The following is a 66,406-nucleotide window of genomic DNA, read 5'->3' as shown; positions in this document are numbered from 1 at the left end:
TCAATCGATCAATCAATCAATCAATCAATCAATCAATCAAATTTCTATCAATCAATCAAATTTCTATAGCCGATTTCTAGAACAATGTACTGTTCGATAGCGCTGAATGGCTAAAGCACTCCATAAGCTTTAAAGGAAGTAAGAAGTCTTGGCTGATAAGAACTGGACAAATGTGTTCAAACTTATGGGTGTTATATTGACATGACAAATATATTGACATATATGTATTAACAGGTACTACCAATAATGATTTTCCTAAGTTCGTTCATTGCTTGTTGTTATCACCTTGGTCTCATACAATGGGTGATTTATAAACTGGCATGGATGTTACAATTCACTATGAGGACATCGGCAAGTGAATCCCTTAATGCAGCCGGTAATGTCTTCCTTGGTATGGTGAGTTCAAATGATATCTTTATTAGTGTGTTCATTAATATTCAAAGTACACCTAAATATTCACTTATGTGCCGCCGCTATACTTTGACGTATACTGGATGTGATACTTATTTACTTCATTATGGATATATTCTCTAAGTTCTGAATGCGGATTATACTTTATGAGTTATTGGACGTAAAGTTTAAGAGTTTTTATATTCTTACTTCTTTCTGAATCATTCATCACATTACATAATTGCATATACTACGGTTGCTTACAAATAAGAGTTGACTCAATTTTGGAACATTCGGAATGGTCCCATGGTATCTTGATTTTACCCCACATATTGCAGAATGAAGCTTCATTCCTGGTGGCACCATACGTAAAGACGATGACGGTGTCGGAGATCCACGCAATCTCCACCGGAGGCTATGCAACGATTGCAGGGTCCATCATGGGAGCAGCTATCGCCTTTGGTATAAGCCCATCCTATCTGATCACTGCTTCGGTAATGTCTGCACCGGCTGCTTTAGCTGTGTCCAAACTCTTCTATCCAGAAACAGAGAAGTCTCCAACAGCAAATATACAGTCTATCACAAAGATTGCAATAACGTGAGTGTGTATTTTATATAGATGCATTAACATAATGTAAGTTGTTGTGAGTGTGTATTTTACATAGACGCATTAACATACTGTAAGTTGTTGTGAGTGTGTATTTTACATAGACGCATTAACATACTGTAAGTTGTTGTGAGTATGTATTTTACATAGACGCCTTAACATACTGTAAGTTGTTGTGAGTGTGTATTTTACATAGACGCCTTAACATACTGTAAGTTGTTGTGAGTGTGTATTTTACATAGACGCCTTAACATACTGTAAGTTGTTGTGAGTGTGTATTTTACATAGACGCATTAACATACTGTAAGTTGTTGTGAGTATGTATTTTACATAGACGCCTTAACATACTGTAAGTTGTTGTGAGTGTGTATTTTACATAGACGCCTTAACATACTGTAAGTTGTTGTGAGTGTGTATTTTACATAGACGCCTTAACATACTGTAAGTTGTTGTGAGAGTGTATTTTACATAGACGCATTAACATACTGTAAGTTGTTGTGAGTGTGTATTTTACATAGACGCCTTAACATACTGTAAGTTGTTGTAAAACACAATGTCGACTTTTAGAATTATCTAGTCTCAGGCTTGAGTTTATGTATGTTGTTGTAATTACAAAAAGAAAGATGTGTTTTTTTTCAACGTACTCTAGTCTTTTAAGGTCATTGACACAAAGACCACAGTGAGAAGGAAAAAAATCTTTAGTTCATGGTGAACGATCACTTTATAGTTGCTTTGTTAAACTAAATTAGGACGCAAAGATTTCTTTGTAATCTCACGAGTCAAATCTGAAGTTATGGCTAATACAATTGTTTCAATGTATGTTACCTATATGTATCTCGAGATGTTGGCCTTCACAACTTCAGTTGATAAGTACGTAGGGTGCATGTGATCTCGAGTAGAAAAGTTCACAACATGGGTACATGTTAGTCACAAAATGTATCCAATGCGTAATGAAAAAGACAAACATCACAATGACATTTCCTTCAAAACGTTTCATTCTGAATGTTTTTCGTCTTTCTTCTTTACCTGACAGTCGAAAGACTTATCTCCCATGTACACAAACGTCGACAAAATAGTTGGCAATACATTTATTAAAAGGCAAAACGTTTTTAAAATGAACTTATGAACAATAAAATAAAAACCAAAAACAAGATAAATAATAAAACGTACTAATTCTTTTTATAGACATTATACACATGTATCGAATCCAGACTTACCCTTTCAATCGCTGTAGATCATTGTAGACTTGCATTAATTGTTACAAAACGATTATTTACAGAAAATATCAAAATATCATAGACGCCCTCGCCGGTGGCGCTATGGCAGCTATACCCATCATTGTCAACATAGCTGCAAATTTCATAGCTTTTCTGGCAATATTGGAATTCTTGGATGCGACTTTATCATGGACAGGGGGAATGGTTGGACATCCTGAATTAAGTTTTGCGGTAAGTCGAAGACATGGAAATCCCAACAACGTTATGTGAAAATGAAAAAAAAACCCCATGATATTAGTTTTTGATGCACCATTCAGTATAAAACAATATAAAACAGAGATCTAAAGATTCTGAACTTGTTCTTCGATCAGTTAGCCAAGAACAGACTTTGTCGTCAGTTGGTTCATGACAAAATGTTTATCCTCGTTTAAACGTAAATGGACTATTTCGTCATATAAAAGTGACACATTTTAGTCTCGTTCAAAGAAAGTTATTCGTTCAATAATTCGATGTCTTCGTGTAGCTGAGGGGGTTTGGTTTTGGTGTAAATTGTTGTTTTAATAAAAGTTATTTCTGTTTGCATGATATAGTTGGTTTGTGCCTGGGTATTCATGCCAGTTGCCTACTTGATGGGTGTGGACTGGGAAGACTGTTTTGTAGTGGGTGAATTGATTGGGATGAAGATTGTCACAAGTGTTATGGTATCCTACCAGAAACTTGCCGTTGTCTTGGCTAATCGTGACCTTGGCTTAGAACCAACTATATCGGTGAGTGTAATGACATTTCTTCTGTCACTCTGTATCTGGAAGTCTGGCCTCGTAAGACAAGAGGGGTTGGAAATATTGAAATATCAAATTTCGCGAAGAGATACCAAAGATGTAAGAGTGAAAGAAGTGGAAGTCATATAAATGGGACTCTTATTGAGGGTTAGGGACAAAACACAAAGAGGATTACATTAAGATGGTTACACCTAAATTGAAGTATTTTGCGAAACCCGGATAAACTTCAATAGTTATGGAAATGTAATTCAAACATTGTATCGTAGTTGTAGTGTTGAATGTTTCTGCTGTAACCGTACGCGTGGGCAAATCAATTTCACCACGTTATAATCATTGTGTGTGTGTGTGTGTGTGTGTGTGTGTGTGTGTGTGTGTGTGTGTGTGTGTGTGTGTGTGTGTGTGTGTGTGTGTGTGTGTATGTATGTATGTATGTATATGTATATATTTCTATTTGTATGTGTATGTGTTTATCTCTATGTATGTTTATGTTTATGTGTATGTGTATGTGTTGTTGTAATGGTATACACATGCAGAAATTCAAAGAAAACTATTTGAAAGGAGAGAGCTGAACTTCGGAATTGTAGTAGTGCAACGTGGTCTGTTTTAATAATTTATTTTTGTGCCTAATTGCAGCCTCGGTCTGAAGTGATAGTGACGTATGCTCTGTGTGGATTTTCTCACATGACTGGCATTGGAATGACGTTTGGGACACTGCTAGGTATAGCACCTGAACGAAAAAAAGACATCAGTGCAGTTGTCGTTAGAGCAATGCTTGCCGGGAACGCTGCAAACTTTATGACTGCATGTATAGCAGGTGGGAATACGATGATACATTTACAACCCATAACACCAAAGTAAAGAGTTTTCTGTATGTACCGCAATCATTTATAGCATTCATATCATTAGTGTAAAAGTATAATTTCATTTGCTAATTGACCACATGCACATTAGAAAGGCCTTATGCTAGGCTTCTAATAAACCAATTGAAACAGTATACTTTTACACATATGAATGCTATAAACAAATGTAGCACATAGAGAAAGTGTTTTACTTCAGTGTTACCCGTTGTAGAGATACTTGGGTGTCAATATATATTCAGCGGTAATCTACATACTCTATCTTGGTTAATGCCATCCGCTTAGCCCAGTTATTGTCTTTGAACAGAAAATATAAATTATATAGCTTGGTCGTTCTACGTCACGACTTCCAGTGTCTATGTCACTAGTTCTATGATTATATGAGCTTCAACTTTCATCCTTCTCTCATGTTCTTTGTCTTCATCTTACCCGTAGGTATTCTGTATGAAGGAACGGAAGTAATTGATATGATGAATTCTACTCTTACTAACGATACAATGCTGAACATCACTGAAACAATTGTCAACACAACGCAGCTCAGCATAACATAAAACTGTTACAGAACTATCATGGTTGCCATGGTGACTGCAACTTATATACCTCAGTCCATCTGTAACCTGTTTTTGCCTGTGAAATAATAACTGACATATCATGCAAAATCCGTTTATTTGAGAACAATTTTATTGTCATTTATTTTTGTTATCAGTTATTTTATTACGAGTTTATTCACTGGTAGTTACAGGGGTCTTTTTATGATACGTTACCTGATGTTATATTATTGGTGGTGGAACGAAATAAGAGATTTTGATAGTTTCATTATAATACTATGTATTCTATATGTTAATCAACATTTTCTATATATTACTATTTTGTTCATAATACATATTTCTGTTTATCTTATTTCTTTTCGTTTAGTCACATGTTAGCAATAAATGGTTTCGTCATTCACAAATTCGCTGTGGTGGGGGTAGTGGGGAATAAGTGATGGATGCCTTCAAATCTTTTAGCATGGTGGCAGCAGTGGGATAAAGTCTATACCATTTCGAACCCTACACATGTCACTTTTCTTTCCTCAATTTGATTTAATTTATACTTTATTTGGGCGAGTTTCATTTGCTTATAGTTATTTGGTATTTAATATAAGAAAAGCATCACATATTGATCCTCATTGTTTTAGTATTAAATACTATGGCAATCAAGGTATTGGTTTACGAGATTGACACGAACTAAAAATATTGTGATTTAATAAAAGCTATTGAATGGATGTTTGTTTAACTGTATTCACAGTAGGTGGCGTTCATGGTGACATCAGTGATCTTACAATGTACAATGTGTGTTGTGTTGTGTTGTGTTGTGTTGTGTGTGTGTATGTGTGTGTGTGTGTGTGTGTGTGTGTGTGTGTGTGTGATATTTTATATATTTTATTTATTTTACATTTACCTCTACTCTACCTATAGTCTATTGACATCATTGGATGTAATAATACAATCATATTTACCTCTAGTCTACTGATATCGTTTGGTGTAATATAATACAAAAGTATTTACTTCTAGTCTACTGATAACATTTAATGTAATAATACAATCATATTTACACCTAGTCCACTGATATCGTTTGATGTAATAATACATTCTTATTTACCAAACATTGCTGGGGAAAGAAAACATATGTGCATGAAGGTCTAGAAAACAAAAAAATGGTTAAAAAATGATGGGGTTCAACAGCTAGCCTAGACTAGGGTTGGTCATGTTATCGGAAATCTTTTAAAAACATTTTTCCTAATATAGCAATATTCTGTACAATTCTCAGTACCTGCAATATCTTTTAACCTCATCCTAGAGGGTCAAAATAGAACAAGAAGGTCGACTAATATTCTAAAGTGCACCTATAGTAATGCATGTGAATGGTGTGGGGCGGAAGTTATGATGTCAACCAAGAAATCAAATGTTTGTTATTTTTATGATTTGCCCTGGCAGTAGTATTTCTGGTACCCAGAATTTGATCATTCAAACTTTCAACAGTTACTAAGACTCCGATCCAGAGCATACACTCTAAATGAATATTTTATTACACACATTTTAATCACAACTGGTATTTCTGTATTGCAATGTCACACAAAGTCTTATTGGACGGAAAATTTCAGTACAAAAATATCAATCCAACTTTGAACATGAATAAAATACATATAAACATAAGGAATATATACAATATACATACATAATAAGAAATTGAAGCTTTGAAAATTCCACAAAATTCACATGGTCTAAAAGATCTGAAATGGATTGAATTCTTACGATCTGGGCCAAATCTCAACTCGAGTGTGCTAATAACAGACAAACAACTGCTTTGAACTTGAGACATAATACTGACCTTGAAGTAACAGTGCAAAATTACATATTAAATCAATTTGCCTTTTTTTTTGCTTTCACATTCATCTGGGCAACTTACAAACTGCAGAATTATCGCTCAACTCCTGAAAAAAAAATAAAACAACATGCATATGCCTACTAAAGATGATTCATCCAGTCCATGACCTTTCAACCTGATTTATTTGCATTAAGTGATCCACACTTAGAGGCTGTGTGATTTGTACAGCTCACCTAGGCCACAGAAAAATGACAATGTTATTTTTATGATTCAACTAGGTGGTCAGAGTAAGTCTGAATGTATGATTTTCGTCACTTACATAGGTGGTTGAGAAAGGGTGAAATTGTTTTATGGCACACCTAGTAGGTAGAATGCTTCCATGGGGGGGGGGGGGAGGGGAGGGGGGGGGGGGGTAAGAATTCATCAAATACAACGAAAATCACAAAACCTGAAGAAAAATGTTTTGTCTGGCTCGAAAAAACCTTAGCAACATTGCTACATTTTATCATCTGGCCAGACAAATATCTCTTTGATGTTGCTAAATCTTATCATCTGGCTGACAAAAAATGTAATTAACATTGCTAAATCTTATCGTCTGGCTGACAGAAAATGTAATTAACATTGCTAAATCTTATCGTCTGGCTGACAGAAAATGTAATTAACATTGCTAAATCTTATCGTCTGGCTGACAGAAAATGTAATTAACATTGCTAAATCTTATCGTCTGGCTGACATAAAATCTAATTAACATTGCTAAATCTTATCGTCTGGCTGACATAAAATCTAATTAACATTGCTAAATCTTATCGTCTGGCTGACAAAAAATCTAATTAACATTGCTACATACAACCCATAACACCAAATATTTTCTGTATGTACCACAACCATTCATAGCATCCATATCAAGTGTAAACGTATACTGTTTCATTTGTTAATTGACCACATTAGAAAGCCTGAAAGGCCACATGCTGGGCTTGTAAATACACCAATTGAAACAGTATACTTTTATACTTGACACCCCTAAGAAAGAGTAGGTTATGGCTCTATATAACCAACCAAAATCAAGGCCTCTGATTGGCCAAGTCAGTCTAACTGTAGTATAACTTCATGTGTTGTCCTTGCACATTTAACTGATAAAAGTAGCTCACCATCGGCAGAAAGAGTGCTGTAATGTTGGTTATTAAGATGAATGTTGCACCAAATGATTAAAGAACCAATGTTGGTAAGATTTTTGTTGTTCCAGACAATAAAATATAGTAACGATAGTAAGATTTTTGTCAAGCTAGATAATATTTTGTTTTACCATCCACATAAATCTTTAGTTAAATCCACAGCAAGTGAAAGTGTTTTACTCAAGTTTAAAGTCTTCCTGATATACAGACCACTTTTCACATTTAAAGGAATTTTACTCATGGGAAATGGTAACCACTTTTCATACAATATATACAAGTCATCAGTTTTTGGACGGAGCATTAATTCATTTTTGCTTTCACTTAAACATTTCAATCTTTATTGTGTTTATTTTATCAGTTGATATTTTATCCTTCATATTTCTTTTCATGTGAAGTTTAAAAAAACTTACTCATTTGTCAGGATTTTTCAAACTTTCTTTTTCTCAAAATAGGAATGGAAGTGTTTACAAATGGACGGTTTGAACTCAAAAGAAACAGGATCACATTTCTGGGGTGTCACCGTCAGGGAAGGTTGTCATTGTACTTATAGGGCGCCCTCTATCAAGTCTACAGAACACGCAGATCTTCATCTCAGTCGGATCTTCAAGCTGTGAAATGGAGAAAGGCTTCCCACAGTTGCTACACTGTTGAGAAATATAACAGGAAGATCATTTCAAAATAAAATTTATGAAATTTGAATACGACTAGTAATGCAGGGCTCGAATCTCGCAGTAGTCCAGGATACAGTACCAGATTTATAAGGAGGTACATGTAGTCACTGGACATATTCAATAGAAAATTGTAGTTGAAACAGTTCTCTTTGCTCAATCTGACTACCAAACATAGAAGTAAAATTCAAGCCCTGTATAAATGCAATAAAGGTGGTATGTCTTTTCACTACCTGACTTGCAACATAGAAAATTTGTTCATATACATTTTCATTGGGGTTGCTGTGAGGAGCAACCATCCTCAATAATCTGTTATAATGTGGATAAGAACTGGATCAGACAATCCTATTAACTCTACAATCTTCAAATCCTGATAGCTCACTTGCAATTTCCAATTTTTGCAGTTTATGAATAAGCCTCCATCATGGAGATTTTATGAAGGGTTCACTGTACAATTTATTTCAGGGACAGAACAGTACCATGTCAAGTCCAAATGTTACAGTACTGTTACAGAATAGATAACATATGGTAACATTTATATTGACTCATGACCAGTGTACTCTACTTTGGGTGGTCAATGCTATGAAAAAAACAGGAAAAAATCAAGCAAGTCAGTGGCTGTGAGTGTGTGTGTGGGGTGGGGGTGGGGGTAGAAGGTGGGAGAAGATTTATTCAGGGTCTCTATCTACAACTGTTCACATGAGCACAACACCTCTTGTGAAAAAACTAAGAGGAAACACTGCAAAACTCTTTTCTTTTTTAAATAATAAAATATAAAAAAATTCCAAGAAAACATCTTCATATCAAAATCATGCATAAAAATAAAGTAAATAGTAACTGCCATGCTTGTTGTCATAGAAACAGTGATTTTGCCCTTACCTCTCAACAAATACCAAGTGCAGCTAGTTTGACTAAGGTGGACAAAATTTAGACAAATTTCTGTACACACAGACACACAGAGACAGAGACAGACAGACAAAGACAGACAGACACAGACAGACAAAAGCACAGACACAGACACACAGACACATATATGTAGTCTTCACTCCCCCCCCCCCCCCCCTTCCTTTAAAGGGCACAAGCTAGTTTATACATATCTTAGCATAGTTTCTGCTGCATTATTGTATTTACTAAAGTACCACTTGCAATTGCCTGAACTTAAACCTGGTAGTAAGATGTAACTTATAATTGATCCAATGACATACCTATCAAAATGTGGTCAGGAAATTGCTACTATGCAATCAACTGTTCTAACAATGTCAGAAGACAATTGTAATGTTATAGAAGACATGCATCAACATTCACATTATACTGGAATGTGATTTTATTTAAGAATTTTCACTTGAGTTAAAAAGCTTATAAACTCAGCTTGTGCCACTTTAATACATGTATCTGCAAAATATTTCATTCATTTCTTGAGACATCATTGTGCTTTTTTTCATGAATAAATCTCTAACATTTATACTTGAGAGCTGACATGTCATGCATCACACTAAGGATGGGGCAGGGACAATTCTAGCTGTATGTACTTACAGTATATTGGGGCAGGGACAATTCTAGCTGTATGTACTTACAGTATATTGGGGCAGGGACAATTCTAGCTGTATGTACTTACAGTATATTGGGGCAGGGACAATTCTAGCTGCATGTACTTACAGTATATTGGGGCAGGGACAATTCTAGCTGCATGTACTTACAGTATATTGGGGCAGGGACAATTCTAGCTGCATGTACTTACAGTATATTGGGGCAGGGACAATTCTAGCTGCATGTACTTACAGTATATTGGGGCAGGGACAATTCTAGCTGCATGTACTTACAGTATATTGGGGCAGGTACAATTCTAGCTGCATGTACTTACAGTATATTGGGGCAGGGACAATTCTAGCTGTAGGTACTTACAGTATATTGGGGCAGGGACAATTCTAGCTGTATGTACTTACAGTATATTGGGGCAGGGACACAATTCTAGCTGTATGTACTTACAGTATATTGGGGCAGGGACAATTCTAGCTGCATGTACTTACAGTATATTGGGGCAGGGACAATTCTAGCTGCATGTACTTACAGTATTTTGGGGCAGGGACACAATTCTAGCTGTATGTACTTACAGTATATTGGGGCAGGGACACAATTCTAGTTGTATGTACTTACAGTATATTGTTACAAGAGTAACACCAGCAAGTTCATGATGAGTGATATACATGCAAACGTATTGGTAAGTTTTATCAGAATTGACATAAACAAATTCATTATAGATTCTCAACTAGAAAAGACAAATCCTACTTTGTACACAAACATACAGGGGTGGGGGTGTACAGGTGGGGGAGGGAGCAGAGGTGGGGGAGAAAGATGTCTTACCTTTACAATTTTGAGACCCATTGTTTTCTTGTTTTCCATGACAACTGGTATATTATCACTATCTTCAATATTCCACAGTCTGATTGTTTTATCTTTAGAGCCAGATAAAATCCACTTATTGTCTTTACTGATATCAACTCCACACACCCAACCACTATGTCCCTACAAAACAATAAACAGTCTATATACAGTAAAACCTGTCTAAATTGAAGTCGAGTGGGACAAAAGTTCATGGTTGGTTTTCAGAGGGAGTTGGTGGGTGTGGTTGATCAGAGGGAGTTGGTTTAGTCAGGGTGGGTGTGGTTGATTAGAGGGAGTTGGTTTAGTCAGGGTGGGTGTGGTTGATCAGAGGGGGTTGGTTTAGTCAGGGTGGGCATGGTTGATTAGAGGGGGTTGGTTTAGTCAGGGTGGGTGTGGTTAATCAGAGGGGGTTGGTTTAGTCAGGGTGGGTGTGATTGATTAGAGGGAGTTGGTTTAGTCAGGGTGGGCATGATTGATTAGAGGGAGTTGGTTTAGTCAGGGTGGGTGTGGTTGATCAGAGGGGGTTGGTTTAGTCAGGGTGGGCATGGTCGATCAGAGGGGGTTGGTTTAGTCAGGGAGGGTGTGATTGATTAGAGGGAGTTGGTTTAGTCAGGGTGGGTGTGATTGATTAGAGGGAGTTGGTTTAGTCAAGGTGGGCATGGTTGATTAGAGGGAGTTGGGTTTAGTCAGGGTGGGTGTGATTGATTAGAGGGAGTTGGTTTAGTCAGGGTGGGTGTGGTTGATCAGAGGGGGTTGGTTTAGTCAGGGTGGGCATGGTTGATCAGAGGGGGTTGGTTTAGTCAGGGAGGGTGTGATTGATTAGAGGGAGTTGGTTTAGTCAGGGTGGGCATGATTGATTAGAGGGAGTTGGTTTAGTCAGGGTGGGTGTGGTTGATCAGAGGGGGTTGGTTTAGTCAGGGTGGGCATGGTTGATCAGAGGGGGTTGGTTTAGTCAGGGTGGGTGTGATTGATTAGAGGGAGTTGGTTTAGTCAAGGTGGGCATGGTTGATTAGAGGGAGTTGGGTTTAGTCAGGGTGGGTGTGATTGATTAGAGGGAGTTGGTTTAGTCAGGGTGGGTGTGGTTGATTAGAGGGAGTTGGTTTAGTCAGGGAGGGTGTGATTGATTAGAGGGAGTTGGTTTAGTCAGGGTGGGCATGGTTGATCAGAGGGGGTTGGTTTAGTCAGGGAGGGTGTGATTGATTAGAGGGAGTTAGTTTAGTCAGGGTGGGTGTGATTGATTAGAGGGAGTTGGTTTAGTCAAGTTGGGCATGGTTGATTAGAGGGAGTTGGGTTTAGTCAGGGTGGGTGTGATTGATTAGAGGGAGTTGGTTTAGTCAGGGTGGGTGTGATTGATTAGAGGGAGTTGGTTTAGTCAGGGTGGGTGTGGTTGATTAGAGCGAGTTGGTTTAGTCAGGGTGGGTGTGATTGATTAGAGGGAGTTGGTTTAGTCAGGGTGCGTGTGATTGATTAGAGGGAGTTGGTTTAGTCAGGGTGGGTGTGGTTGATTAGAGCGAGTTGGTTTAGTCAGGGTGGGCATGGTTGATTAGAGGGAGTTGGTTTAGTCAGGGTGGGTGTGGTTGATTAGAGGGAGTTGGTTTAGTCAGGTTGGGTGGTTGATCAGAGGGAGTTGGTTTAGTCAGGGTGGGCATGGTTGATTAGAGAGTGTTGGTTTAGTCAGGGTGGGTGTGGTTGATTAGAGGGAGTTGGTTTAGTCAGGGTGGGCATGGTTGATTAGAGAGTGTTGGTTTAGTCAGGGTGGGTGTGGTTGATCAGAGGGAGTTGGTTTAGTCAGGTGGGTGTGGTTGATTAGAGAGTGTTGGTTTAGTCAGGGTGGACGTGGATGATTAGAGGGAAGTGGTTTAGTCAGGGTGGGTGTGGTTGATTAGAGGGAGTTGGTTTAGTCAGGGTGGGTGTGGTTGATCAGAGGGAGTTGGTTTAGTCAGGGTGGGCATGGTTGATTAGAGAGTGTTGGTTTAGTCAGGGTGGGTGTGGTTGATCAGAGGGAGTTGGTTTAGTCAGGTGGGTGTGGTTGATTAGAGAGTGTTGGTTTAGTCAGGGTGGACGTGGATGATTAGAGGGAAGTGGTTTAGTCAGGGTGGGCGTGGTTGATCAGAGGGAGTTGGTTTAGTCAGGGTGGGCATGGTTGATTAGAGAGTGTTGGTTTAGTCAGGGTGGGTGTGGTTGATCAGAGGGAGTTGGTTTAGTCAGGTGGGTGTGGTTGATTAGAGAGTGTTGGTTTAGTCAGGGTGGACGTGGATGATTAGAGGGAAGTGGATTAGTCAGGGTGGGCGTGGTTGATCAATAATAACACTGACAGAGTTCTCTGGACTACACTGTACCTTGTATAGATGAATGAACACAACACATCTTTTGTGTTCTTACTGTTTTGAATAGACATTAAATTAAAATCCGCTTTTAAAAATAAGGTTTTAACTGTACATATACCAAAACCATATATACCATGTAAAAGAACAGCTGTACGCATTCAAACCAAAAGTTCTTTTCTGCTTGTTGTATGGGTAACCATAGACATTGGAGAAAGATTTCTCCAAGTCTATGGTGTAACCAATTTCCAATTGAAGTTTCTTGTCCTTAGAGCGCCATCACTGGCCAGAAAATAATTAGTTTCACTTTCACAATCAGCCATGAATGGACATTAGTTGATAGTATATCAACTGGTTACATATGTCATAAGCACGAATGCATGTGTGCATTTCATTATTCTACAGTGCTTGAAATAGGAGTCAAATATTTTCATAGTTTTAGAAGTTTCATAAAGTATGCCTGTACATGTAGAATTGTATATTATCATTCCCTGAACAAGAAAATTAAAAAAGAAGACATTATACGAAGAAAATAAAGGTGAAAAAAGGATTCAGCCATATTCCCATACCAGATTTTTAATGAGATAGCATGAGGCTTTGATTCATATTGTCTTCAGCTGAACAAAGAAAAATAATGGCAAATAATAGATAGTGACACTATGTAAAATTAACTTTAAAACTGAAACCAACCTTCAATGTCAGTTTCTGAATACAATTCTCAGCATCCCAGACAACAGCAGTTTGGTCATAGGATCCAGACACTAACAAGGAACCTGTTAGAATAATATTAATAGACAACTTACAAGATATTAAAGTTTGCATGTGTGTTTCATGTCTGTGAGAGAAGAGTGGTGATTTTATGTCTGTGAGAAGAGTGGTGATTTTAATACTAAAAGAGAATGCCAGTTAACTTGGTAAGTAAGTAATATCTACCTGGATTCTCAAAATAATTTACTAGTGTTGCCTGCCAAAATTATGCATGAATCATGAATATGGTAATCTACATTTTGCCAGATTCCTTTCTGTTACTAGCATTCCACCCTTAGGAAAAGTACTAGGTACAAAGTATGGAAAGCTATATTCAAGTTTACCAGATTTCTCTCCTCTGTCACTGAGTTTCCCATACTTTAACACAAACACCGTATGTATGGAAAGCTATACCTAGTTTTACCAAAATTTCCCTGTTCTGTTATCGGGGCTTCCCATCAAAATTGTAGTACATGTGCATGTATCTGGGATGCAAATCTACATGTATGCAAGCTGTATCAGACTGCCCCACTCCGTTACCAGGATTCTCCCACTCTGTTACGATGGTTCCCCACTCCGTTACCAGGGTTCCCCCACTCTGTTACGATGGTTCCCCACTCCGTTACCAGGATTCTCCCACTCTGTTAACAGGGTTCCCCCACTCTGTTACAATGGTTCCCCCACTCTGTTAGGATGGTTCCCCACTCCGTTACCAAGATTCTCCCACTCTGTTATGATGGTTCTCCACTCTGTTACAAGGGTTTCCTACTCCCTTACCTGGGTTCCCAGACCTTACCAAAAACAATGCGTATTGCATCTAATGATTCTTTTACTTCATGAGTATTGTGAGATTCTAGACAAATGTGAACTTGAAACTTTGGGGGAATTTCAATGTACTGTAAACAGGTTCATTTTCATCATGTATGACAAATTTAGCTGTATTGCAATTTAGGACATTTCAGACACAATGTGGTTGATGCTGCATATTATGGAAATTATACACTACGAGACTAGTAACTCATCCAGTCGACCTGCCATATTCACTATAACTATTGTTGACACCTTTCACAACAGCTAAATATATGCATGTAGGTAAAGTACCGGTATGTTAGTGGGACTTATTTCAGCAGAAAAAAACATTTGCCATGTTTCAGCTAAGAGAAATACAGTGCCAAAGTACAAATGACTACAGTAATAAACTTACCATCATGGCTAAATCTACAGGAACTGATAGAGCCTTCATGTCCCTTACTTAGTGTGACTGGACCTTCAGATCTAAACATACCGGTAGATATGTCCCACATTTGTAACTGTTTATCCCAGGACGCCGTACACAGACGACGCTCATCTCTAGTAAAACAGCACGCGGAGATGACATTGATATGACCCCTATGAACAAAAATACAAGATGTCAAATTAGTCTACATTAAACAACTCTATCATGATGCCACTAATGAAAAAATACCACCAGTGTGTTTGCTTGCTTGTAGTAAGCAGAAATGAGACAAGATTCATGCAAAGAGATACAATGTAACCAGCATACAATCTAGTACCAGTACATGTAGCTTATCACAGTATAAACACCACCATAGCCCAGATCCTATGACACTGGTTACTGATACACCACTACATATTGTAACATTGAGTACATTATGATTTCACACAGCTGTGGTTCAGCCCCTCTTAGAAACACCTCAGCCAAATTTATTCCTTAGTGATTGACTTGGTGATTACCATATATGATAATTATGTTTACTTTGCACAGATCCAATCTCCTCCTTGATTCTAATCACATGGTGATGCTTCCGACGTAATCTGGCACAGCAAATTAAAGAATAAAAACTCTACTTAGAATTTGCACCTGCTTTCTGGCTGATGCTTCATTGGAGTAAAGTATTAAAAAGCTAAATTTTAGGCTGTGAATTGTGGGTAATAGTTCAACTAATCAACAATAAATCGTGGCACAGAATCTAGTATTAAAAGATTTAGAAGTAACATTCTTACTGGACAACAACAGTAACATTGCCACTAATAAAATCCCATATCTTGGTACTTTTATCCATTGATGTGGTACACACTCTTTCATCATTTGGTGAGAAGGAACAACTTGTTATTGTGCTTTTATGGTGATCTGTACAATATAACAAGAATGTGATAACAGTCAACTTTTTATTAGTTGTTAAGAATCCCATCAATGATCAAATGAACACTATAACTTCTAAATATTTTATAAAACTCATGGACTTAATTTTCAGTGAATCGTTGCAGGGCAAATAATATCTTTTCGCATTCATGTGCATTATAATAGCAATTGCCTTAGTCACCTATGTAATTCAATACTCTGTGTGTGTAATAAATCTAATACAGTTATTACATACTGTTAGTACTACAGCATCTTATTACCAAGATAGACTCAAACTAAAACTATTGTTTGATGTGGTAGATTACACAAGTGGTTGATAGCAATGCTGTTGTTGTGCAGATATAACCACCTGTAAATCAAGATAGTGTAAATACTGGAAGTCCCCCAAAATGTACTCTGCAAAATCAAGGATTGGAAGTCGTCAGAAATGTCACCCTACTTTGAGTGCAATTAAACCAATGTCCATTCAATAGATTATATCTACATATCACAGCGTAGTTTTAGCTTGTGTCTGAAAGGTTAGTTTCCACCGCATACATCGTATGTAGATGTCCAAATCTATCACATCTACCACTCCACAGTGTACATTGTAGTTACATGTATATTGACAATAGTTGGTCTTACACCAAAACTAGAATAGAATACTCATAATTTCTTACTTTTTCTGTGACGTATTTGATCACCATCTTTTACTTTCCATACATTCATTGCAAAGTCAAGGTCAGATCCTGATGCAATGTATTTACCATTGTTTGAAAAAGAGCAGCAAGTCACGATACCTTCATGGTTGCCTTGCCACTACCAAAAGGAAATTCATTGTCAATATGTTTTGTACATGAAAGTAACTGTCTACATCACACATTACAGAGAGTCCACATGTCAACACATCATGTATTATGTACACGTATGAGATAAAGCTGGCTTATACAATTGACCAATTCAAGAGGAACATCAGTATAACAGAACCATAATTTTCGTAATCAGCGAGACTTCTCAAGTGGTTTTCTTAAATACACTACAATGTACATACACATTTACATTGTATCAAAGATGCAAGACTAGAGAGAAATACACTTTTCTCTTCAGTTGCTGATACATATTTGAAATGAATCAGCAGGTCTGAAGTGTTATTCTAATCTATTCACATTGAAGTATCAAAGGCTAAAATACGTGTTTGTCATTTAGGTTGGGTGAAATCGAATGAGACTGTCAGTATAATGTACATTCAGTCTGGTGTATGTATATTTAAGCAATAAACCACCCCCTGGGGATGGTATACCAAGAGGTTTTGACCAGTGAACGAAATATATGCACGAGCGATAGCGAGTGCATATATTGAGTTCACTGGTCAAAACCGAGTGGTATACCTTCCCCAGGGGGTGGTTTATTGCTATTATATTATACTAGTATATTGAAAATATCGGAAACAAGATAAGAACTAACGTTTTCTCGTTTCATATGCGCCTCTGTGTCTAATTTGCATAACAATAACGCTGCTTTTCAAGACAGCTGATCTTGGCCTCAATGTGAACGTCGTGCAGCGACTGGATTTATTTTATCTGCTCGTCGTTTCTAGGGATAATCTGTCCATTGATCGGCTCATTAAAAGTGCACAGTGATGAATAAACAACCTGTTTGACTCAAGGTATAAACTTGAAGTGGTTTATTGAGCACAGCGTGCTTCGATCGCTCCCGGCCGAATTCGTGACTCGGTGAAGTGATAGACAGGTTGATATTTACAATGTATTTATATTACTGGAAGTTACGTCAGTAGATTTTCGGGTTTGAGGATTTCCCTCTCGGATTGATGACTGATACTCTAGGACAGGATCCCAGACAAATTTCTATTTACATTAATGGTAAGTCGGCCAGTGTAAGCTCTTTCACTTGCTTCATTTTTATGACAGGACAGGACAGCTCACCAATGTTTCCACTCCAGCCGCGCCAGGCTGGGACCGATCTCGTGCATGCCTAGCGCCTTAACTTGACCTTAGTACATGGTAGGCGATGATTTGAACAAATACGCGATGACTGGGTTGCTTTCGAAATTTCCTTCATAATTTCTCATAAAATATTGTCTCATTGAGAGAAAATCCTCCTCTGACAATTCGAAGAGTTCACTATCAGTATCACGGCGGACTACAACTCGACGCTCGCTCGTAGACGAACAAAATTTGGACGCGTGCCAGCAGTGCATTATCGTACCAGCAGTGCATTATCACTCGTTTTAGACGCGCTAGTTCGATGTCTAGACCAATCAGATCCCTCGATTTCCACCATCAATATACTGGTATAATATAATACAGTATTTATACTTTCATCTACTTACCAATATTTTACCAGTTTCAACATCCCACACTGTAACAGTTTTATCCCATGACGACGACACAAACTTAGTATTATCAGGACTCATATGACATGATGTGACATAGCGGGTATGTCCTTCATATATATGTACTGGTTCTCCACTCTCTAGGTCCTGTATACACATACACAATAACCACACTTTGATGTTATCAATACTAATGTTGATTATCAGCTGATATTGTTAGTACTTTAATATCACAATGTTGTTGATATTTTAACAGTACATTTGTAATATTATGATATTGCTACAATAGTATATATTATTCGCATCACTTATCTGTCAACACTGCAATCTGTGATTCTGAGTCACTGATTCACTTATCTGTCAACACTGCAATCTGTGATTCTGCGTCACTGATTCACTTATCTGTCAACACTGCAATCTGTGATTCTGAGTCACTGATTCACTTATCTGTCAACACTGCAATCTGTGATTCTGCTTCACGGATTCACTTATCTGTCAACACTGCAATCTGTGATTCTGAGTCACTGATTCACTTATCTGTCAACACTGCAATCTGTGATTCTGCTTCACGGATTCACTTATCTGTCAACACTGCAATCTGTGATTCTGCTTCACGGATTCACTTATCTGTCAACACTGCAATCTGTGATTTTGCTTCATTGTCTCACTAATAGCTTGTAATATTTTCAGCAGCCTGCAGCAACTAATTATTTTAGCCTCACCCCCAATAGCCCCTATCAACCTGCCTGTTGTAGACATTTACATAATATTCACTATAATATAAGGATCTCTCAGCATAGGCAAAGCTTCAGGAAGCACAATAACATAAAAATATATATCAACTACAACTACTGACATCAAAGCATTGATGTTACAAACAGGGAAAGTAAACAACTAAATTGGAAGTTCAAGTACAGAGACTTGTGTTACATTTCACAATTGGATAGGATCAGTTGTATGGCCTCTTTACACAATAGTTCATGTTCACAAACAATATCAAGTTCCCTTGCCATTTCATGTCCACATACATGTACAGTGGCAATAAAACTGTTCTTATCAAACCATGAAGTGTAATACAAGTATCTGCTATTCGAACATGCTGTGCAAAGTCCAATTAATTTGTTTGCTTTCCCTGTTTGTAACAGGTAACTTCCATTCATCAATGCTGCCATGTTGGCAATTGTAACAACAGATATTGTGAAAAAAATGACTTCCACTTCCAGTTATGGCTACTGGGGAGTTGATTTCTTCATACTGACCCATAATATACATGTTTGATCATCAGATGATGTCAGTGCCTTTGTATCATCAAAACAAAACTGACTGGCTGTGATTCCTTCTTTGTGTCCTCGGATGACCTTGACTTTCACCTGTTGGCACAAAATAAAATTGTAATTCATCAGTTTCTTCAATTTCATAGCCTGATTTAAGAGATTAAATAATGGGTGACTTGACAAAGTCAGAAGGATGTTGTAGCTATGAATGACAAATTAAAAGTACACACACGTTTCAAACAGCTGGACTCAAGCTTGAACTGTTTACAATATATCGCAGTCATTACAATACAACGTATCGATAAATTCATGATACAATGTACACCAAGGCATGTTGGGTAACAGGGACTTGGAATTGGCCATATTTGTTTACTAATACATGTAGTTGGTTTTTGTTCACTTTCTTTCTTTACAAAAAATAGTTTTTTGTTTATTGTTTACACTTTCTTTTTTTTTTGGCTCGTTAAAAAGCTTTTCCCTACAAGGTGCCATGTAATAAAGAAATGATTTGAAAATCTAGTGTGTTTTTTCTAAATCAATTTTAACTTGTTCTTTTGTTGGTTTTAATAAACCAGCTTTGCTATGAATACCTTATTAGTTATTTATGAGTTAGTTCTACTGAATGCCTTGTTGGGAAAATATATTTTTAATAAAGAGCAAAAACAAAAGTAAATAATTAACAAACAAACAAACATATTTTGTAAAGAAAGAAATTAAACAATAAACAAAAAATAACTATTTGTAAACAAATGTGGCCAATTCCAAGCCCCTGTGGTTGGGTTTTACAAACGTACATGTACATGTATATCAAAACTTTGTTTATCATCAAGTGCAGCTTGTACCTTGTAAATAATTCATATGTACACATTTGAATATTCAAAACTATTTGAAGTAATATTTTAACAATTTAAAAAATTTTGGCCAAAGCAATGAACAATTACAATTATCTTTTTAATATAATATTTTTATATCATAATAAGGAAAATGAATAGGTCATGCCAAAGAGTACAAACAATACAAACACAAAAGAGCACCTACATATGAGGAATAGAACCCGTTCGTCAATGCTTCCTGAGTTTAGTCTACATTGTAGTCCTGCCTGCAGATTGAATAAGTCGGAACTCGATTCTGACATTATCTCTAATGTCAAAATCACGTCCAGTACACTGTCTGCAAGCAGGCCTAAGTTTATTTCTACTGTTAAGATACTCTCACAAATATATGTATTATACAATGTAACTGTTGTCAAAATATTGCATTTTATTGCAAGAATTTATTACAAGACTTTATTTCTAGATGAGGCATTTTGGTTTCTACTTTATCTCGTATTAATATGCGGTAAGCTTTGTGAATATTTACACATAAAAATAAAGTAACGTCCTATAAGGATCGAAAATGAAATTGCAAAAGATTTTGTTAAGATCTCCAAGTTGAAGAATACAATTAAAATTACTTCTAAAGTAAAGTCAATAACAATTTACACTATCACATCTACAACCATGTACATACTGTGTGTAACCGACCTACCTGCATACATGTACATACTACATGTACATGTACCTAACATGCATACACATACATATTTACATACATACATACATACATACATACATACATACATACATACATACATACATACATACATACATACATACATACATACATACATACATACATACATTACATTACATTCAGATATGTTCAGGTTTTAACCTAACATTTCTGTATCTCGCTGATTTTTCCTTTTGAAAAAGAATATTTATTCGAAACGTCGGATTTTACATCTATTTATACGGACTGATTTATAAGTTCCATATGCACTTCTTTCTACCTACCTACCTACATACACACACACACACACACACACACACATACATACATACATACAGACTAGACGTGGACAGACAGACAGACCGACCGACAGACAGACACACAGGCACTGCCAGTCAGGCAGAGACAGACGCACGCGCACACACACACACACACTGACACACACACACACACACACACACACACACACACACACACACACTATACATGATGCATATATTGAAAAATTGGGAAATATTTGGCCAACTATGACAAATGTTGTTATTGGTGAAGGTCGTCGTTGCCGAAATATTGTTTGGTTCTCCTCACCTGGGCTAAATCTTCATGTTCCCAGGTTCCCGACTTATCTTTTCTCACTGCAGTAATGTCACTGGCAACTTCAAGGGCTAGAGGGTCGACGTCTTTATCGTCTTCTTCTAACATAACGTCCCTACGTGAAATTTTCAGACTTTATAATACAGTCTCCTGCAGCATAACAACCAAGTAACTACCTGCAGCCGCAATTCCCTGTGCCGTAAAACGGTTACACATACAAAAAAATACATTTGGCACAATAAGAGGGATGAAGCAAATCTCATTCGTTGCATGTTCTTAAAAAATACAAAGAATATTTTTCAATAACTTATACTTACTCAATTTTCATAAATATGTGGAAAAAAACTACACGTTTGCCTGTCGTTATGTTTCCAAGTGAGCATACCCTTTAACGGTAGGAAAACCCCTAGTTGACATCCCATAATAGTTCTCATTCACCGATATCAATATGGAGGACTCACAAGAAGGTAGACTTCAATATGCTTCGGTGTTTTTAGTGATATCTTTTGTGTTTTATGTTTGATTATTTCCAAGTGTGATATGCGGCAATCTATGGAATATCATCCGTCTGGAAAGCATGTTACCATGGGAACAGTTTATGATAACTGGCGACATTCATTGGACTTTTCGTTGGACTGTGATATCGACGAAAAATGCGTTTTCGTAATCACAAATTCTGTACATCATCTGCTTTTAGAAATTCCGCTTTATAATTTTGTGTCGAAGATAAAATCACCGTGTTCACCTTGGTTTTTCTTACTGTATATTTATGGAGCTATTCGCGAAATAATAGATACTTTATTGTTACAAAGTACAGTTGGCAATCAGTTGTCAAGATATCTCAACAATACCAAAGTCCACTGTCCAGACTCCAGTCCAGGCTTCTGATTATGAAATACATGTAACAGTTGAATCCGATCGTGACATTTGTAACATTTGCGGACAAAATTTTCATGTTTATGGTATAACTCACTGTAATGATGTCACTCTTTCGGATCAGCTCTCATATTACATGAACAGTTACAGAATATGAAACATAGTCTTCTATTTCATTGAGAATTTGAATGGGACATGTTAATATGTACATGTACTGATGTAGCATAACAATATTATTATTTATTCTTTTTTTATGATGGCATTGGCCTCGTGAAGGCCAGCAGTTGTGTTCAGCTCAACTTTTTGTAACATTTGAGTTAAATGCTATTTCCCCTAACCCCCCCCCCCCCTCAATTAATGATAACATTTTTCACAATGGATTTATTTATAGGGGACATATGTAGGGTATGTCGGTCAGAGGGGGCATCTGACCGACCCCTCTTTCACCCCTGTATTTGTACAGGAAGTATCAAGTTCATACATCAAGATTGGTGAGTCCTACTTCTGAATTTCAAATTTCCTGTTAGTTTTTCTTTCTGAACTTGACTTTACATGTATGAATGTGATTCACAAATGCAAGAGTGAAATTTTACCACTTCTTGTAAATTGAATAGATAACATACATGTGCCATATCAGAAAAAGTGTATTACCTAGACATGTGTTGCCAACAGCATGATAGAAAGACAGTGTTTAATTTGTGTGTGTTGATGTCATTGGTGTAATGTTGTGGTTGTGTTGTAATTATTAGTGGTACATGTAGTCATGTTGTATACTGTACCATTTTGTGGCAGTATAAATGTACGAAAGTTTGGTAAGCAGCTCATTTCCTAAGTGTACATGTGTGTTGAAGAAGAAGATAAACAAAATAATACAGTTGGTTTTTGCACAGACAAAAAATAATAGCGAAAAAAAAATTGTATGATAGATGCTTTACTGGAGTGATTTATTCAAATTTACTATAAAGCATTTATGCAAATTAATATTTTGTGTGACATATTCTCTTGAAGTATGCCAAGGTCTATTTCATGTAACAAAGTATGCTTCTTCCATTTTATCCAGTTCCTGTAACTTTTACTTTCAATATTTATTTCTCATAGTCTCCTGCAATGGCTTAAACACAGTAAAAAGGAATATTGTGAATTGTGCAAACACAAGTTTTCATTTACACCAAGTAAGTATATTTTACATTATATCACTAATATGAAATCATTAAAAATCTTTACTCAATCAGTCAGTCTCAGTCAGTCAGTCAGTCAGTCAGTCAGTCAGTCAGTCAGTCTCAGTCAGTCAGTTCGTATGTCCGTCTATCCGTCCGTCCGTCCATCCGTCCGTCCGTCAGTCAGTCAATCAGTACAGTTAGTCAGTCAATCAGAGCCAGATTCCTGAAACACTTCCTTTCAATGTTATTACGAGATTAGGTGGAGCAAATGGACACATATGCCTTCAACTTGTTGGTACACAACTTGTCCAGCCCTCATAACATTATATGGCAATTTGAAAAATGATGTGAGAACAATATTTATCACCAGTTTAGATAATCATATAGTTCATACATTTCATATTACTATTAGGTATCATGTCTGTGTGTAAGATACAAAATGTAGGATGCATTTTTATTTGAAATGTTGAGATAATTTCATTTGGGAAATAAATCATGGATTATTTGACATGGTAAATGTCGGAAATGGGATAAGATATATGTACATTTACTATACAGCTTAGCTAATAATGTTTACAGGATTTCCTTTCAATATTGTGATATATATGTATGAAGAGAACAGGAAAATAGAACTGACAATAAAAACAATGTACAACTCTAGAATATAAAGTATGTTTACATATATATCAGTTTCACTATCTGTATATTTTATGAAAGTGGAAAGGTGCAATTCGTGATATGAAACACAAATTAGTTATTTTGACTGGGCTTTTTTACACTTTGGCAAGTATGTTATCATGATAAAATTTCTTGAAAAAGTCCCTGGTGTTAAACTAATCAAAGTTTCAAACCGTTTTTGTACTCATTTGCTGTTGATTGGGATAAAAAGAGTCTTTGGATATCATTGAATAGCACCTGTTTAATTTGCATAACTAATGAGATAACTTTGACTAGATAGTAATTACAATATGTGAATATATTATTAGTGAATATTTGTACACTATAAAAATTAAATGACTTGTGTTTTCTTTTGATATAGTATATTCTCCAGACATGCCGTCAAGGCTGCCCATCAAGGATATAGTTAGTGGTTTAGCTAAAAATATGGCTACAGCAGTCAAGTATTGGTTTCATTATACACTGGTTACATTTGCCTGGCTTGGTGTGGTACCACTCACTGCTTGTAAGTAATTTACTTAAATGTGGTTAATTGTCTGGTGAAATTGCATATTATTCTAAGTTACTGTAACAATACGGGGGATGGGGGGGGGGGGGCATTTTGGGACTCTGAAAGAAATGCTCGAAATGTAGTGACAGAAGTGTTTGTATAATGTAAATGATGTATCTAGACATAAACATATATACATTTGTAGTAAGATATTTGTAACTGACAAGTTACTAAAACTCCAGTGGGTAACTCATAGTGGTAACTGTTGTGATGTATTTGGTCTAATCCTAGTCTGAAAGTTCCAGTTGTTGATTTGCTATGTACAAAATGTAACCACTCACAACCCCATATTACTAAATGTACGTAAGCAGAAACAACAACAGGTCTTTCTGGCTAGGTCTATCTAACACTACTTTTTCCATTTTATCAATATTTCCCTTTTAAATTCAAGCCTAAAAGTGTTTGAATCCTAGACGGAGACATTTACATGTTGTGTTGATGTTTCTACAGCTCTGCCAGACTGCTGGTATTCTCACCCAAATGATAATCTGACATTGGCCTTTTAACAGTTTCTGACATCTTTGCTAGATCAGCTTTTTCTGCTGACTGATTATATCAACGTTGTTGATATTAAATTTTATGATCATTTCCATTTGTATTTTTTCTGTAATTGATCTAATTTGATGTGTTTATTTTGTCAGGTCGAATCTATAGATGTCTGTTTAATGGTTCACTTAGTTCCTTGCTTACCTTGCCAATAGATATGCTGTCAACGTAAGTCTACAACTTTATGTGTTTTCAACCACAAACCCTACATGTACATGTAGGGTCTATAATTTAATATCTAGTGCATGATCAGAGGACGTGTAGTATTCATTTATGTAACTTGTAATGATGGGCATTGTTACCATATGCAAATTATATTATAATGATTCATTATCACTTGAGAATATTCCTCACACACAAGTCATATATATATACCATGGCTTTGAGTTACTGTACTACATTCATAACAACTTACAGGAAGACCTCAAGTTTCATTTTTGTGACTAACTGGTTATGTGGTGGCCTCATGAAGTTTCCATGTAAAATTTTGTATTCTGTGCAGATAAACTTAAAGTAACATTTTATGAAAATAAGATTTACTCATTTGGGCCAAAGAGATATGGTAATCTGTTATTCATCCGCACATATATTTTGAAAATTTATTTCCTTTTTAAGATTGTACATGTATAAAAGGGCAGGGTATTATAGTGTATGTTAATTAAACAGTAAACAACTATTTTTATACCAATTACCATACTCAAGCCAAGTTATTGTCTTTGATCAGAAAATATGGATTATATACCCTGGTCGTTCTATGTCACGACAACTCGTGTCTACATTTGTACGTCACTAGATTTGCTGTGCTTGAAATCTGAGTCAAATTGACATTTCCTCCCCAAATTTTGATACTACATGTATGCTTGAGGAGGTATAATTATATTATTCCCCAATATTTGTCTTCATTCTGACATTCAACTGGAAACTACTCATGACCTAAGGGTTTGTCACTATTTGTCTACCGACTTGTCATGACAAAGACCCCTTAGGCCACTTGTATTTTCCTCAGCTGAATGAGACAAATATTGGTGAATAGTATCTAATTAAATTTGAAGAGTAGAGAGCCTAATATCCATATTTGAATGTCATTCATTCACAGAGACAATATATTGTCTGACTGTTTCCAAGGCTGTTTTGTAGTGACTTGCACACTGTGTGCATTTATAAGTCTAGTCTGGTTGAGAGAACAGATTTTACATGGTGGAGGCCCAGAATGGTTGGAAGAAAATAATGAAGAAAACCTTGCTGCTGCAGATGATGGGGTGGCAGACATACCAGATGATGACCCACCACAAGACGCTGTACCAGAGGAGGTAAATAAATAATGCTGTCAAGAAAAGAGCAGAGATTTATAGTCCTATTGGCAATTCCTGAAACAATGTAACAGTGTTTTTGCTATGATGCCTGGAAGCGATAACAAGGGGTTGGGGATTGGGATGGTAAAAGTTGCATAGTTTCCCATACATTCTATCAGAATTTTGTTTTCGAACCCAGGTAAAATGATAGTAGATTTTACCTTCTTACTACCCTTGACAAAAACACTGGCTACCATCTTGGGATTTGTTTGTTCATATTTGTATTTGTTTACAAGTGCACACATACATGTATATCTCTACAGTGCACAGGTAGATGTTCAAAGTCTAGTATCAAATTACAAAATATTTCATCAGACATTACTGAAATTGTGTATGTCTCACAAAGACATTTTATCTTTGATACAATAATCTTGGTACATAAAGGACAACACGTTAAACATGCCGACTTATTGTGAATCAAAACAATCTGATGTCATGAAGTCTGGCATCAACTTTATGTATGTACAACCTGCAAAAAAAAACCCTGTGCGTTTGCTTGAATGATGTGAGTCAAGGAAAACCTTCCCACAATTATACAAATTTAGGTAAAAACAACAATGAAACTGATACAAAAACAACAGCGGGTGCCTCTGATGTAAGTCCACATGACACATTCATCAGTTTGTTTATATATTTGGAAGTTAATAAATGTACACTGTACCAGCAACAGTTGGATTTGGTCATTATGATGTGTAGTGTTCTATCAGTAAATAGAGTTATAGGATCTAGGGCATCATGTGGTGTTTCTACTTTGATAAGTTGTCTTTGTATGAAACTTGTCTCATTCCTGTTTAACACAAGCAAGCAAATGCACCAGTATTTTTTCACGGGTTGTGTTTTATACTAGACTTCAAAGACTTCAGTGACAACAATGACTTGCAATTACTTGTACTATGTAACATATCTAGTGAGTTGGCATGTCTGACATTTTGTCCTTATCTACCCATAATGAAGAATCCAAGATAAAAACATAATTATCTGAAATCATTTCATTGCTATAATTCATTTCTGTTCTGTTCTGTTCTGTCTATTCTCTCCATCCTAGCCGGAGGTAGTAGACGATGCACCCCAGGGGGCTGTCAATGCTGCAGTACAGGTTGGTGAAGGCAATGTCAACGCTGGCAATGCAGCAAACCAAGACGCTGCACCGGCTGCTGATCATGCAGCTCCTGCAGATGCCAATGGAGCACAAGGTATCTAGACAGACGATAGAAAATTAGAGACATGGGGCCAATCTACACATTTTTTGTGTAGTAAATAAATTCTTGCCTAAGATTTATGCAGTGTCCTATTCATGTTGTTTGGTGCCTTAAAATTAAAAAACCACTGTATACAATATCTCCATATTTTCAATGGATTTTGATCGTTGTACATGTACCTTTCAGACGTAAACAAGACAATTCATTATTTTTCAGTCAAACTCAGACTTACATGTAAGGATTCAGTCATCACCATTCATGTACAACATGAGTTTTATTAACCAACACTATAAATATATAAACACACAATGTAATTGATGTCATTACAGAAGATGTCAACTGGAATGCATTAGAGTGGGACAGAGCAGCTGAAGAATTGACATGGGAAAGAATGCTAGGACTTGACGGCTCCTTGGTATTCTTAGAACATGTCTTTTGGGTTGTGTCTCTCAACACACTCTTTATTTTAGTATTTGGTAAGTAGTATCTTCCAAAATTGTGTCCTCTTTGCTGAGTACTCCTTGCCTGTGGCCCCTCAGTAAAGGTATGGCTGCATATCTGACACAACAAGGAATTCATCACATGTAATTGATGTCTTAGTCTATATTTGTCATACTGACCGTGTGATGGAGCCAGGTGCACTACAGAATAAATTGACTACAAACAAGTTCATGGTTTACACACAAAGTTTGGATTGTTTTAGTGGGTAATTTTAGTCCCATTTAGTCAGTAACTTTATTTTCACTAAAGAAAAGAAGACAATTTTGTATGAGTGAGTAAAATTCAACCACATGTATATTATATGCATACTTCATTCAAATTCACACATTGTATTGATTTATACAACACATTAATAATGTGTAAAAAAACTGAAAGGGGACAGATATGCTTGATTATGTGCTGCTCTTCGTTCGAAGAAATCTCTGACATCTTATAAGGTTGATGCAGTTCTTGATCCAGAGGGAAGTCAGTATCCAATTACCTGAACATTATCAAATATCAATCTAATGTTATAATATTTTTATATAATATGAGTGACCTAAGGGGTCTTTGTCACTACAAGTCAATAGAGGAGTAGTTACAACCCTTAGGTCATGAGCATTGTCCGACTGAATTAAGGAAAATATTGGAGAATAACATAATTATACCAGTGCCAGTAATATCAAAGAAAACTTGGGGAAAGTAATTGTAATTTTGAACGTATTGATTAACATTTTGAACACAACAGAACCAGTGACATAGACACGTGTTGTCATGACATAGATGTGCTTTGTCATGTTCTAGAACGACCACATTATATATTCCATATTGTTTTTGTTCTAAATGGCTCGTGCATGGTATAATGTATGTTGTCCATTTTCACATTGTTAGATTTTCTAGACAGTAAGAAGTCTTAACATTACAATTCTTTGTTTTCTTTGGCAGCATTTTGTCCATATCACATTGGTAGATTTTCAACCGTCATATTTGGTTTGGAAGATTACTTACAGTTAACTCAGTTTGATGGTTTATTGACAGCCATGTGTGGTTATGTTATGTTAGCCGTATCACTTGTCATGCTACATGTATCCTTTTCAATGCAATCTGACTTTGTACAGACATGATTTCACTTGAATATATACATTATAACCTTTTGTCATTAATGCATTTGGATGTTTAAGACATGCAATCTTGTGTTCAATAATGTTCAGCATTTGACAGTGTTTAGACAGCATTTTATTCTAAAACAGAACACAGCAATAGTTGTGTAAATCTGATTAACAGGAAAGGCAATGTGTATTACATGCCTCAATAAACACTTGAAATCTTGCCATTACTGCAGATAGAAAAACCTGGTGTATTTGCTAGGAGAATGACAAACCTGGTGTATTTGCTAGGAGAATGACAAACCTGGTGTATTTGTAAAGAGAATGACAAACCTGGTGTATTTGCTAGGAGAATGACAAACCTGGTGTATTTGCTAGGAGAATGACAAACCTGGTGTATTTGCTAGGAGAATGACAAACCTGGTGTATTTGCTAGGAGAATGACAAACCTGGTGTATTTGCTAGGAGAATGACAACCCTGGTTTATTTGCTAGGAGAATGACAAACCTGGTTTATTTGCTAGGAGAATGACAAACCTGGTTTATTTGCTGGGAGAATGACAAACCTGGTTTATTTGCTGGGAGAATGACAAACCTGGTTTATTTGCTGGGAGAATGACAAACCTGGTTTATTTGCTAGGAGAATGACAAACCTGGTTTATTTGCTGGGAGAATGACAAACCTGGTTTATTTGCTGGGAGAATGACAAACCTGTTTTTTTCCTAGGAGAATGACAAACTTGGTGTATTTGCTAGGAGAATGACAAACCTGGTTTATTTGCTAGGAGAATGACAAACCTGGTGTATTTGCTAGGAGAATGACAAACCTGGTTTATTTGCTAGGAGAATGACAACCCTGGTTTATTTGCTGGGAGATTTTTAGTTGATAGTGCTCACATGCAATATTAGAGATATAGTAGTATTTTTTCAAAATTGTTCACTTTACAAGGTACACTTACATTTTGAAAAATAACTGAATGTACGTGCTACCCTAAAGATGAAAACTTACATACATACATTTTAATTTAATTTATAGTACTCCATCAGTTGATTTTCCTTAATTTTCACCATCACAGTTTTTGTCATCAATGTCTAAATTCAAGAAATGTAAAAGAATTCTTGGGTTATGTTACATTGTCATCAAAGTTTTTCTTCTAGTGGTAGTAGAAATAGGTATATTTCCATTGATTTGTGGCTGGTGGTTGGATATCTGTTCTCTGGTAAGTATTTATACCGTTCAACTCAGTGTGACTCATCGATAAAATGTCTGATGTATGGTTTAGAAATTCATAAAATCCAATGTAGTGAACTTGGCGCGGTTTCTTTATTTACTTTCTACTTTTATTGTTGTTCTGTTTTTGTTCTGTGATCGCCTTGTACCTACAATGTACATCTCACACAATACGAGTTCACATACAAATCTTGAGTACTGAGTGGATTTACTCAACAACTGAGAATGCGTAATACATGTACATGTACACTGAAACATATGGGTGCAGAACCTCAAAAATGCTCTGTTCAAAAAGAGCTCAAGCACTAGTCTAGTTCCTGACTGACAGTATTCCGTACTTCGTTAACTTCACACTTATACCGTCTAGTCAATCCTGTGACTCTTACACAGAATTCTGTGCTCCCACCTACAGCGTTCATATAAACATGATGAAATCGTTGCGTCCCCATGTGATTTTAGTTTAAAAAGACTGGAGGTGGAGTCCTGGTTGGACATTGGACATAGTCAAAACAGCTGTATCAAATGAATATTAATGAGGAATGATGACGGCCCGTCAATTTGAGATGGATTACTACTGACGTGCCGTTCATGCTTCATTCACCATGGGGTTGAACCACAATTAATGCCTTGAGTCACGGGCTTGACTAGACAGTATAAGTGTGAAGTTAACGTAGTACGGAATATGGCCCATCAGGAACTAGACTACTCGAGCGCAGACAAAGATGTTATTGTAATTGTTCGATGTTCTCTTTGTTTCATTTTCACTTGTCAAGTGTTATATTGTAAGACAGATTCTGATTGGCTACACATAAGTACAAGCTTTGAACGAGAACTCCCATGGTATTGTGTTAGATGACATATAGGTACATGGCTTCACAGAACAAAAAAGAAAACAACAATAAAAGTAGGAGGTGAAAAAAGAATGATGCCAAGTTCACTATATCAGATGTTAATTAGATTGATTAATGAAGGTAAACTCAAGTTAGTTTTAGTGATTGTCGGCACAAACCCTGTAGAAAAATACCTTCCAGATAACTCCCATTGGTGCACTACATGTACACTGCAATACAGACATCTTCTAAAACTGGGTCTTCCTGAGAATGATAATAGACTGGTGTAAGCTGGAATGCAAATGTGTCAAGGCTGGAGGTGTTCATTGGCATCTATCCAGCCAGACTGTAGTTGTATACCATCTCTCATGTTTCATCATATTCCAGTTATTCGTTATTCTCCATACTTATACAGATACAGATACACGATTTTGTATTAATTATATTTTGTAGAAGACAAGACATCTATTACTTACATTTGTTTTATTTCATTTCTAATTTTTATGCAATTTTCATATTTTTTCTCAAACTGCATGAAATCTTCATGTCAGTTACTTGATACAAACCATAATACCATCACAGTATATTAACGCTGACATCTTTTGCCAAACTTTTCAGTCCATGTTTGATGCTACCATCCAAGACAGAGAAAACAGCTTTAAATCGGCACCTGGTACTGCCATGTTCTTACATTGGCTAGTAGGCATGGTGTATGTATTCTATTTTGCATCATTTATCTTACTCTTAAGAGAGGTAAGTTCTTGATTACATTTTGTGCTTTTGCTAAGATTTGGGGACCCCTGTCACAGAGGATGAAATCTCATAAAACTTGCATACATTGTATATTGCAATAGCTTGTACCATAAGTTTGACGGGGAACCCAAGTCTCAGGTATTTGGGTGTGTGTGTGTGTGTGTGTGGGGGGGGGGGGGGGGGGGCAGTAACTTTAGACCTCACACTCAAATTTATCAAGTCTTTATGTTTGGGGCAACTGACCAGATAGGTAGGTGCACCTTGTTTATACAGATTGGGCAGGGAAACCTGATGCTTTGAGTGGACACCCTAAGTTGATGCGTTTTCTGTGCATGCACTGTAATGGGTAGTGTTCAGTTCTGAGACTCAAAAAAGAGAAATAAGAGAATTTCAATGATTTTAATTTTGACTGGTGTTTTATATTGCTGAGATTGAAATCCATACATGATCACAGCAATCACCAATATTTATAGTCACTTGTTCTGATTTCTTGCTAGGTATTGCGTCCTGGTGTACTGTGGTTTCTACGTAACCTCAATGACCCAGATTTCAACCCTGTACAAGAAATGATTCACCTTCCAATGTACAGGCATGCCAGACGTTTCCTATGGTCCATAGTAGTCTTTGGTAGCACTGTCCTTCTCATGCTGTGGATGCCTGTACAACTCATTAAAAAGATTCTGCCAAAGTTTTTACCTTACAATGTTTTATTATCAAGGTAAGGAAGGATTGTGTCTGTGCCAATCTAAAGTGGACTTTGTTTGTTAGCGTTTCAGAACCTCTGTAATAGAGGAGGGTATGTTGGGTATGGACTTCAGGAAGATGAACACAATTACATGTAATCATACTTTGTATTAATCCTAGGAAGTCTACGAATACTAGATTAATACATTAACTTTCAATTGTGAGAAATGATTCTGGAGATCCCCAACATGCACTGAATACCAAGTTTTTTGAGTTATGCCAATATCATGTGTTGAAGTCTAGAATACTGCAGGTACCTTTTTAATGCAGCAAAAAAGTACAAGTCTAAAATGTATCAACTCAGTTTATGTCCCTTTGGACTCTCTCTACCTGAAACAGCATTTGACCTCGTGATAGAGTGTCAAAATAGAACAAGAACACATGTAGTAGTAGTGTATGTGTAGCATGCAGAGTGGAAGTCGTGCTGTTAACCAAGAAATCTACAATTATCGTTATTTTTATGATATGCCTAGTTGATAAAATTCAATGTCAGGTAATGAGAATTGTATATTGTTTGGATAATAGATATTAATATACTTGTTATTTATTTCTATATTTGGTAGTGATGCCCCTGTAAGTGAGTTATCACTTGAATTATTGCTACTTCAAGTAGTATTACCTGCATTATTAGAGCAAGGCCATACCAGGACATGGCTGAAGAACCTTGTGAGGGCGTGGACGGTCTCTGCTGCATATTTACTGTAAGTCAACTCAATGAAAAGTTTTGTGAAGACTTCTTCAATTGATGGAAACTGTTATAACCCATGACACCAAACTAAAGCGTTTTCTGTATGTACCACAAGTGTGAAAGTATACTGTTTCATTTGCTAATTGACCACATTAGAAAGGCCACATGCTTGGCTTGTAAATAAACCAATTGAAACAGTATACTTTTACGTTTGATGTGAATGATATAAATGAGTGTAGCACATAGAGAAAGTGCTTTTCTTCAGTGTTACTCATGGCAAAATTGTAAAACGTCCTTTGAAATGGGATATCATGATTTGATCCCTATAATGTATTGTTCTTTTCTCAGTGTAATTAACCCAAGTTTTGGCTTTTCTTGACAACAGTAATAATTGAGAGAAACCAAAAATCTGTACTGTTTTCAAGAAAAGGTTAAAACTCAGGTTGATTAGGCTGAGGGTCCTGATGAATATTTTATGTGCCAGTGATTATTTGCATTGAATGCATATGCATACATTTGTACTATCAATGGTAGTATTTGCACTGCAGTGCAATACTGAAAACATCATTGCATACCTGCATGGAAATGAAAACACAGGCATTCCTTTTACTCAAAATCATGTTTGACTAAATTCTAGGTTTTTGGATTAAAGGGGAATGTCACTCCAGGAAATGAAGTAATTTTTCACAAACTGTACGTTCTGGAGAGTCATTTCATTATTTTACTACAATTACTTGCAATTTGAGAGAAACATCAAGTTGATCTTGTGCCTTTATAGGGTATCTTTGCTATGGGCCAATGCATCATGGGAATCAGCAGAAATAATGTGTTCAATGATCGAACACTGAATATTCATGAGGGCTGTTTTACACTGTTAGGGTATAGACAATCAGAACTACGAAAATCCAGTGTGCAACTTGAATACGTTATTACTGTTGACTCCCATGATGCAATCCCACAACAAAGATATCCTAAAAGGCACAAGATCCACATGGTGTTTCTCTGAAATTGCAAGTAATTATAGTAAATCTACTCTACACAACAACACAACACAGTGGTTGGGGGGGGGGGGGGGGTAAAGGTCAACTTTATTTGTAGTTGACGATACACAATTATGCCATACGTAGTAATGAAGAAAAAAAAATTGTTGTACAATGGATCTATAGCCATAGTAATAAAGTTATATAATACACCATGTGACAGCAGCCTCTGTCAAGGATCACCATATCATATCATATATTCATAACCACAGCCTCGTCCTAAACTCCAATAACACCTGTGGCTGTTATTGTACACTATAATTTCATGAAATAACTCTCCAGAACCTATAGTCTATGAAAATAACTGTTTCCTGGCGTGGTGTTCCCCTTTAACAGATGTAAATAAAGATCTCCATGTGAGTAAAACAGTGTGGCCGTTTGCATGTGTACTACCGTCGTTTTCTGCTTCTCATGAAAGTACAGAGAACTCTGCAAGCATTCATGCAAATACCTCAAGTATGACACACTGGCACTCATACATCATTGGGGTCCTAATTAGTGTATTTCTGAAGAGACACACAATGAAATGTTACTTTCTTATTACAGCAACTTGAGATCCTATTTGCTTGGAGATGTACCTCTTAGAGACGTTGAAGGAATCTTCATTGGCGAAAACGACGACCAGAGAGATGAAGGAAGACCCATTTTTGGAAATGACCTTGATGACAGAGAAGATGAGGACGATGAACCTGAGACAGATTCAGATTCAGAGGGTGAAGTTGCATCTAGTGATGATGACGATGATGTTGAAATGGCAGATGTTGATGAACCAGCCATTCCAGCACCGGAACCACCATTGATAGCTCAGCCTGCACCTCAGCCACCACCCCAGCCATTGTTGGGTATACACGGACAGGCACTGCATGCTGCACATGAAGCTCTGCTGAACCAAGGAGGCCCTACAGGCTTCACACCTTACAAAAGACCCATATTTTTCTACTTCAGAGTAAGTAGTTTTTGTAATTTGTTTGTCATGGAAATGTTTTTTTGTTTACTTTTAAGTAGTACCAGGATGTAGTCCTATTCATTGAGTGTTCACAAGTTGTACCTCGATATGCCATAATATATTGGTTATCAGAAAGACAAAAGATTTTTAGATTTGGCCTCTAGGAGTGCTATTCAGAAGCATTTCTTACATAAGCCACAAATGTTGATTACTGTATCCTTCTCTGAAAAATTGTCATGTCCCAGTGTTTCATTGTTAAAGTGAATGATATTCTTGCACTGTTCAAATAGTTTTGCTTAATTTTCCGAGGAGGATATAATGTATAGGAACTCATGGAAGTTGTGTGAGACACATTTAGGTGACCTCTTTCTTGACGTTACTACCTTGTGATTGGTACCCATGAGAAGTGATTTAGCTCTTGTGTTCTCTTACTGGGGTACCCACTAGTGATGCTTATTTTGAAAAGGACTGAAGAGGGGATTATCCAAATATAGAGTATGTCATACATGGTTTGATGACCTTTGACCTTGATCTCATTACAGATGAGATTTGCATAATAGACATTAGCACACCTTGAATTATGGCTCCCTCTTTCAATCAATAAATTGCCAAAAATTAAAATAACAAATTGTAAAGGTTTGTTAACATACGTACAATAACAAACTTTTCAGACACTTTCCAACGTTTTGCAATTTATTGAGTTACAAACAAGGACTTGATATATGTTGTTTCACATTCCTTTTTCAAGTAGGAAAACCTAGTAAAGTTGTTTTTTAATAAATACCCACTTATCATCCATATGGCCAATTTAATGTACATGCTTGGCTCATCAAGCTAGTCATATAATATGCTAAGCCTAAAAACCCTATTATCCTATGTGTCTTTGTTCAACACCTTTATCCCATGATGTCTAACTTGCCCCTTTAAACACAAACCTCAAACTCAGCTTAGCCTAGTACGTTACTTTTGTACCACTGTCTAACTGAAACTATTTTTTTTTGTGACTTGCAGTTAGTCCTGCTGATCTGTTTGATGTGTGTAACCCTCCTGATAGGTAGTTTTATCTGCCTAACCATACCAGTTGTCTTTGGACGTGCCATTATGTCTCTGTGGATGGGAGACTCTAAAGTACATGAACTCTACACAGCAGCATGTGGTCTGTACGTCTGTTGGGTTATACTCAGAGCCAGTACTATCTTTATGTCTTGGTTACCACAGGGATGGATCGTCATCGCACGCAGAGTCAAAGAATATTTTGTTCTTGTAAGATATATTTATGTGGTTTTTGGCAATTTTGATGTATTTTCAAAGCAGAGTTTTTACTTTGTTTTGAGTATGGGGGTGGGGGGGGGGGTGGGGGGGGGGGCTAACCAATGAAACAACAATAAGCAATCACTACTCAAGTTTGTGAAACCTGTACTAGCTGTAACTAGGTATTTTGATCAGACAACCAACAATATATTTACTGAAAATTCATAAAATACCAATAGTTTATATTCCACATTTCAATTACATGTCGAAAAAAAAAGATAAATTGTGAACATCATGCTTACAAGATAATCAAGAGAAACATTTACAGTATAATTATACCTGAATATTTATGCACTCAAAGTTTTTTGGATAATTATTATATTTTAGATGTTTGCATTTCATAACTTTTTTCAAGTATTTCTCTGTATGTTGTCTTACAGGCAGTGAAAGCTATTGTAGTAGCTGTCATCTTAATTGGTTTAGTCCCACTACTGTTAGGTTTGGAGTTTGAGTTAGTGATTGTAGCACCATTACGTGTACCATTAGACCAGTCACCTATCTTCTTCCTCTGGCAGGTGAGTGGATCCTTGAAATTCAAATAACATTGGCTAAATGGTCATTTACAACTGTGGTAATCGAAGTTTCAGTTTATTAAGATAGACACAAACTAAAACTATTGTTCTTGAATTAGGTAGATTACACAAGTGGGTGATAGTGGTTCCTCTGTTGTGTGAATCAAATCACCCTGTAATCAAGATAGTGTAAACAGTGGAAGTCCCAAAACAGCGCACTGCAAGTTTATGTAACTAGCTTTCAGAGAGTTGTCCTATTGAGACTATAATTAAACCAGTGTCCATTCAATATCTTATCACTGTTGTATCAACATGATACAATAGCAGTTTTATTCTGTGTCTATCTTAGTAAACTAACACCTTGATTACCAGAGTAATAGTATGCTGTGTCATGATGGCTTTTGTATCTCCATTTCACCATCTACAACCAATTAACATAGGATACACTTTGGAAATAAAAGTCTTTTGCTGTTACGTTATTCAAGACAAATCCAAGCCATTCTCAGTTTTAAAATCAAGACAGAAAATCAGGGTTTACCTTTGCAGGTTTTGGAATTGAGGTCAAAATAATATTAAAAATCAAGAATCCAAAATAACTACTGAATGCTACATGTTAATGCAATTGGACAGTAGGAGATTATGGAATTCCTTGAAAACAAGATGGTGAACCCCAAATTTACTTTCTAATTTCACAAGAATCTGGAACAAACTTGTATATGAATGAGTCAAGCTAATTCTAACTTCAAACAAATTAGTTCCCGAGGCATATTCTTACTTGATAGCATTTTTAAAATATAAAGGAAGAGAAGCTTCCCTAGATAGCAGTGTGTGTATTGAAATGAATAATTCTATTGAGTTGTTTTGTTTTCTCATATAGGATTGGGCTCTAGGTGTTCTTCATACCAAGATCATTTGTGCAGTGACTATGATGGGACCAAGCTGGTGGCTGAAAAGAGCTATAGAACAGGTACAGTCAATTTCTACTGTTGTTAAAATTTCAATCAATATTATCTAATTAAAAAAGCTTGTGGTGTGGAAATAGTCAGAAATACATGCAGTTACTACAGATGTGTTAAGAAATGGTATGATATGCAACACATTCCTCTTTTGAGTATTGCATTCCAGTACTGTTGTCTTAGTTGAAAACATAGTCAATAGCTTCATTTCGATTGATTGTGTGTTCTTATTGTGCATGTAGTACCATGTAAAATAGTAACTCTACTTATCCATTATTTTTGTACATGTAGGTATACCAGGATGGATTCCGGAATCTCAACTTGAAGTTTATCATCAGACATCTTGCTTTGCCAGTTGTGATAAGTTTGTTAGTCGGATTGACTTTGCCGTATTTCTTTGCTGCTGGCATTGTTCCATTGTTTGGTAAGGTCTTCACTATTTGTTTTGTTTGTTTGTTTGTTTGTTTGTTTGTGTTTGTTTGTTTGTGTGTGTGTGTGTGTGTGTGTGTGTGTGTGTGTGTGTGTGTGTGTGTGTGTGTGTGTGTGTGTGTGTGTGTCAGTCTGTCTGTCTGTCTGTCCACATGTTAATGTGTTTGCCACCCTGTGTGTGCCTGTCTATCTGTTGCAATGTGTAGGTATGTTTGTTTGTGATTGTATAATAATAATAATAATAATAATAATAATAATAATAATAATAATGATATATTTATTCTCAGATATGTTTAGGATAAATGTATGTAGTAATATTGAAACATATTACAACTATACAGGAGAGAGGGAAAAAGTCGTGAGATAAAAATTTGCCGTCTTGCATCTAGTTGAGTCTGCCCCGTTTGTGCTTGTCAATGTTTGTACAAGTGTCTGTCTGTGTCTCTGCCCCTCACTCCCATTTTATCTTTCTGTCTTGTCAGTGTTTGTTTGTGTCTCACCCCTCTGTCTGTCTGTCTGTCTGTCTTTCTGTCTGTCTGTCTGTCTGTCTGTCTGTGTATGTCTACCTCTCTGTTGGTCTGTCAGTCATTCTGTCTCGTCTCTGTCTGCCCCTCTCTGCCCCCCCTCTCTCTCTCTCTCTCTCTCTCTCTCTCTCTCTCTCTCTCTCTCTCTCTCTCTCTCTCTCTCTCTCTCTCTCTCTCTCTCTCTCTCTCTCTCTCTCTCTCCCCCCCCTCCCTCCCTCCCTCCCTCCCTTGCTGTCACTCATACAACTATTCTTGACTTTACTGTATAAGATGCCTTTCTGTTCACAGTTTGAATATTAGTTAATTTTGATCAACAAGTGATATCTGTTTCTATATTTTGACATGACAGGTATGGGAGAAGAGTTTAATTATTTCATTGTACGTAGAATCTATCCAGTACTACTCATGATTGTGATGGTAGTTTGCATTGTAACATTTCAAGCTAAACAATTTAAAAGATTATATGAACGTATCAAAAATGAACGGTAAGTATATGGCTCTCATTCTCTCATTACCTCTTTCCTTTCTGTTAACTCATCTATCTTATCTCCTGTATAAACACTATTATTCCAACACTATGCCAGACTTTTCAATATCCCAATACACTGCAAGTATGAACTGTTCATTGGCCAATTTCTTATAGGGTCTATGATATAACCCACAAAAAAACACTGGTGCATGCGTTTGAATGAAGCCAAGGAAAGACTTCACTCAAAGACAAAATTAGGTAAAAACAACAGGACAACTGAATACAAAAACTACAGCAGGTGCCTCTGATGTAGATTCAGGCAACACTTTTATCAAGTTTATTGAAAAGTGTATTGGAAACACACTAGAAAGCAAAACCATTGACAGGTGCTACACACGACTATTAAACTTGTGTTTACACCTTGTTTGTTTTACAGATATTTGGTTGGTCAGAGGCTGGTCAACTATGAACGCAAACAAGCTGGACAAACAACTATCAACTCTATATAAGTCTACTGACAGATTGCAATCTGACAACTACTGCTGTTTACTTTTAAAAACCACCTTCAATACTTTTTTAATGTGAGAATGAGAAAAAATTAGTATTGGTACATTGCTGATGCGGTTTTTTTTTTCTGAAAAATAATAAGTCAAATTACTTGCTAGTCATGGTGCTTCATAAGCTTACAGTGTTTCTTACAAACTGTAGTCACATCATGAATATTTAAATGACACAATACTATGACCAGCTAAATGTGGTTACTTTCATATAAGGAGGAAAAGAGGTATGACACTCTTTAGTTGATGAAGGAACATTTTCAGTTTAAAAAAAACAAACACTAAACTATCTTTATAAAGTTTATGACTGTTCAGTTCTGTCATTAATTACACTTGTGACAGAAATACATGTTTCAAGTTGACTGGCATTTAAAAATGAAATTATGGCAAAAAAAGGTCAAAGGTGACTCAAGGTCAAAGGTAACTCACTACTGTTATACCGTTGTACTGATCTATGGAAATCAGAAAGATATCAATATTTGTATAGAGAAACAATTTACTCTGTTAATGGTGTGCTTTCAGTATTTGTTTGAACTCATGGGAGGGGAGGGGTGGGGGTGGGAGGGGAGGGGGAGTGTTTGCACATTTGACCATGACATTATGTTAAAACGTGCCATGTTAATTTGTACTATGAGCTGTATTTGCCAGAAAAACAACAAAAACTGAAAACTTGTTAGTTAACCATAATTTGTTTAACCTGGGATAAGTCACAAAGATAGAGTTACCTTGTTGACTACACTAAGCTTATATCAAGTGTAACATGAATGAGATTTAGCTAGTAGAAGGAGAAGAGAAGGTTTGATTGGTCAGCCTGTTGAAATATAAGACTTGATTGACCAACTGGCTGAAATGTAACAAGACGCTTGATAGGACAATTGCTTCAAATGTAAGAGAACATGTGATTGGCAAACTTGTTGAAATGTAACAGGACTTTTAATCAGTCAGCCAGTTGAAAACTAATAGGACACTTGATTGACCAGTTGGTTGAAAAGTAAGTGAATACTTGATTCGCCAGCCAATTGGTTGGAATGGAAGAGAACACTTGATTGGCCAGCCGGTTGATTGAAATATACAAGAACAGATGTTTGATGAGTCAGTTAAAATATAACAAGACAGTCGATTGGTCAGCTAGATGAAATATAAGAGGACATTTTATTGACGAGCCTGTTGAAATGTAAGAGACCACTTGATTGGACAGCTGATTGATATGTAAGAAGATACATGATAGGTTAACTGGTTGAAATGTACAAGAATACTTTATTGACCAGCTGGTTGAAATGTAAGAGGAGACTTGATAGGCTGGCTGATTACAATGTAAGTGAATACTTGGTTAGCCAAACCAGTTGAAACGTAAGAGGACACATGATTGGCCAGCCAGTTGGTTGAAATATAAACGAACACTTGATTGGCTGAAGAAGTGCAACTGCTGTCTTTTCCAATCTGAACATCTCTTGCAGTAGATTATTGATAGAAACTCACACTATGTGGATGTAAATTTCTTAAAGACTTTTATTTAGTTAGTCATAACACATTTCTAGCTATAATCACATAAAGTCTGACTACTGCTTCAGTATTTAGCTATAAATACTATTTGTTTTGTAGGCATTTCCAGGGAAACCACAACCAAGAATTTTTTCTGGAATTTCAATGTTACAAATTCTTTCTTTTTTTTGTTACTATATCTGTGCAGAAATGAAAACATTTTGCATTATGTGCAAAGGTTTGTGAAATGCTCTTTTGCTATATGTAAATAGTTCTCAAATTATAACTTAACAAATAAAAATAGGTATTTGACTTTTGAGAACTTGGAGTCCGTGAAAGGATGATTCCAACATTATATCATAAGTGAAATGTTGTAATTTCAAAGTCATTGCCTGGTTGAAGAAATTTACAAAATAAAGATTATGTGAATAACTATTATAACTTGTTCAATGACAATGTATCATTATTTACATTGAGAGTGTGGTGGTGAATTTGTCTAATTTGCATATTATAATCAATTAATTAGAAATCAAAACAATCTAACAGAGAGATGTAAAGATAAATAAAGTCTATGTCTTCATAACCTGTTATTCTATTGTGATCAGGAGTAAGTATAGTCAGTAAGGTGTGCCGTGACGGGTGCCCCCACACACAGTGACACGATGTATCTTACAGTCTAGATTGGGTATAGCCAACACATAAAATAAAACACATCACAACAATATATACAATGTACCTCAAACTTTGATAGAGTTGTCTTTATTACTGATAACTGTTGTTGCCAACAAATAATGGAATTACTAAAATACACAATTCTTTACTGATCACAAGTACAAATATAGTCTTTAAATCTTAAGATACAAATACTGATTATTTGCAGCTAGCCTGCTACCCAACCCTTCCTTCCTGCCAATTATTTACAAGCCAAACAGTTGGAGGCAGGGAGGTAGGGTTTTACCAATGCTCTGTCCAGCTATGGGGTGTTTTTCTCACTCCTACCAAAACTTATATAGCAGAAACGAGGTATGATTAAAAAAAAAGTATTATGAATAACATGAGGTCAGAGGTTACCAGCACTTAACCCACCGTTGGGATAGATCTTTACCATCTATCCAGATTTCATCTTCTTTTGAGAGAATAAATTTGAATATTCCACGATTTTATGAATGTTATGGGGTCAGAGGTTACCAGCACTTGACCCACCGTTGGGATAGATCTTTACCATCTATCCAGATTTCATCTTCTTTTGAGAGAATAAATTTGAATATTCCACGATTTTATGAATGTTATGGGGTCAGAGGTTACCAGCACTTGACCCACCGTTGGGATAGATCTTTACCATCTATCCAGATTTTACCTTCTTTTGACACGATAAATTTGAATATTCCAAGATTTCGTAAATAATATGTGGTCAGAGGTTACCAGCACTTAAACCCACCGTTGGGATAGATCTTTACCATCTATTTAGATTTCGCCTTGTTTTAACAGGATACATTTGAATATTACAAGATTTCATGAATAATATAGGATGAGAGGTTACCAGCACTTCACCCACCATCGGGATAGATCTTTACCATCTACCCAGATTTCATCTTCTTTTGACACGATAAATTTGAATATTCCAAGATTTCGTAAATGAATTGAATTGAATTGAATTGAATTTGAATTGAATTTTTGAATTGAATTGAATTGAATGAATTGAATTGAATTGAATTGAATTGAATTGAATTGAATTGTTTATTCACCAGATATAAAACAGGATAACATTTTTATGTACATTTCAAAAAGGAGGTTGATTTGATAATATATCTGGTGAGGGCCACAGAAATAGTTCGATCTGAACTAGTCTAGTCTGTGACCCTGACAAAATAAAATTAATATAGAAGAAAAAAAAATACAAGTGTGTAACTGGGCAACAAAAAGTAAGAAAAGAAAGGGATATCTACAAATACGAAACAATAATTGTACAAAATATGTACATGTCTCAATAATTTAAATAAAATTTATACTAATAAGAAAAAAAAAATACATGTCATGTGTTTTCTATGAATTACTCAGGTGAGCCTTTAAAATTGATTTGAATCTATTCCTATCGGTGATGTCTTTAATGTGTCTTGGTAATAAATTCCAGTGATGAGTGGCTGCATATCTTATACTGTGCTTACTTTGTGTTAGGTTAACTTTGGGTACGTAGAAATTGCGATGTGTAGCGGAACGAGTAGAATAGGAATGTGAAATTGTATCCAAATAGCGGTTTACATCATGGGCAAAGTGATTGTGTAACAAATCAAAAGTAAAGAGGCAGGTGTGAAATGAACAAAGTTTATGAATTGGTAAAATATGTAGCTGTTTGAATAAAGGGTCAGTGTGTGCACGAAAGTCAGAGAAAGTGATAAGACGTGTAAATTTCTTTTGTAGTAAATATATTGGTTCCAAGAAAGAAGTGTAAGTATTCCCCCAGATTTCGACACAGTAGCTTATATGTGGAAGAATTAGGGAGTTGTACAATAACAGAAGAATAGATTTCGGAATAAAGTGTCGGAGTAGTGAGATAAGTCCGATCTTTGGGGCAATAGATTTGACAACTTTTTGGATGTGGGACTTCCAGTTAAAATTGATGTCAAGAGAAACTCCAAGATACGTTGTCGAGGAGACGTTGTTCAATTCATTTCCATCTATTCCCAAACTACCCTCTATGTTCACAGGTTTACGGGGTGTTTTGATGACCATGTAATTTGTTTTTTCAACATTGACCGTTAGTTTGTTCGCTCCACACCAATCACACACCTTCTGAAAATCTACATTTATGTGGGTAAGATTAATTTCGTTTCCTTCGATAGATTTGAATAAGTTAGTGTCATCTGCGAAAAGTCGAAACTGGAATGAGTTGGTAGAATTTGCTATGTCGTTGATATATATTAAGAAAAGAATGGGGCCAAGAATCGATCCTTGTGGGACGCCACATTCAATGTGTTTATAGGGGGATGATACATTGTCAATGGTAACGTATTGCTGTCGGTTTGTGAGGTAGTTTTTAAACCAATGTAGTGGAATGCCTCTTATGCCATAATGTTCTAATTTATGAATTAAAATGTCGTGGTTTATGGTATCAAATGCTTTCTTTAGGTCAATGAAAATGCCGAAGGTGATGAATCCATTGTCTAGTTGTTCACTAATATCAGAGACCAGGTCTGCAAGGGCCAATTTTGTGTTATATTTTTTTCGGAATCCAAATTGTGTATCTAAAAGAATATGTTTAGTTTCAAGATAATTGATAAACTGTTTATTTACAAGTGACTCTATAATTTTACTAAATGTAGGGAGAATTGAAATTGGTCTATAGTTGCTGACGTTGTCAGCTGCACCTTTTTTTTATAAATTGGCATTATTTTGGCTATTTTTAAAGAATTTGGGACTATTCCTTGGCTCAGTGAACAATTGATGATGTGTGCAAGAGGACGAGCGATGATATGTGCAGCATGTGTGACAAGTCTTGGGTGAATATTGTCGTATCCAACAGCTTTACGTGGGTCTAAAGTTTTGATTTCATTTAAAACATCTTGTTCAGAAACAAATAATATGGGGTCAGAGGTTACCAGCACTTAACCCACCGTTGGAATAGATCTTTACCATCTATCCAGATTTCACCTTCTTTTGACACGATAAATTTGAATATTCCAAGATTTCGTAAATAATATGGGGTCAGAGGTTACCAGCACTTAACCCACCGTTGGAATAGATCTTTACCATCTATCCAGATTTCACCTTCTTTTGACACGATAAAGTTGAATATTCCAAGATTTCATGAATAGTATGGGGTCAGAGGTTACCAGCACTTAACCCACCGTTGGGATAGATCTTTACCATCTATCCAGATTCTATCTTCTTTTGACAGGATAAATTTGAATATTACAAGATTTCGTAAATAGCATGTGGTCAAAGGTTACCAGTGCGTAGCCCACCGTCGGGATAGATCTTTACCATCTACAGATTTCACCTTCTTTTGACACGATAAAGTTGAATATTCCAAGATTCCGTAAATAATATGGGGTCTGAGGTTACCAGCACTTAACACATCGTTGGGATAGATCTTTACCATCTAACCAGATTTGGTAAGCTTAAAATAATTACTTATACGTCAATGATCGAAGTTCCTTAGAGAGGTAGGGATGGCGATTTTATATATTTTGTGTAAATTTTGCTGTATTTTCAACAGCTAACCAAATAGATTTTATGCCTTAAAAGGGGCATAAAATCGTCATACATCTCTAGAACTCTGTATTTATTAGTATCACCTACATGGCGAAAAGAGGAACGCCGCATGCCGCCCATCGCCTGCCGCGGCAGGTAAATTTTCGATGGGGAATATTGGAAAAATCCTAAATATTAAAATCCTAAATATTACTGCACGAAATCGAACTTGCATTAGGAAGATAGACGAAAATGATTAAAAATTAGGTCAATCGGAGACTTCATGGACGTTTTCAGATGATACTAACTCTGTCCTTGAAAAAAAATTGTATTCCGCCACAGGCAATATATATTTGTCTGTGATTCCGCATATGAAGAATAATGCTTAGTGGATTGCGCCCTCTGTGTTGAGAATGGTAGTAACGCTTGTTTTCATAACGATGTGTAAAATCCCCTCGCCTACTTTTGTTTTTTAGTCGTAAGTAATGATGGCTGCGAGTCTGCCCTGGATATATGCACCTTTCATGACCTCCGTAACATAAAGAGAAAATGAATTTTGAATATTTTGAATCCATGTACTTACAAATTGATGAATTTCTGTGGCATTTTGGAGAGAGGACTGTGTCGCCGCTTTCATCGCCTTCGGTCACAACCGAATGATGGAATCGTCATCGAACGAATAATAGATGATGATACACGTGACCGTACGGTATTTTTGTTGCCCCTGGCAACTACGTTCTCTGACTTGTGTGTGCGCATCAACAATCGTTATTACAAAGATCTCGGGGATTACGAGACTCAAATGGTCAAGAAATAAACCGACAATAAAACTGACAAGAAAACTTTAATATATAAATATGCAAAAACAGCCACAAATGCAAAGAAAATCAATACATATTACGTAAACAAAAGCTTATCGGAAAGTATCATTCCGTAGTAAGCATTCAAGTAGTAAACACTGCCTTCTGTTTCTGTCTATATCAACACACTCACAAAACTACATACACATCCATCAAAAAGACTTTAGGGGTGGGGGGGGGGGGTATTGAAACAGCCGTAAGCATCGAGATCTGTCCTCTGTTCATATTGCGAAAAAGTCAAAATCGTAAAAATTCTTAATATAAGATACGCGTTACGTGTACCAGTTGCAATTCACAACCTTGATTTCACTTATTACATTCAGGACATCATTGTCCATACATACTGCCGACTATTATAGCAGATCTCCATTACTAAATAAAAAGTATGCCACTATTGAAAATATGACAAAGTTTGACTCAATATAACCAGCAGAGTGTAATAAAACGTACAAGAGTCACAATTCCCCCATGTTTTTCTCGTTTTGATCATGAGGATACAATTATAACATTTGATAGGATGAACACCTGGACTATGAACAAGACCTCGATTGGGTTTGTTTTCCGAAGGTTGCCAAATAAAAGCCGAAACCCTCGATTGCACCTTTAATATTTCGTTCCTACCGAGTGCGTCGTACGCATAAATTTGACAATGAATAACGCAAAACACGCGGTAGTCAATAAAGGGGCTACATTGCGTCCCAGGATTGAGTCATAGAGCTTGAAGGGGACTCCTACAAGATATATAATTATGTAAATTCTTTGTGTGGTTACTTTTAATTCACAATGTTCTTATATCATTCCAACTACCTATACAATGTTGAATTATATCTAGTAATTGGTAAACCTCGATACTCATATACGACGATGACGTCATTGGTCAATCCCTTTTCCTTCACTTCATATTTACTGAAATGTTTTCGCCACACTATGAACAGCCCGTGTTTTTTTTTGTCCCTCACCGTCATGATACATTCTTTTCTGAGACTCGGGACGTTTACGTAAACTGTAATACACTGGCACTACTAGACGGGACCTCATTTCGGTGAGTGTAAATATATTAAATGCAGGACATTTGTCACCTGGAAATTATTTTATCATATATATCGAATTGCTGAATATTCAAGACATCGAATCTTCCTAAACATGTATTATCTATCTATATCTATCTATGTATAGATTTATTTACTGTCTACCGTGTTAAAGAACTAGTAGGTGACTTCGCACTGTAAAGGCAAAGTGCGCGGAGTCTTGACTGGGCAACACAGAAATGATATGAAATCGCGTCAACGACATGCTCAAGGTCTCCCGGACACATGACAACGCTATATCTGGTGTTAAGTACTCTAACATATGATGATTACACTGCACTGAATATGTATTTGGATGTCCAGTCGACTCCTCACCTGTGATGTAATCTAATTGTTGGTATGGCATGCAGACTTTTACTATGGAACACACTCAATGTCTTCATTACCTGTTATTTTTTTGTGATCAGGAGTAAGTATAGTCAGTAAGGTGTGCCGTGACGGGCGCCCCCACACACCAAGCCGGTGAGGGCAGAGTGACACGATGTATCTTACAGTCTAGATTGGGTATAGCCAACACATAAAATAAAACACGTCACAACAATATATACAATGTACCTCAAACTTTGACAGAGTTGTCTTTATTGCAAATAAATGTTGATGCCAAAAAAATACAGAAATTACTAAAATGCACAATTACTTACTGATTCAGAAGTAACAATGTAATTCTTAATCTTGACTTACAAATACTGATTATTTGCTGCGAGTCGACTACCCAACCCTTCCTTCATGCCAAACATTTACACGCCAAACAGTTTAAGGCAGGGAGGGAGGATTTTACCAATGCTCTGTCCAGCTATGGGGTGTTTTCTCACCCAAACCAAAACTTATAGCATCACAGTAACGAGGTATGATAAAACAGGTATTAGAGTTTACCAGCACTTAACCCACCGTTGGGATAGATCTTTACCATCTATCCAGATTTCACCTTCTTTTGACAGGATAAATTTGAATATTCCAAGATTTCGTAAATAATACGGGGTCAGAGGTTACCAGCACGTGACCCACCGTTGGGATAGATCTTTACATTCTATCCAGATTTCACCTTCTTTTGACAGGATAAATTTGAATATTCCAAGATTTCGTAAATAATACGGGGTCAGAGGTTACCAGCACGTGACCCACCGTTGGGATAGATCTTTACATTCTATCCAGATTTCATCTTCTTTTGACAGGATTATTAAACACATCACAATATTTTGTAAATAATACGGGGTCAGAGGTTACCAGCACTTCACCCACCGTCGGGATAGATCTTTACCATCTATCCAGATTTCACCTTCTTTTGACACGATAAATTTGAATATTCCAAGATGTCGTAAATAATACGGGGTCAGAGGTTACCAGCACTTAACCCACCGTTGGGATAGATCTTTACCATCTATCCATATTCCATCTTCTTTTGACACGATAAATAAACATATCACAATATTTTGTAAATAGGTTGGGGTCAGAGGTTACCAGCACTTGACCCACCGTTGGGATAGATCTTTACCATCTATCCATATTCCATCTTCTTTTGACACGATAAATAAACATATCACAAGATTTTGTAAATAGGTTGGGGTCAGAGGTTACCAGCACTTGACCCACCGTTGGGATAGATCTTTACCATCTATCCGTATTCCATCTTCTTTTGACACGATAAATAAACATATCACAAGATTTTGTAAATAGGTTGGGGTCAGAGGTTACCAGCACTTAACCCACCGTTGGGATAGATCTTTACCATCTATCCAGATTTCATCTTCTTTTAACAGGATAATTAAACACATCACAATATTTTGTAAATAATACGGGGTCAGAGGTTACCAGCACTTCACCCACCGTCGGGATAGATCTTTACCATCTATCCAGATTTCACCTTCTTTTGACAGGATAAATTTGAATATTCCAAGATGTCGTAAATAATACGGGGTCAGAGGTTACCAGCACTTGACCCACCGTTGGGATAGATCTTTACCATCTATCCATATTCCATCTTCTTTTGACACGATAAATAAACATATCACAATATTTTGTAAATAATATGGGGTCAGAGGTTACCAGCACTAAACCCACCGTTGGGATAGATCTTTACCATCTATCCATATTCCATCTTCTTTTGACAGGATAAATAAGCATATCACAAGATTTTGTAAATAGGTTGGGGTCAGAGGTTACCAGCACTTGACCCACCGTTGGGATAGATCTTTACCATCTATCCATATTCCATCTTCTTTTGACACGATAAATAAGCATATCACAAGATTTTGTAAATAAGTTGGGGTCAGAGGTTACCAGCACTTGACCCACCGTTGGGATAGATCTTTACCATCAATCCAGATTTCATCTTCTATTGACAGGATAAATTTGAATATTCCAAGATGTCGTAAATAGTATGGGGTCAGAGGTTACCAGCACTTGACCCACCGTTGGGATAGATCTTTACCATCTATCCAGATTTCAGCTTCTTTTGACAGGATAAATTTGATTATTCCAAGATGTCGTAAATAGTATGGGGTCAGAGGTTACCAGCACTTGACCCACCGTTGGGATAGATCTTTACCATCTATCCAGATTTCACCTTCTTTTGACAGGATAATTAAACATACATGTATCACAATATTTTGTAAATAATATGGGGTCAGAGGTTACCAGCACTTAACCCACTGTCGGGATAGATCTGTACCATCTATCCAGATTTCACCTTCTTTTGACAGGATAAATTTGAATATTCCAAGATTTCGTAAATAGTATGGGGTCAGAGGTTACCAGCACTTGACCCACCGTTGGGATAGATCTTTACCATCTATCTAGAGCTTCTTTTGACAGGATCAATATAAACATATCACAAGTTTTTGTGAGGTTACCAGCACTAAACCAACCGTTTAGGTAGATCTTTATCATTTATCCAGATTTGGTAAACTTAAAATAATTACGTCAATGATCGGAGTTCGATGGAGTGAATGGGGATGGGGAGGAGCTTTATTTCTTGTAACATCTCTAGAGGGGGGGGGGGGGCTGTACATTGTCTTATTTTACATTCTCTAAGGTTGTTTGCTTAGACGATGAAAATAGCAGCTTAAGGTTACGTCAACACCGAGTTGGTTGAAATTACATAATTGTTCTCGTGTTTTTTTTATGAATCCGTCAGCCTTTTGCATAGTTTCAACATGATGTTGATGTAGATCACCATATCACTCATCACTGAAAGCAAGAACTCATTTTGGTCGTTTTTCCAATTGCATCTTTCATTGTTTAACGTTTTGAGAAATACTTTTCTGGCACAAAAGTGGCTCAAGGCGAATCTATACATTTTGTGTAATTTTTGATTTATTTTCAACAGCTAACCAAATAGATTTCATTCGTTAAAGTGAGCATAAAAATGTCATACATCTCTAGATCTCTGCGTTTATTAGTGGCGAAAACATGAACGCCACATGCCGCCCATCGCCTGCCGTAGTAGGTTTATATTCGATGGGAATCTTGAGAAAAATCCCAAAATTTATTAAATATTACTGCATGATACAGTCTAGACATTCGTCTGCGCAGCCTGTCTGCGCATATTTATCGTGCAATAACGTTGAAATCATACTTCGGTCTAAATATTCATAGAATTTGATGCTTTTATAGAGTTTGAATCTTTAAATACAACATGACAAACATTATTATGAGTAAGGCTCTCTGAGAAGTTTAAATTCCAGCAAATGTTCGGAAAGAATTACAACATTTTTATCGATTGATCACAGAGTGCATCATGACTTATCCAAGTGACATATTTTCGACACAAAAAAATATATGTAAAGTGAAATGTTCTTTGATGAAAAACATGTTTACACATAAACAAGCAACAAGAAAATCACATGAGATGAAATTTATATCTGGAAAATGGGCCAACTGTGTTTATTATTTTTAAAATATTGCATAGAAATTATAACTCCTAGCTGATCGATGATGACTAAAACTGAATTATCGAATATAAAAATTGGCTTGAAAGTTTGACTGTCATTTTACTTTATCGGCAAAATTAAATCGGTCAAATTTCGTGAATTTGCATAAAGTTATTAACTGCGCGTTTGATATTTAGCACGATACCTTTTGATAACATTTTATTTGTATACGGATGGAAAACGAGCCAATAAAACCTACATTAGTCAAGAGTACGTAGCACTAAATTTCTATACACAGACAAGGTTACATGTCCGTCCAGAGATATAGTTGAGTATCATTGCATGGACAGATTTTATGTTGCAGGGCTTCATCGGAGTACAATTTAATAACAAATCGAATGATGCATGTGATATGTTTAGCCCGTGCGCCTTTCTCTTAGCCCAGGCCATTTTATGAGAGGTATGTTTTCTTCACAGAAATGAAACTGGGAAATCTTGAAATGAACATCGATCAAACAAAACAGTATTATGAAAAATCTCACATAAAACTATGTTTTTTTGACGGTACAAAACATGCGAGTAGGTCACTTGTAGATTGTACAGTGACTTTACAACATTGTACATGGAGCACATCTAAAATAACACTGCATTGTTATGTAGATAGCATCTCGAAAAAACGCATGAAATAGCGCGCCATTTGACGTGATTCAACTCTGACCGTATGCTCATTTGCATCGAATGTCCTGACTGTACCGCACGAACTTGTGATTTCTGCATTAGGAAGATAAACGACAATGATGTAAAGTTAGGTCAATCGGAGACTTCATATGCGTTTTCAGATGATACTAACTCGGTCCTTGATACAAATTGCCTATGATTCCGCATATGAAAAATAATGTTTAGTGGACTGCGCCCTCTGTGTTGAAAATGGTAGTCACGCTTGTTTTCGAGACGATGTGTAAAATCCCCTCGCCTACTTTTGTTTTTTAGTCGTAAGTAATGATGACTGCGAGTCTGCCCTGGATATATGCACCTTTCATGATCTCATAACATAAAGAGAAAATGAATTTTGAGTATTTTGAATCCATGTACTTACAAATTGATGAATTTCTGTGGCATTTTGGAGAGAGGACTGTGCCGCCGCTTTCATCGTCTCCGCTCACAACCGAATTATGGAATCGTCATCGAACGAATAATAGATGATACACGTGACCGTACGGTATTTTTGTTGCCCTGGCAACTAAGTTCTCTGACTTGTGTGTGTGCGTCAACAATCGTTATTACAAAGATCTCGGGGATTACGAGACTCCAATAGTCAAGAAAGAAACCGTCGAAACGGACAAGAAAACTTTATATAAATATACAAAAACTAACCACAAATGCAAAGAAAATTAATACATAAGCTTACGGAAAGTATCATTCCGTAGTAAAGCATTCAAGTAGTAATATTCACTTTCTCCTGTGTCTGTCTATATCAACCCACCCACACAACTACATACACATTCATCAAAACGACTTTACGAGGGGGGGGGGGGTATTGAAACAGTCGTAAGCATCTGTCCTCTGTTCATATTGCGAAAAAGTCAAAATAACCAATTCCTAATACAAAATACGCGTTACGTGTACCAGTTCCTATCCACAACCTTGATGGCACTTATTACATTCAGTCATTGTCCATCCATCTGCATACTGCCGACTATTATAGCAGATCTCCATTACTAAATAAAAAGTAGGCCGCTATTGAAAATATGACAAAGTTTGACTGAATATAACCAGAGTGTAATAAAACGTACAAGAGTCACAATTCTTTTTGATCATGAGGATACAATTAAAGCATTATAGGATGAACAACTGGACTATGTCTAATCTTTGACCCAAGACCTAGATCTGTTCTCCGAAGGTTGCCGAACAAAAGTCGAAGCCATCAATTGTACCTTATTATTAATTTGTATATTTCGTTCCTACCGAGTGCGTCATGCGCATAAACTTGACAATGAATAACGCAAAACACGCGGTAGTCATTAAAGGGGCTACATTGCGTCCCAGGATTGAGTCACAGAGCTTGAAGGGGACTCCTACAAGATGTATAATTACGTAAATTCTTTGTGTGGTTACTTTTAATTCACAATGTTTGTATATCATTCCAACTATCTAGACAATGTTGAATTATGTCTAGTAATTGGTAAACCTCGATACTCATATACGACGATGACGTCATTGGTCAATCCCTTTTCCTTCACTTCATATTTACTGAAATGTTTTCGCCACACTATGAACAGCCCCAGTGTTCTTTTTTTTTGTCCCTCACCGTCATGATGCTTTCTCTTTCCGAGACTCGGTACGTTTACGTAAACTGTACATAATACACTGGCTCTACTAGACGGGACCTCATTATAGTGAGTGCGAATATGTTAAATACAGGACATTATATACACCTGGAGATTATATATCGAATTGCTGAATATTCAAGACATCGAATCTTCATAAACATGCATGTACTAACTATCCATGTATTGGTTTATTTACTGCCTGTCGTGTTTAAAGTACAAAGTGACTTCACACCGAAAAGTCAAAGGTGCACAGAGTCTTAATCTAGCAACGTAGAAATGATATGAAATCACGTCAACGCCATGCTCAAGGTCTCCCGGACAACTCTATATCTGGTGTTAAAGTACTCTACTATACTATTGTGATTACACCTTGTATATCTGTCAGTGATAGATGATCGTTCCATGACTATGAACTTAGACATTTGTATCACAGATAAGATAACATTGATAGCGTTGACGCATAGCATTGGTGGTAGTTACAGCCTGACTTTAATATGCCACATCACGTACTCAACGTTACAACAATTGAGCTGTGGACAGGTGACACCGAACGACGGCAACCACTTTACAAGTTAATCAAATCAGCTATAAACAAAAAAACAACAATATAGATATCAGTTTATGTAGAGATCATCAGTTTATTTCGTGTCCCCATTTGAAGATCTTTAAAATCACACAACGTACGAATAACATACAGATCGGAAGTTTAAAATCAATTTCAAATTGGTGAAATATTTTTTTCAGTGGTAAACAGCCGCCAATATTTACTTCCACATAAAGCCATGTAAAGCTAATTGTATACGCTTTGTAGTAATTTGCATATGTACTCGAAATGAATGGTCATCCCAAACATGGACTGAATGTCAAAACACCGCAATGTCAATCTTAGGTGGCACGAAAAATATGTCTCGGTCCATGGAATACTCAATGTACTTATTCACGTACTGCAGTTCTGTACTGTTCAACGGTTGACAAAGTATGATGATTCTCGTTGTAATTTCTTGACAATGCCCGATCCACCCACCCTTAGGCCGTCTGTGAATGTCACCTTATGAAAATAGAAATGAAGAAGAAAATTATTGCATGTCTGTGGACGTGATTAATTACATTCAATCTCCAGTTTAGTGAACAGAAAGTAAATAAAGTTGAACCCCTGTTAAGTTGACAAATCTGGGCAGTCAGTCAGTGAGTGAGTGAGTGAGTGAGTGAGTGAGTGAGTGAGTCGGTGATTGATTGTATTTCGTTTTAAGTGCATTTCATAAGTACATTATGGTGTATATTCAAATATATATACTGGTATCGTCACGGCAAAGGGGACAACACCTTTTAGTCTGATATTTGATGGTGGTAGACATCGAGGAATGTTAAACAACGCCATACATGAAACGCATTAGTGTGGTATGCCACCACAAGAATGAAACACTCGAGAAATGTGCTTCTACTTTGCACAAGAACATTTCTAACACAGTTCTCTCTTTTCTTCAAATTAAAGCAATCAAACAATCGGCGTTCATCACGTATTTAAAAAAAAAGATAACAATGTGTGGATGTGGATTTCAGATTGCTACCAAGCGTATATCAACACTATAAGAGTTTACTAATGTGCTTAGAATACATTAAGCACGAGAATACTAAAATGTTTGTCTATATTTTACGTGAGATTTCATACTAATAGTTGGTTCAATGTAATTCAAGCTGACGTATTTTAGCCACAGACTATATTTTGCTTGTCTGTGATTTATCCCGGTGACTTTAATTTTACTAGTATGTTTACCGATGAGTATTTCGTTGTCGATATGCTCTGGAGAACAACATTAAAAACCTGAATGCCAGGTCTTTAATTTATGCAATCAGACACTTGTAAATATAAATCGGATTGAAACACTTCCTCCCCATGGGTAATAGACAAAATCGTTCAATTTTAAAAAATGGGTTAATTTGTTATGTCATCGGACCTGATGTCAGAGGTTATCAACAGTGAGTAAGTTAGGCTGCCAATATAGTGTTTTGCAGGTACACGTGACAGCGCTGTCCTGGGTAACACGGTGAATCATTGTGGTAGGCATCTACTTAATAATCCCAGTAGTCGATTGTATTGCAGTTCATAGCTTTCCAACCACATTACACTTGGCAACCATCAAGTGTTTCGACTACTCAAGACAACACTTCGTATGTGTATTGTTATCAGAAGCAGCCATGTAGATACATGTACACGGTGAAATGTCGACTTGTGAAACTTCCCTCGGGTACCCCATGTTGTGATTGCTTTGTTACCATGACGACCGCCAATACACTAATGTCGAGAGAGCATGAAGTTGTAACCTCTCTGCTCCTGAGTTTTATTAACCGTGAAATAATGTAAATGTGTTTCACGTCGAAACTAGTGAGTTGTGATTAGGTAAATTAACTGTTCACTACTGCTAGCGTGAGACGTGTGTACGCGGCAAGATTTTCAATAAATGTGATAGATTCCCTCGTGTGTACCCATCATGATTACTACATTGGACAGCTGTATTAGTGGGTTGGGTATTCATTACTCTAGTAAAGGAGACCCAATGGGTGCTCTTCAACGCTAAAGTATATATACAGTATACCAATTCTATTACCAAGCCAGCGAAACTATCCAAAGACACAACCTGACACATCTATAAGCTACTGATGAATCGCTTGATCAATCAATATATTCATCCGTCATCGAGTTTATCGATAATATAGTAATTAATATGGGTAGTCATGATCAATCTGAGATCATGTTGGTCAGTCTCTATGCCTTTCGACCAGTTAGTAAATCTGCCTGTCTGTCATTGTGTCTGTCATTGTGTCTGTCTGTCTGTCTGTCTGTCTGTCTGTCTGTCTGTCTGTCTGTCCATTCATGCATCCATCATTCATTCATTCTTTCAGTCAGTCAGTCAGTCAGTCAGTCAGTCAGTCAGTCAGTCAGTCAGTCAGCCAGCCAGCCAGCCAGCCAGCCAGTCAGTCAGTCAGTCAGTCAGTCAGTCAGTCAGTCAGTTAGTCAGTCAGTCAGTCAGTCAGTCAGTCAGTCAGTCAGTCCGGAAATCGGTTGGATAGTCAAGTTCACTAAGTTGAACTCCCAACCCATCCACTCACTCTGATTCATTCATTCATCACGTGACTCACTCAGTCATTGTCTAGACCACGCTATACATTATATCTAATGCTAATCACTACATCTTATCTCCTTTATTTGTTATCATGATTCCCATCATCCAAAGCTGTACCAGTAGCATCAACATAAATACATTGACATCTTCGTGATCTTTTCAACCTCACAGATATCACAATTTATCAATGTAGTTATCACAGTAATTTTGTCAAATTTGTCCAATACCATGATCAGTATGAGACTACTTGACAGAAAAACTTGACCTTGGGGTTATTTTTTTCTGAATATATTTAGATTTACCTGTATATATATTTTTTTATGGCAACGCTTCCATAGATGATAACAGCCACCTGTTGATTCGACTATACTGATTTATTTTACACTATGATATGGGCCGCGTCAAGCAAAAACCTACCTGATGGTCAAAATTTTCAAAATTGAGATTTTAGCAGATTTTGATACTTTGATACATAAATGACGCCAGCATAAAATTTTAGACATGAACACAGACTGGAAGTGTTGTTAAATCTCATTTAAATATGACCTCTGACCTTTATTGATTTTCAATGGTGTTCCATTTCCAACACTATTATATGTACTGCGCCACACATACATACATACATACGAATACACACACTGGGGCTTTATTCATATTGATATGAGGTCAAAGGTCAATGAGTGCTTTATTGTTACTGTGGCCTATTTGAATTGTCAAGGTATTTCCCCAGGATCTAGGAAAGGGATTATTAGCAATGGAAAGGGAAAGCTCATCAACTACAGTTGAAATATATGCTTACCTGTTATTTGCCCACACCAAACACACACACACACACACATCATACATTTGTACACAACAATTTCACTGCATAATGAGGAAAGTGCACACACAGTGACAAGTACATATAAATAATTCAAAGTTGACCTTTGTTTCATTTATTTACAAGACACATGTATATAACATTTTTATGTACACTTAGGACAGAATGTTGGCTGAAAGGGTTGTCTTACATGAGGTAGCAATGTATCATGCAACTCCTTGTGTCGTACATCAGACAATCCACCACACTCAAGTTTTTCAGGAAAACTATCTGGTGGGGGTGGCCAAGACACACGATTTTTAACTAAATCTACCTCAGTTTCATCATCATCATGAACCTCACGTACAAATACTTTGCCTGGCTTATCTTTGACAAACCTAAAGTGATGATATTTTCTGATACCTTTCAGTGGTTTGAGGTGTGATGACAGGTATGTGTCCCACTGATACCACTCCCAGAAATCCCCAGACTGTGTTGATGACTTATATACATGACTTTCATTGATGCTGGCACTTTTGTTAACTAGATCAGCCAATTGGTCAACTGTGTCAACATCACTACGTCTATATAGCTGTCTTATTTTGCCAAAACAGGCATCACAAATGCACTTAGTATGACCTGGCTCCATAAAATGAATTTCAATTTTATCATTGAGACCAGTACTGGTTCTCCATGAAAGGTAATGCATGACAGATTTATTTTTATTTTGGCCCCCACAGTTATCAGCATGAAATACACACTGTTTCTCACCAAGACTGTGATGAGAAAGATGGTGATGAAGTATGCTAATTACATTATTGGGACCTGCACTCTTCTTACCATCTTGACCAATGCTATCTGCTTCACTAAATAAATAATTAATTTGCTGCTTACAGACTTCATTACAAACACCAAAACAAAATACTTTCATAGGAATAAGGAAATACAATGGCCCAACTTGTCGAGATTGATGTGGAAGCTGAAAATGTTGAGCATAATCAAAACTATAATGAACACAAGTTAAATTTTGAGAGCAAGGACTATGAACACCTACAATTTTACAGTGTTCTGGCAATGGTTCAAACTCCTGATGAGCTTTTTTAACACAAAGCTTATAAAATTCTCTCCTCTCTTTTGCTTTCTGTACATGTTCATTATATTTAGCAGTAACTGATAATTTGTCAGCTTCTGATGTAGCATACATTATTTTCTTTCTAAAATCCTCACACTTAAAACAGACATCAGTCTGCGGAGAGATTGACTGAATGTGAGGCACACAGTCTTTCCAAATGTTTTTGAAAGTTGTAAGTCCAACATGTTTCAGGGGTGGCTGTGACTGCTCACATGATTCAACATAGGCTGAATACACGGTTTCCTTGGTGACACTTGATGGTAAGTATACAGGTGGAGTTCCTTCTCTTCCTCGTGGCACAGCAGGCATCGGAAGACCAAATTCCCCAGCATACTCTTTGATAAATTGTACCACTTTCTGAATTACCTACAGATGAATTTGAAATATACATCAGTCTGAGGAAAATCTTTGGCGATTAGAACACTACAAACGCTATATTTAATGCATTACTATTGTCATCAGTGTAACTAAACTACGTATACATCATTGCCACAGTACATTACAGAATTCTCTTTATATAAAACTATACAATTACAAATATCTAATATGTGTATGAATGTTTTCAGGACAGGAGTATTTTAATGGGACAATTAATATATGTATTTAATACTTGAAATCATTGTAAACAAAAGAGGTATTCCAAATTATTCTTTTCCCACTGTGACAAATTCCTCAGACCTCTAGGCAAGATCTTTTCAATATTTTGTACACAAATCTATCATTATATTCAGTCATTTGACAGTGACCTAAATGTAATTGAAAATGTGATAATTTTCATTCAATTGAATTGTTAACCAGTAAGAAAAATGTGGGACTTTTGAAAGTATATTTTCCGTATTCTACCTGATAATGACAACATAGTGTAGTCTTGATTTGTTTTTGTTTTTGTCTAGTTTGGCGTTAAAATAGTGATGCATTTAGATCACAGTCTATTGTGCTCTTGATCTATGAAACAATTTTAATCTTAAAATATCATTTTTTTTCTCTCTCCAAAACCTGGACTAAATAACCAAGATTCCATCCGAATTTGGAGGTATTCAGCAGTCCTCCCTGGTTTTTATTGTCAGTTGATCCATCATTGTGTCAAATTTTGTTTTATGAAGTGTCATCACATACTTCCTATTTTTGACAAGGTTTTCTAAGCATTCAGCTAAGATGATAAACCAGCATCAATTTTGATTACTGAGGAGACATGAGGTTTGCAGTGATAAATTAGTTATTTAGTAAGCTATATTTACATATTTCCTGTCCTTCAAACTCATATCCAAATCTCTGGCATTCACGTTTCTTGCCCCTTCTTGTCTCGCCCATTTTCTCCATGTGTTCCATTTTTGCCAGCACCAGAATATCTTTTTCAGTCTTCGAAAATTCTGCTAAGTTCAGACGATACTGGTAAACACGTTCCGCACTAATGTTGGTGTAGCACCGATTGTTACAACCACAGCCTGTCTCAAATTCGTCAGTGACGGTAGATTCAGCATTATATTCTTGGTCCTGACAACTTTCAGTTGAACTGATATATCGGGACGCGAGATCTTGTGATGAAACTTCACCGCCACTAACATCTGAGTCACTGCTATTGTTGTCAGGGTCATCACTGCAGCCCGAGTCCGATTCAAGGTCAACAACCTGATTTCGCTGATGTTCGGTGTCGATGTCGTCCAAGAAATCCCGGTGAGTTTCAGACATCAGCTGCTGCAGATCCGCATCGAAATTTAAATCTACGGGTACTCTTGAACACATTTTGACAGGAAAAAATACGGGAGCGAGCTACTGACACGAAGCGAAGTACGTAAAAACAAGAGGGAAAGTGAGAAGATTGGGCGGGACACTTTTTCATATGCAAATTGACTTCGCGGTGATTGGCATCCGGGCAAACTTTGATCGTCAAAATTTGTAATTTTTATACCCAAACATGACATAAACAAACTCTCAAGTTTAGTGTTCAGCATGGGGAAGCATTAAGGCGATTAAAATATGTTGATCACCTAAAACAGTAACAAATGAAAGGGACTAGTAATAATCAAATAAAAAGGCGCCTTGATTACAAAAGTGACTGTCAATCATAACAAAGTATCACATTTCAAGCGCTTGTTATGCAACATTGTATCAACGACCATCAGGTAGGTTTTTGCTTGACGCGGCCCATATTTAAGGACGAAAGCTTTCGACACAGCTTTCTGAAGCTGTTTGTGTTGGAAATTGACAAAGTTTATACTACACTTATATGACTTGAATACCACACAGTTTAACTTACATAGAATGATATATTTCCATGGATCCTTTTCATATCCTAAGAATGCGATCCCACGTGTTTGGTTAAACATGTAGTCATCAACTACTATGGTGAATATTCAAAAAAAATATTATTCAAAGAGTGACCCTGGACAGAACTATGGTGTAGTAGCATATGATTTGCTATGAAAGCTTGGCATATCGGACCACTATAATTGTCTGAGCTGGAACACAGTAATATGCAAATACAAGGTGATGTTGAGACAGTGTCCATTTAAGCAAGTCAACAATTTGTGACGAGTTGTCATTTTGCTGTGGCTGAAACTGGTTCAATAACGGATCATAGTTTGATTTTAGACTCAGACCACAGAATATTTTGTGAGCTTTGATGAAGAACACCATCAATATGGCATGATATAGTTTAGAGTTATGTAATAATTTTGATATTACAAAGTCTACACATGTCTTTGTGGTGTGTGTCATTGTTTAATATTGGTTGCCATGAACACAAGTTTGTTCTAGTGTCAATACATATAGCGACCATTACTTGAGGATATTACAAACGTGACAGCTCAGCTCTATGTTAGGGTATACTGTACTATAGGATTTTACAAAGCTGAGCCTACCACTCCCGGTAGCGTACTGTGTTGCCTTGGTGCTGAGAACGAGACCATTAGCAGAATAGGGAGGGGCGCACTACAATTGGAAGGGGCGGGTTATGTTAACATGTATTCGATATAATTTGAGCTCGGTTTAAAGAACTATAAACATTACAAGATGACATTTGGGCAATGAAGGTTTATTTTCTTCGAGTCACCTTGTCAAATGCATTGAATACAATGTTGTAATTGGAAACATTGCAGTCCGCATTGTTCGCCCTAGCTACCTCTGTTCTCAAAAGCCTTTTGTGTTTGCCCGGCGTGAATAAATCTCCCTTGGAAGTGTTCGCGACCATTGTATTGAACTCAATTTATCACTGTAGCTATTGAAAAGGCTACGAACTGAGGCGTTCGCGGTGTGTATCGTGCCATGTTCTTGGTGTTTGCCGTGAATATCCCACACACTTGGCAACTGTGCTATTTCCTCCGTGGTCTCCGTAGCGTTGGCATCAACAGAGCGGGTGGATTTGACCCCTTCGCGTTTCGATCGGTCCGGACGGCTATCATGGACAATAGACAGACAGAGCCGAACTACACACACGTGAACGACAACAACCTCCAGCTAGTATAGTGGTCTTGAAATTCGTAACTTCCTAACACGTCCTGGTCGTTGCGAGGGGACATTTGAAAAATCTCCTGTCATTACTTGTGAACATATTGCTAACACTTGTCGCCGTACTCGAGAAGGAAGCACTTCGAGCCGACGAGCAGGTGTATACATACGTAACATTGCTACAGAGAAATTATCGACAAACAGTGGTGTCATAACTTATGCAGTCATTATAACTTATAAGGCAGCTATAGTACGTAAGCAACTCATAATCTTTGAAATATCGGCCTGGTTAGTTTCCTAACTCAATTACGGATTGCTGAACCGTCGCGGTTATGAGATTGTGTTTTTCAATTTGTGAAGTGTTGCGTGAATTTGCAGTCAACCTATCGTTTTAACGGCGCAATGTCAACAGATAAATAGTTAGGATCTAGGAATCTGTTTACCACACGCTCATTCAGTGCTGTGATTAAACTGCAAATTGACTGTATAAGTTACAAACATGGATGTCGGTGTGAGAGACAGCAGTGGGAAGTTTACTGAGTCTTTCGAAATATTTGCGAAGTTGCCCGTCGGAACGCTGACTTCGGTGATCGTGCAATATGAAACGAGAGTACGGGACTTGAAATCGATGATCGAATTTACGTGCGGTGTGCCGTTCCATTTGCAGTATCTGTCCTACAAAGCACACTACGAACTCCAAGATCGAGACACGCTTAGGTCGCTCTGTCTGATACCTGGGGTACAGGTGCCAGTACGATTCAAACACGGCTACGAAGACCTTGTCGAAGCTGCACTGGCAGGAAACTCTACAGGCGTGTTTGATGATATCAAGAAAAGATTTGACAGCGAAAATATTCGATCAAGAAAATTTGCTGCCTTGTTTGTAGCATCTCAGCGTGGATACCATTTCCTTGTAGAAAGGTAAGCTGAAGTGAACATTTCTGTTGCGACATTGAAAGCGCATCACAAATAAAGAAAGTTTTCCCCTTTTATATGGGTTTGATGAAGACATGTTAGATAGATGCATGAAGGTGAATCGCCCGAACCTCAAATTTTGATTAACAAGAAATGTGAAATGGTTGCCTGACAGAGTTATACAAAAAGATTGTACTGAACAAAATAATGATCCTTATGGCTCCACTAGTATATATATATATATATATATATATATATATATATATATATATATATATATATATATATATATATATATATATATATATATATATATATATATATATATATATATATATATATATATATATATGATAACACTAATTTGAGAACCTGGGATTGAAACACTGGCCTTTAAATGCCAGCTCTGAACTTGCGACAACATAGTTACAAGACAATAGAAACTGTTGACAAAGTTTCAACTATACACACACATCATACATGCCATCTCAAAATACTATAACCATGTAACAACTTGTTTTAGCCACGACTTTTGACATAACACGTCCACATCTCTCGATTTGATGGACTCTGAGTCATCGCAGTGGCTAGTAAATTTTCAATCCAGTGTAGAGATTGAGGTCGCCTTTGTACAAAGTTGTCGATAACACTACACGCCTCCTGTCATCCGTATCTGTACCCAAGCGAAATTGACGTTCTCTTCCTAAAAAGAACTAGTGTTTACAATTCTGTTGCCATTGTGTTGTCTACTTGACCGACGACGGGTGAATGGTACCTTATAACCACAACAAATCGCTGCAAGGGATATCAAAATTTAGGCACGGTCGCCTTTGGGACAAATGTTTGGAGTAACAGCACAAAGCTAGGCGTTCTATTGTAGATATTGAAAAAAAAAACGGCGACGCACCCAAGTACAGTAACTGTGCTTGATCGTTTGCCCCGAGGGAGGTTTTGTAGTTGTTAAAGGGTGGGATTACATGCACTCGCTCCACAAAGTCAGTGGTACGTTATTACATGTCCAGGGATAGTGACTAAGCCAACTTTACTAAGTTACATATATTATAACATCTTTAAAGACCAGAGTTCAACACCAAGTTTCGTATATACGTGTTATCTTATCAGTGTAGCCATAAGGGTTGGATAGGATTATTTAATGTTCTGGACCAACTTTTTCCAGTCTTTGTCAGACAACTTTTTTACTCGTAAATATATTTTGATCCTAATCCGAACAGGACCTCTACAAAGGGAGAATCGCAGTGTTCTTAATCAGTATACTTTTTTTTTTTTTTGGGGGGGGGGACGATAACAAATCCAACCGTTTGAACACTTGTTGATCAGTGTATCTTTTAATTAAGTGTGTAGCACCAACATCACAGAATGCCTCCCACCAATTGAAGATAGCCACCCAATTGTAAATAGAAACAATCAGACTATCTCTGGAATGAGAACCAGTGTGTACAAATGACCTCCCTGGAGTAATTGAGAGACCGACAGAAATTGTGAAGAAGTATGCAAATGTACACCTTATAACTCCCGAGACATATGAAGCCAATCTTAGATAAATATTATAGGTGTCGGTTATTCAACAATACTAGGTGATGTGCTTTGGATGTCAATTGTTAGAAATCCATGACTCTTTCTTTAGTTCAGAAAGAAACCATCTGCTAAACACATTCAAATACCTTGACATACTAAGATATTATTATTCCGACATCAATACAAAGTAAACAGGTAAATTCTCCCCCTTTTTCCACACTCTGTTACTAAGATGACCAACAGTGAGTGACCTCGACGGGTAAGACGACGGCGTGACTTAAATACGGATAATCCACGGATATTGATTTTTCTATCTAGGGTAAAGACTAACACGATAATTTCAATTCAAACGTGTTGTCCTTTTCATTGTTAGTTTCCCGTTCTCCATGAATATTTTATCAAAACCAGCAATACATGTCTATCGCGTCTCTGCAATATCTTCTTCTCTATGACTTTCATTCTTCAGACAAAACGTAACTTAAGTAATCTGGTTTCAGATATGAGCATCTTATAGATCCGGGGATGTGGGGTGACAGCATTTGATCTAATATTGAATCAGATGTTAGGTAATAAATATAGTTGGGGGTAAATGATTTGACCAGTTCGTTAATTGGGATCAATTGAGATACTTGGTATCAATTTGTTAACACAACACCAGATAATAAGTCGATAGACAACCACCGACGGAAAAGTCGAAACTAAACAATGTAACTGCATGATGTCTGTTCGATATGGCAAGACACAATATACTGATACCACCCTACTACGCGATCTGGGCCAAATAGTGCAATGGTAGAACACACCCTGTTTTTCCTCTCTTCCTTTGCAAGTCAGCCGTGGGATAGAATTCAAGAAAGTTAATTCCTAGGAAGAATTCATATTTCGTAGTTGAACGAGACGGCTTAGCAATGCAGAATTTTCAGCATCTAGCTCATTACGACAGAAATTATTTTGGAAACTGATCACCCACCACTAAAGGGAGACGCAACTCTAGGAAATAAAGTCATTTTCATAAACTATGAGTTCTGGAGAATCATTTCGAGATTTTACTTATCAAGTTCACCTACAATTGTGATTTCAGAGAAACATCAAGTTGATCTTGTGCCTTGATAGGGTATCTTTGCTGTGGGCTAATTTGATCATGGGAGTCAGCAGATAAATAATTATTTATGTTTAAAATGAATTGAGATGAGAGATGTTCCACACTCGAGGGAATAAGCACTTAGCCGTCACTACCAACTAATTTACATACAAAGTAAATACTGATTTAAATACAACGTAAATATGTTTGACCTG

General features: G+C 36.8%; 4 protein-coding genes across 4 annotated transcripts in view; 3 read left to right on the top strand and 1 right to left on the bottom strand.

Moving 5' to 3' along the window:
* LOC144438114 (solute carrier family 28 member 3-like) overlaps positions 1 to 4,401 on the top strand; it is a 9,408-nt gene extending 5,007 nt beyond the window's left edge. Inside the window, exons 6-11 of the mRNA XM_078127143.1 lie at positions 235 to 396; positions 729 to 988; positions 2,277 to 2,445; positions 2,805 to 2,981; positions 3,627 to 3,807; positions 4,286 to 4,401. Of these exons, the coding sequence (XP_077983269.1) occupies positions 235 to 396; positions 729 to 988; positions 2,277 to 2,445; positions 2,805 to 2,981; positions 3,627 to 3,807; positions 4,286 to 4,401 (1,065 nt within the window). The remainder of the gene's footprint in view (positions 1 to 234; positions 397 to 728; positions 989 to 2,276; positions 2,446 to 2,804; positions 2,982 to 3,626; positions 3,808 to 4,285) is intronic.
* Positions 4,402 to 6,057: 1,656 nt separating this feature from the next.
* On the bottom strand, positions 6,058 to 21,575 carry LOC144437656 (WD repeat-containing protein 88-like). The gene is made up of 9 exons (XM_078126649.1): positions 21,399 to 21,575; positions 19,245 to 19,355; positions 17,983 to 18,132; positions 16,313 to 16,451; positions 15,515 to 15,641; positions 14,715 to 14,899; positions 13,454 to 13,536; positions 10,419 to 10,580; positions 6,058 to 8,033 (listed from the first exon to the last, which is right to left on the bottom strand). The coding sequence occupies exons 1-9, from the start codon at positions 21,510 to 21,512 to the stop codon at positions 7,890 to 7,892; spliced, it is 1,215 nt and encodes a 404-aa protein (XP_077982775.1). The 5' UTR covers positions 21,513 to 21,575; the 3' UTR covers positions 6,058 to 7,889.
* A 277-nt stretch (positions 21,576 to 21,852) lies between these two features.
* LOC144437291 (E3 ubiquitin-protein ligase MARCHF6-like) lies at positions 21,853 to 40,872 on the top strand. The gene is made up of 20 exons (XM_078126215.1): positions 21,853 to 21,871; positions 22,672 to 22,771; positions 23,379 to 23,452; positions 24,480 to 24,623; positions 25,310 to 25,382; positions 26,311 to 26,524; positions 27,612 to 27,759; positions 28,095 to 28,241; positions 29,191 to 29,330; positions 30,426 to 30,569; positions 32,029 to 32,163; positions 32,661 to 32,881; positions 33,471 to 33,608; positions 35,182 to 35,581; positions 36,593 to 36,844; positions 37,273 to 37,407; positions 38,282 to 38,371; positions 38,652 to 38,784; positions 39,663 to 39,798; positions 40,219 to 40,872. Exons 1-20 carry the CDS (start codon positions 21,853 to 21,855, stop codon positions 40,289 to 40,291), a joined length of 2,916 nt encoding a protein of 971 aa, XP_077982341.1. The 3' UTR covers positions 40,292 to 40,872.
* A 21,611-nt stretch (positions 40,873 to 62,483) lies between these two features.
* Positions 62,484 to 66,406, top strand: part of LOC144437295 (uncharacterized) — a 14,956-nt gene continuing 11,033 nt past the window's right edge. Inside the window, exon 1 of the mRNA XM_078126219.1 lies at positions 62,484 to 63,580. Within this exon, the coding sequence (XP_077982345.1) occupies positions 63,159 to 63,580 (422 nt within the window). The 5' untranslated portion in view covers positions 62,484 to 63,158. The remainder of the gene's footprint in view (positions 63,581 to 66,406) is intronic.

The sequence above is a fragment of the Glandiceps talaboti genome, chromosome 7, assembly GCF_964340395.1.
Source record: "Glandiceps talaboti chromosome 7, keGlaTala1.1, whole genome shotgun sequence".
Taxonomy (NCBI): domain Eukaryota; kingdom Metazoa; phylum Hemichordata; class Enteropneusta; family Spengelidae; genus Glandiceps; species Glandiceps talaboti.
This window is presented reverse-complemented; position numbering and strand designations above follow the sequence as displayed.

Bases quoted from the DNA above. Each gene is read 5' to 3' on its own strand.
- LOC144437291 (XM_078126215.1), top strand. The intron at 23,453-24,479 runs GTAAGTATATTT...CTTTTGATATAG, and splicing joins CAAGTTTTCATTTACACCAA to TATATTCTCCAGACATGCCG. The intron at 25,383-26,310 runs GTAAGTCTACAA...ATTCATTCACAG, and splicing joins CCAATAGATATGCTGTCAAC to AGACAATATATTGTCTGACT.
- LOC144437656 (XM_078126649.1), bottom strand. From the start codon at position 21,512: ATGTTAGAAGAAGACGATAAAGACGTCGACCCTCTAGCCCTTGAAGTT. The intron at 15,642-16,312 runs GTAAGAAATTAT...TATATTGTACAG, and splicing joins TCAAATACGTCACAGAAAAA to ATCACCATAAAAGCACAATA. The intron at 10,581-13,453 runs GTTGGTTTCAGT...ATTGTTTTGTAG, and splicing joins TTCAGAAACTGACATTGAAG to GGACATAGTGGTTGGGTGTG.